The sequence below is a fragment of the Adiantum capillus-veneris genome, chromosome 12 (genome assembly GCF_014529385.1).
Source record: "Adiantum capillus-veneris isolate H3 chromosome 12, ASM1452938v2, whole genome shotgun sequence".
NCBI classification, from domain to species: Eukaryota; Viridiplantae; Streptophyta; class Polypodiopsida; order Polypodiales; family Pteridaceae; genus Adiantum; species Adiantum capillus-veneris.
Window position 1 is genome coordinate 89848909 of NC_140942.1, and position 72089 is coordinate 89920997.

At 41.1% G+C, this 72089-nt stretch overlaps 1 protein-coding gene across 1 annotated transcript; it reads left to right on the forward strand.

Moving 5' to 3' along the window:
* The first annotated feature begins 25388 nt into the window (after positions 1–25388).
* LOC147446104 (ABC transporter G family member 35-like) lies at positions 25389–37323 on the forward strand. The gene is made up of 23 exons (XM_086525417.1): positions 25389–26169; positions 26851–26971; positions 27049–27137; positions 27215–27459; positions 27542–27618; positions 27712–27765; positions 27864–27954; positions 28040–28341; positions 28435–28716; positions 31162–31475; positions 31592–31752; positions 31874–31971; positions 32055–32214; positions 32289–32444; positions 32527–32690; positions 32778–33110; positions 33247–33537; positions 33622–33705; positions 34415–34548; positions 34645–34872; positions 35468–35639; positions 35738–35992; positions 36394–37323. Exons 1-23 carry the CDS (start codon positions 25769–25771, stop codon positions 36673–36675), a joined length of 4494 nt encoding a protein of 1497 aa, XP_086381543.1. The 5' UTR covers positions 25389–25768; the 3' UTR covers positions 36676–37323.
* Positions 37324–72089: the final 34766 nt, after the last annotated feature.

Below are 72089 nucleotides of genomic sequence, written 5' to 3' on the forward strand. Positions count from 1 at the left end.
TGTGTTATATACTCCTGGTTTGTGGGTTATATAAATGCCTACACTTGGGCCATCGTCAAGCTTTCCAGTCGAGGTTTGACTTGCAAATAGGCATCAAGCACTTTTCTAGCCCTTCGATAGTCCTAATCACCAACAGACTTTCAAAGCCATTTAGGTGAAACTGGGTAGCCAGTTGGTCTACTTCTTTCTAGTTCTTATTGTTGTCGTCCCAAGAATGGGCCAACCGTCAGTGACCTTTGTTATTCGCCTTTCTGGCTATTTCTCTCCAAGATGAGTTCAAGAGTATGTCTTCTAATGCTTTGGAGAGCCAAGGGGACCAGTGTGTTATGGAGTTTTGGAAATATCTAGTTAACTCTCCCCACTCGAGAGCCTTTGTTGCTTTGGTACACTTGCGCACCAGCTTACCTGTTGTACCACCTAGTCTCAAGCTAGACCATCTAAGGGCCAATAATAAAAATTTAATCTCTTGTACTCGAAACAAGAGCCAACAAACCCTCATATGAGATCTCAAGTAACTTCAGCTCAAAGGGAATGTTAGTGAAGAAGAGCATGTCGGGAATTTCCATGGGAAACACCTCTTGCAAGCAAGGCGACATCCTTGTTGACCATCGTGAAGACCTACACAATTCGTATTGAAAGGGGCACTACAGCTGGGGTCACTTTTCCCTCCTGCCTCGCGGCTTGAGAAAGCCTGCAGAGCTCGTCATTTCCATTCTCTCTTGTACGCGCTGACTCTGTCCAGAGCTGCTCACTGCTTTCCCCATGCATTCACAAGCAATATTAGTTAAAAAGGTGCTTACTAAAGCACTGACCGGCCCCCATTCTCCACCCCGTTCATGATTTGCATGGCTAAGGGGCAATTCACCCCTCCTTGGATCCCTCGGTTGGCCATATTGCCTTAACCCCTTTGCCGACAGCCCACACTTAATCCAACACCTTTGGCTGCCTATCATCATTAACCTTGGCCACCTAATTCCAAGGGTCCACAAATCATTGGCCGCCCGTTCTCAAGCTTTATTTTTAGCTTAAAAACTCAAAAGGCAAGTTCGGTTGTTCATTTCGCATGCCTTGAATTAGATCTTCCGACGACTTCAAAAGAAATAATTCACACATTAGAAAAACACACATTTCATTATTCTAGAGCTCGTGATCGTTGTGGTTTTCAAAACCCCATTAGCAATCAAATATTATCCAGATTCTGTTAACCATCACCAACTTACCCTATTCGACAACAAGGTAAATCAATTTAAAAACTTATTACATTTCCTTAAATCTCCTAAATATTTTGTTAAAATCTATCCCAACATAAAGAACAAAGAGTGCATCAAATACTACCACAAGCTCGTACATTGCAAATCAATTCAAACTCGACTCTCTTGCTGATGGGATGATGCTCCTATCCATGATGTTGTACACAATTTTTCACCATGGATATAAGTTGACTTTGTAATATTAACCCTCCAAAAATCAATGGATTTTATCTCTACTTGTAAGTTGCAAAGATGGTACAGAGAAGATAGTGCAAGAATCCTCTTACTCATGTCTATATTTGAAGCCATTTGGACAAGCTGACAGCCTCCAACAGTCTTGATCATGAAAAGAATTCATAAATCTTAAAACGTATATTTAAAAGCATAATTGGTGACATTACCTCTCTCTTTAAATTATAGTCATCCTCAACCTCAAGTATGAGTTACTTACCCCTTGGAGGTCTTTGAGTCCCTTCTTGAATGTTCCAAAGTTTCATGATCCTTAGACTTTACCATTCTCAATATTGATTCCGTACTCTGAATAAAAACTCTCATGAATATTGTCTCTCTAAATTAAAGAGAGAGAATAAACTCACATTACCTTTAAATCACATAGATATATATGCAATGGCTTTTGAATGTTCCAAAACCATGAAGCTCATTTAGAGTTTGGCATGACCATTCCCATTACATTTTAACCTCCAATTTAGGCCTTACGAAGTATTTTCTCTCTCTATCCTCGAAAGAGAAAATCACGTTTTAAGCCTCAAACTTTGTTCTAACTTCCTAAAAACATTGTAGAAGGTTTGAAAATGAATTTTAATAATTAAAGTTTGATGTGACTCTTATCAAAATACAATTTTGATGGCATTATCCTATCCTCACTTCATAGTCGTCCTCTGGTATATGTCATCTTAAGGAACAAGGACGCGATGCTTGGCAATCCTCATTTGAGCAACAACATTATTTTGCAGTAGGTAGCTACTCTACTCAATGCTTGAGAGACATTGTCTACCACAAGCATGTTTCCATAAATTTAGCCAACACATCTTTCTGTAGTAGATGGCTAGTCTACACGGTGCTTGAGAGACATAATCCGCCACAAGCATGTCTCCATACATTGAGCTTACACACATTTCCATAGTGGATAGCTAGTCTACGCGGTGCTTGAGGGACATTGCCTATAGTTGAGCATGCACGGTCACACACATAACGAGCTAAGGGGTCATTGCTTGATTGGGAGCCCTCTCTTAATATCCATATTGGGTCAATATTATTGGTGAATTAGCCAAGTGTCAGAAACTTGCTCTTTTTTTCCACGCACACCACATGTGCGTGTGTGTAGCTGTTAAATCTTAATTAATCAGATATAATTGAATTTTTGCATTCAAAAGACAGGTGGCAATGGAATCAAGGAATAGATATGTACAAGAACAACTCAGTATTAGAATTATTTAAGTACAATGTTTGTAAGAAAGAGATCCCCTTTGAGTATGCAGAAAGTAAAAGAACTTCCCAAGTCACCAGTGAGTGTTCCATCCAAAGTAGGGTAGCTTGCCAAAGTAAAAAAACCTTCCAAGATAAGATAGAGTCCTTACCTGCATCCATCCAAACAAGACAACAATTCAATTAGCCTTGGATGTATTTTATAGGTATCAATGGACCATACCAGTTGTTATCCATGTCCATCTTACAAAACTTTTTTACTTTAAACAAGCTTGGTCCACAGTAAAACTCTTGTGTTTATAAGTTTAATTACTTCCAATCTAAGTGACAGATTTCCTCTTCTAATCTGCGTGGTATAATCCCCCAAGAAAACAAAACTTCATGAGTTTATTTATATGTCATATTATTGAGGTTCTATTGGTAATTAAGTAAAGAAATTTTCTTCTAAGTATAGAACTGGTGTTGTAATATTTTTACAAATGGAGTCCAATGCAATCTAATCTTATCAATCATAAACTAATAGCTAGCCAAGTGGTAGAGGCCTAGCACGTCTAAAAAAATCAGGACAAACTGTAAATACAAGTGTTGTAAAGCATTGTTGCAATCAATCATAATGATCAGGTCGTTCAAAGAATGTAACGGATCCTATTCCTACCCATGAAAGCAACATAACCTAGTACATGGGTCCGAAAATATTGGTACAACAGTTAAGCATTTCCTCCATATGGCAGGTTTTTCCAAGTGACAAAAGCGGTAGACAACATGCCATATAGTAATACCAGCGGCGGCTGAATCAGTAGTAGGAATCTAACCTTAAACAGGTACAACCTTTTCAGAGCCCTTGCTTGATTTCTTTCCATACACATGCTAAGCCAAAAATTGCCATATACTTACCTTCAGAAAGATTAGAACAGAGAACCATTTCATCAACCATTAGCAGGCCCCAAAAACGGTGGGTTATACCCAGCCATATTGGCAAGTGTAAATGATGTCCACTTTTCTCAAACTGTGAGTACGCACAGTATTACAAGGTACCCAGCGCCTCAGATGCTACAAAGGCCAAGATTAACCCCTTTTTATTGAAAAAAAACCAGTTATTGCCGAAAATAGGTAATTGACTGTAGTCGGTAAAACCCTGCGGCGGCTTTGAAAAAATCCAAAGTTACATGGTCACATAATAGTATAAAGCCATGTTGCGCACAGTTCCTTCCAGAAAAACAGTAGGAAATGTAATTCCCCCCAAATGTAATCATACATTAGATGCCAACCATTTTTAGCAACCATATCCCATGCTAAGTACCATAATATCCTAATTTTCAAGAGTAGTATGCATAGTGTACAAGAACCACAGTTTTAACGACTGTTGTAAAAAACCAGTCCCGACTGCAAGCAAAAAAAACCACCACAATGCTTATTGAAAACCTCATTCCCTACTGTGTTAAAAAAATGGCAGGGTACTGCTTACTGCTCAGAATTTCAATCATAACCGGGAGCAAGGCAAGTTAAGGCCAGGAAAAAACCTGAGATGTTTGAGTGGTGAGCTCCATAGCTCTATCCGTGAAGCACGCAGTAAATCCTTTTAGACAAAAACACAACAAAATAATCATTGGCTAAGTGAGGGGCAAGGTGCACCCTCACCTTGTTCAAATAGGGTGGACTGCCAGTCCTCTGAGCTTGAGTAATGAGTGAGCCCAGCCGCCCTCCATTGTGAATGTGTGGTATCATCAAACGACACGCAGATACCCTTGAGAGGGGAGATCCATAGCCAGGGAGAAGAGGCCGCCTTCTCGGCGTAACGAGAACAGAGACTTTAATCACGCTCGACTAAGCTTTATTATTCAAGGGCCGGGTCCCATAGTCTTTATATGGCATGTTATTGACCAGTAAAAAGTATCCCATCAATTTCCGGGCAAGATCAATGTGGGGGGGGGGGGGGGGGGGGGGGGGAGAGAAAAAATAGTTACCAGAATACCTATAGTACCATAATGTGTGTGTGTGTGTGTGTGTGTGTGTGTGTGTGTGCATGCACACACGTGCATATGTGTATGTGTGTAGCATAAAAGCCAAGCTCGCCATGACAATTGAAATCATCCTTTTTCTGACTGCTCACCACCCTTAAGCCTAGGAATGTATAACTGGTATGGAAAGATTCTTCTATAGAAAGTTCTAGGTGGGAGCGAGTAAGCACTCTTCAAAAAAGGTTCCCCAACTTAAGGATTACTCGTTCTAGTGAAATTTTTGAGGACGAAAATTCTTCTTAAGGGGGAAGGAATGTGATATATCCTATAGTTGGGCACGCAAGACTACACACATGATGATTCCTCTCTCTTAAGATTCATATTGGGCCAAGATTATAGGTGAATTAGCTAGGTGGGGAGAGGTGGTGCTTGTGTGTGTGTGTGTGTGTGTGTGTAGAAAGAAAGCCAAGCTCGCCATAGCAATTGAATCTCTATCAAAGTCTCCTTTAAATTCTCATCACCTTTATGATCCTAGGAACATTAGACATAGTTTGCCACAAGCGTGTCTCCTTGCATGCGAATCTTAAATAATTTAAAATATTAATGAGAATATACGAGAAATAAAGATATATTATTGCTTTATTAAAATCATTTTACATCCTTATCTTGTTTCGTGCTCAACTCGCATGAATATTTCAGTTCATTCACCTTGGTCATTGGATCATCTAGCTGCAATTCATTACTAATAGCGAAACTCATCAAAACTTTTTTCTTTTGAATTGACATATATACATATAGAGTTCCTTACCTTTTAGTGACAGCTTATCTGTACACTTGAGGAACCTTGGTAGTTGAAAATGTCCTCAAATTCATGGTATGAGTAATACTTATCTCCATAAGAGGAAGTCACAAGCCTATTTGAAAGGCATAACTTTCACGCAAGTAGGTGGCATCTTGCTTATAAGCCAATCATTTACCCTTTTCATAAATTGAAAAACTTTCTTTGTGACCATTTGAGTAACTTTCCATGAGGTTGTTGATATATGCATTTCTCCACACCCTTGGAGTCCTTGCTCATGTTTACTCATTTACAAGATTTATTGGACGTGGCATAACCATTTTTTGAATGCATCTTAAAAAAGCTTTAATAGATTTTAAGCTTGGTATCATATAGTATGATATGCTTTTACCTTTAGAATAATATCTAAAAGATCACACACATACTTTTTTGTAGCAAAGGTTGTATACTTTTTGACACTTCAAATATTAAGAAACATATTCAAGAATATGTTTTGTTCTCAAGTATTGCAAGTGAAAACATTGTCATCATAACATTAGATGTAGCTCAAATACCGCAATGCCTTCTAGCAAGAAAGACATGGGCTTTATGCACAATCTTCTCTCTCATCATTCATGCAACCCAAAACCTTGCACGTCCATTATAGTAGGACCATGTGCAATATCTACCGTGCTAGGTAGCCATGGAGATATGCTATTGAAGTAATTTGAATCCTTGTACATTATAAGAAAGCATAATGTACATAGTTTTGCTTGTAAAATGTAAGCAACATGAAAGATCATATAAATAATAAAAAGTTAGCATACCTTATTTGATGGAAGCATACATCTCCCCAACAATTCTTCCTTCCATTGAGAACATCCAAGGAGACTCCTTGTGAGCAATGCATTGATGAATTGCTCAAGTTGATGGTTCCATTTTCTCTTTCCTTGCTCTATAGCAACTCTTGGAAACTTTGTCATGACTTTTGTTTTCCTCTCCTTGAGAGAAACCCATATGTGTTCAAGATTTGAGCGAATCATGTTATCCAAAGTACTTGATAACCCTAAACATGAAAGATTTTCTTCTCTTTAACATTTTTGATGCAATAGTGGAGTCTCTTAGATCGAGCAACTCTATAGAAGAAGAAGCCGGCCTAGTCTCTAATACAATGTAGCAAAATTTGGGAAAAATAAACTTTCAACATTACTTGAACATAAATCAAAACAAGAGATTCATATATCATGTTTTAAACACAATCGGATCTAAACATATGTTACCATATACATGTGGTAGTGAGTGTGTGAACACACTTAGGACTGCTGGGGCATTTTTTCCCTCACTAGGAGGTTTTTTCCCCCGTGCATTGTATACACGCCCTTCACTCTAGGTCTAACTCATCTTTCTGTTGCACACTAAGTAATACACTCTCTGTTGTGTGCCTTGAGCTTCCTTCGTCTTCCCCAAGTTGTGTGTGTTTTCTTGCAACCCTAATTCCAACAATTGGTATTAGAGCAAGTTCTCTCGAGCTTAATCGCCAGCTACTTCAGCGCACACGCCTGCTCACTTTCTTCGATTTTTGTGACCTTTGGCGAGCATTCACAGGTCGACAAAAATTTTGGGATAGCTCGAAGAGCTAAGTTTGCTCAGATTTTTTATTCGGGTTTTGGTCTTCGTTTCCATTACAGATAAGCAGTACTGCACATGCTATTTCGTCATTTTGTGCAAAATTTCTGTCAGTACCGTTTTTTGCAAAGTAAGTCCCTTACAATCTTCTACGGTTTGTGCTATATAGCACGTGTTGTTCCCACTTTGTTTCTCCTCTTTTCGGGCAGTTTTCACATCAGGTGCATGCATTCTTCATGGTCGACAACAACACAGATGTGTTTAAGATGTTTGTTGCAATTATTGTAAAGCTAATGATTACTTGATCAAGCAGTGTCCTAAGTTGAAGACCAAAGAGGCTAAGAAGAAAGAGGGTAGTTCCACTGCAAGTGCTGGTTCCACTACAAATGCAGTTATTGTTGAGTCTTCTGTGAAAAGAGACTGTGATGCTTGTTGATGTAGAATGGGCTTTTAGTACAAAGTGTACCTATAATCCTGTTGTCCATGATGCATGCATGTCAGTTGTTGCAAATTCACATGTGTGGTATTTTCAAAGTGGTGCTACAAAGCACATTACCTCACATCGTGATTTATTCACCTCTCTTGAGTCTGTCCCTCATGGAAATTCAGTCACTTGTGCCAACAATGCCTCTTATCCAGTTCAAGGAGTTGGAAAGATTGTGCTTACTGCTGCTAATGGCAATTCTTTCACACTTGTTGATGCACTTTATGTACCTGGTATCAAGAAGAATCTCTTGTCTGTATCCGCACTTGCTAGACTTGGACTTGTAGTCAAATTTGTGGATGACAGATGTACAGTTCATGATCTTAGTTTTGGTGATGAAATTGTTGCATCTGGGCTTTTGTGCCGTGGGCTGTACAAGCTCACTTTGCATGACAAGTGTGGACAAAATTTTGCAAATGCAATAGTGGATTCTAAGGCTATTTCAGATGCAAAACTTTGGTATGCACGTTTTGGACATCTGAATTTTTCCAGTTTGTTGCATTTGGAAAAATCGGAGACGGTTGCTTCTTTACCGCCTCTTGAAGCACCTGTCAAACATGTTTGAGGAATGTATTTTGGGTAAGATGCAGCGTTTGAAGTTTTGAAAGGATGGTTCAGTTAGGGCCACATGCAGGTTGCAGCTTGTGCATAGTGATGTTTGTGGGCCCATGCAAACTCCGTCCTTGGGCAATTACCTTTACTTCATGACTTTCATTGATAATTACTCTAGGTATGCATGTGTGTATCCGCTTAAAGCAAAGTCTGAAGTTTTTATGTGCTTCAAACAATTTTGTATAGGCTGAAAATGTCTTGAAATGTACTACAGGCACCCTTCGTTCAATCGAGGGGGGGAGTATATGTCTCATGAATTTAATGCATTTTTGGCTAGTCGTGGGATAAAACACCAATGTACAGTGCCTTATACACCTCAGCAAAATGGTGTTGCTGAGAGGAAAAACAGGTCAATTACGAAAATGGCACGATGTATAGTCAAAAGTCAAGCTTTGCCGCATTTGTTTTGGCTTGAGGCCATCATGTGTGCCACTTACGTACTAAACATGTGTCCTACAAAAGATTTGCAATCTATTACTCCATATGAAGCATGGCATGATAGAAAGCCTTCTATTGAGCACATGCATGTTTTTGGATGTTTGGCATATGCTTTGGTGCCACTACACAGTGCAGAAAATTGGATGATAAGGCTGTCAAATGTATTTTTGTTGGCTATAGTGCTAAAATCAAAGGTTATAGGTTCTATCATCCACAAACAAAGCGTATTTTCGTTTCACGAAATGTTGTGTTTGTGGAAGATTCTGTTCAACCCTTGCTGTGATTCATGTACTAGAGACAATAATGTAAGCTCAAAGGACATTTATGACACTTTGTTGCCTCTTTTCAGTGGTGGAAGTTGGAATGTAAATTCCAATGAGGCAAATGTACAACTTATGGGGGGTTTTAAAAATGTTACAAATCAGCCTATTACTGATGCAAATGTACATGTACTTGATGAGGAAAGGGCTGAAAATGAGCAGGCTAGAGGTATGCCAAAATGGATGGTGCATACATTGCGTGATAGTAAATTAGAAGTTCAAACCTATGGGGGTTTCTAAAAATGTTACAAATCAGTCTATTACTGATGCAGATGTACATGATGTACTTGATGAGGAAAGGGCTGAAAATGAGCAGGCTAGAGGTATGCCAAAATGGATGGTGCATACATTGCGTGACATTAAATTGGATGCACCTTTGTCTAGTCACACTCGTTCAGGCTCTTGCATGCATCTTATGCAGCAGATTGTTATGCTTTGGCTGTGTCTAGCTTACATGATGTTGAGGAACCTTTGTCTTTTGATGAAGCACATAATTCAAAAAATTGGATGGTTGTCATGCAATTAGAATATGATGCACTTTTAGAAAATGACACATGGACTTTATGTGATTTGCCTCCTGGCAAAAGGCCATTGGTATGAAGTGGGTTTACAAGTTGAGACGCAAGCCGGATGGTGAGATTGATCGCTATAAGGCTCGACATGTTGCAAAGGGTTATGCACATAAAAAAGGCATAGATTATGAAGATACTTTTTCTCCCAAGTGTCGTATGACTACTGTGCGTTTTCTATGTACATTGGCAACTCATTTTCGTTGGGATGTACATCAATAAGACATTTTTTTGCTTTATTGAACGATGACATATTTTGAGGAAGTTTATGTAACGTAGCCTCGCGGTTTTGTCAAGAAAGGACAAGAAGATAAGGTGTGCAAATGTAACAAAGCTTTGTATGGGTTGAAGCAATCTCCTTGTGCTTGGTATGAGAAGGCTGACACTCATTTGGTCAAACGAGGCTTTCGTAACAGTCCAATAGAAAGCACATTGTATGTAAAGCGTGAGGGTGATATACTTCACATTGTGATTCTCTACGTCGATGATTTTCTGATCATTGGACCAAGTGAGAGACATGTTGCTGAATTTAAGGTTGATTTGAATGCTACTTTCAAGATGAAAGATTTAGGGTTGCTGCATCGTTACGTGGGTATAAAGTTTAAGCAGTGTGATGGTGGTAATTCTTTGTGTCAGAAAAGTTACATAGAGCCATTGTTATGTAAGTTTGGACTTGAGGATTGCAAACCTATTACCACTCCCATGAAAATAGGTTTGAAATTGAGTCTTCATGATTCTGGTGATCCTGCAAATGTCACTCTTTACCAAATTGCTATTGGATGCTTCATTTATGTATGCAACACGAGGCTAGATATTTAGTTTACAGTCTCACAGGTCAGCAGATTTATGCATAGCCCAAGGTCTAAGCATATGCAGGTTGTCAAGAGGGTTTTTGCTACTTGAGTGGAACTTTACATCTTGGCTTGTTTTATCCCAAGGGGGGATCATTGCCACCAGATTTGCATGCTTTTTTGGACTCAGATTGGGCTGGTCGTTTTGACACACAAGTGTCCACAAGTGGTTTTTGTTTCATGCTTGGCAGCTCATGCATATCATGGTTGAGCAAGAAGCAACCTACTGTGGCCACTTCGAGTTGTGAGGCTGAGTACAGGACAGTCTTCACAGCTACGGTTGAGTGTGTATGGCTCAGATGCCTTGGCTGATTTGGGTGTTGGATAGAACACTACCAACACTATCTACACTGATAGTCAGAGTGCATTGGCAGTTGCAAGGAACCCAGTTTTGCATGCTTGTACAAAGCACATTGAGGTGCATTACCACTATGTCAGAGAGAGGCTCTCAACAGGAGAGATAAGCTTGGCTTATGTGCCAACACACGACAACCTTGCAGATCTTTTCACAAAGGCATTGTCTCGTGAGAAGTTTGAATCTTTTTGCAAAGCTTTGGGCTTACTCCCCTTTGTGGACTGATCATGTCCTCAAGGCATGGCACTTCCCTTTTTACTCTATATGCTAGCTCTCGTTCACCACATCACTCCAGGGGGGATTTGTTACCATTATTCATGTGGTAGTGATGTGTGTGAACACACTTAGGACCACCGGGGCATTTTTTCCCGCACTGGGAGGTTTTTTCCCACGTGCATTGTTTACACCCATCACTCTAGGGCTAACTCATCTTTCCATTGCACACTAAGTGATACACTCTCTGTTGTGTGGCTTGAGCTTCCTTCATCTTCTCCAAGCTGTGCGTGTTTTCTTGCAACCCTAATTCCAATATTATAGAGATAATCACATAACCATGTGTGTGTGTGTGTGTATGTGTGCGCGCACGCGTGTGTGTGTGTGTGTGTGTGAGAGAGAGAGAGAGAGAGAGAGAGAGAGAGAGAGAGAGAGAGAGGAAAAGAGACAACACATTACTGAGGGTTGAAATGCCCCCCCCCCCCCCCCCCCCCCCCCCCCCCCCCCCCCCCCCCCCCCCCCCCTAACAAGAGGGGATCTATATACAAAGACAATCACATAACAATGAAAAGAAACTCTGTGTGTGTGTGTGTGTGTGTGTGTGAGAGAGAGAGAGAGAGAGAGAGAGAGAGAGAGAGAGACAACACATTATGAGGGTTGGAATAGGGCTTTTTGTATTATGAAAGCTTACAACAAAGCTAAATACAATTATGATAGATCATCCTACCAATAGGTGGCCTTTTCATCATGTGCCCACACAATAGCCTTCTCTAATTAAGCCAACAATTTTGGCCCTCTCCTCTTTACTGAACCAAACTTACCCTACATGCTATAGTTTACTAAAAAGCATGTAAAGTAATTTAACCTTAAAAAGCAAGCACTTGACCTTCGTAATTTTCACATTCAAAGATAGATTCTCGATTGTGAAATCGTCCTCTTCAAGAAAACGTCAAAAAGCACTTTTGCTTTTATGAGAAAATAAACTTTTAAAGTATATTTTAAATATAATTCTCATGAAAACCGTTCATAAATCAAAAAAATTATCGTAAAAAGAATAATTGGTGACAGGAGCTACTATCAATTTTCCTTATGAAATAATTTTTGTAAGCCTTGGTACTCCTCCAAGAAGTCTCTAAATATAGAGAGACCACTATGATGAGCATTATGACGAAGCAAAAAGACAGAAGATATTTGCAAATATGGAATTGGCTTGACTACAAATGGACAAAAAATCCAATATCTCTTGACCTTAATGTAACATTTAATGGCCTAGTAACTTGTGTGTAGCGGAAAGTAGCATAGACAAAGTGAGCATTTCATTAGAATTGATTCCTAATGATCATAGCAAGAGTGCTTGGATGGAGAGAGAAACAAAAAGCATAACACCTAGTTAGACAGGCATGAACAATACTTCAAAAGAGAGAGAAATTAAGCTATTGACAATAGTTGAGGACCAGATTTACATGGAGCCGGTTCCCCCTCCAAAAGGCTTTGTATTATAGGTTTCCCCCATCTTACAATACAATCCTTTGTGTTCCTTCAATAACTAGCTAGTGCAATGAAGACAGAAGCTTCAAGCACTAAGCAAACACTTATAAAACACAACATCAATTCCCTCACGGTCTCAGACCCAAGACCTCACACACCTTCGAAGATGGTGAGAGCTAGCGGGATATGAGAGTAGATTGAGAGGAAGAAGGAGTAGTCTTATTAGAAAGAAGTATATCTCCTCAATTAATCACTCATAATAGCTTAGTAATTAGCATGGTAGAGAAGATGAGCATGTATTGAAGCTTGGCTCTTGGTTGGATTTGCATCACAAAGCCAAGAGTTGTTGGTGTAGGCCTCCCTTCTCACAAGCTTGGAGTAGATGATGAGCTTTCCATTAAAGGTTGAGAAGGAGAGAGAGATAGAGAGAGAGAGACTTCTTGCTTCACACATGAGATTGTGTGAGTGTGTGTGTGTGTGTGATAAGGCCTTGCCAAAATCAGCCCCCTCTCTCTCTTGGTCGACCCCTCTTGCAAATTACTCATGCTGGCACCCCATTGGACCCTGCAAAGCTTAGCCAATGAAAATTGAGAAGCATAAGTGATAGCCTTGTGACATGTGTCCCCCTTTCCCCTTTTGTGAGAGCTTTAGGTAATTAAATAAATCAATTAAACTCTCATTGGACCCCTTTGTCTTCTGGCCAATAGGAAGCAGGCAAGCCATTGGGCTGTTGAATGCTCATTGAACCCCTTGAAAAACGGTCCAATAGTCCCCTTTTAGAGAGCTTAATTCTTATTAGTTCTTTTATCAAGTGTTTTTAAATGAATTAAACTAGATTTACTCTAGCCTGATTCTCGTTGGTCCACCTTTATGGCCATCTAATAGGATTTGAGTGCACCCTATGGGCAATTGGGCTAGGGAGCTGACATGTGTCCACTATTCCCTTTGTGTAAAGGGAAGCCTTTGAGTGTGTGTGTGTGTTTTCTCTCACAAGCTTCTCTCTCTTCCCCTACCTTTAGGGCTTGCCCCCTGGTCTTTAGGAGCCATGAAAGACTTTTTGGTCATCACTAAACCATCCAATTTTCCCTAGGGTTGGACCATTGGACATAACCTTTGAATTTTGGAACCTTAGCATTTTGGAAGACTTAATGGGATGAACCTTAGGGTCTTTGAAGCCCATTGTTGCACATTGCTCTTTTGCAGATGGCCCCCCTTTTGGATCCCTATTTTACCTCCTTTGGATCTCTATTGTGACCGATCTGCCAACTTAACCAATATTCTAGCTTTTTCTCCCCTTGTACTTCTCCATATTAAATGATCAGTTTAACATGAGCTAATCATTTAGGAGAATTAGACATTAGTTATTATGACACTTAATTACCTAGAAAATGTAAAAGTAATTCATGGCACTCATTAAAGACTAGAAAGAAAACATCGCATGTCGCACAAATGAGATGTTTCACAGATGATTTTTGTAACCCTTATCAAAACATTTTGTGGCAAGACATTTGGCTCATAGAGTCATGTAACAAGTGTAATGTTACGTATATTGCTGTAGACAATACTTTATTTGACTTGAGGGCTGTGATACATGAAGCCTAGAGCAAAAATATGAGAAAAGACACTGTGGGTTCATCCTCAAGGTCCAAAAGTTGCCCAAGAGACTATGGATGTGAAGAGATTCATGGGAAGGGGTATCTATTCAAATCTCACCTTCTATGTCATTAATTATTGGCCTCTTTTCCACTCAATGTTGATTAGCATAGAATGCAGCCTAGCCTTGTGCATGTGGTTTTCTTGCCTCTTCTAATCTTTGTAATTTGGTCTATGGATCATGGATGGTACTCCAGCAATTTCTCCATAATCATATAAGTTAGGCTACCATGTGATTTTCTACACACACAAATCAACATTCAACAACATTGAATGCATGCATTAAGCAAGAGAGGCCTCTCACAAGAAGATTTATGATTTTTCTCATGTAGGAAAACGGAGTCTTTATCAGTGTTTTTCATACAACGCATAACATCATGAGCTTCTGTTCGAGAGGCACCGCATATCTAGCTAGGTACGATTGGAGGCAGGGGACCCCCGACCCCCCAATCGAGCCGACGGTCCCCTGTCCCCAATCATACCTAGCTAGGTATGCACTGCCTCCCTCATAGAAGCTCATGATGTTGAGGTAAGTCACAATGTGGGAATTATTGTGAGAATTTGTCCAAAACTTCTTGTGGATCTAAGACACCATAATTTTCTACCTAAGAAATCTAAACGCACATGTCGTAGTGAAAGGCGGTTGATACAGGAGGCCAAAATAAATTGGGCTCTAGTGACCAAAAAAAAAAAGGACAATGACAATCTCCAAATGTGTACATAAATAACAACCGATTGCGCAAGGAGTGTTTGGACACTTGTACAACATGCACACGTTTCTCTTCCTAGTCGCAAGCATTTTAGGTGCTCTACAAGCAACTCATATATGCACTAGTTCATGGATTAGGTGGTTTATACCACATCAAACATTTGCTCCAAGTTACTCTCAATGATTAGGGAAGGTTTCTAACTAGCAACACTTGAGGGCCTACATTCGAGCTGTTTTAACAAAGAGATGTTGAACACTAGTAATAAGCAAATAGAAGAGAGCTGATCCCATTTTTGCCATTGAAACATGCCCAACACAATGCCACAATGGGGAAACATATGGCCTTAGATGCTGTAGCATGTTGGTTAAGATGTACCCAAAGATGCATGTGTGTGATATATTGTAGTAGTCCTCCCTCCCCCCCTCCCCCCAAAAAAAAAAAAAAAACACCCCCCACACCCCACCGAACTCATAATAATGAGTGATAATGTATAAATCAAACCAAAAAATAACATGATATAACCCTGCTCACATCCTGAACCAGGGCATCCAGACATCCACAGATAAGCCGACAGCAAACTACAAGAAGAAACCGTAACACATAACAACCATACGGCCCACAAGCGTGCCACCAAAGACTTGACAGCTGCCACTCATAAAATCTTTGCCCTCGCAAAAGCCCCGCCTGAACACGGGAGGCCAGCAAACCAACACCATCACAAAGCATGGGAGCCACCACCCAACATCCCACTCTTCTGATATTGTAGTAGTTCTATATTGAGAGGTAGTAATTGGGAAGAGTACCAATAAATCTATCCAATAAGACCCACTTAAATTTTCTATTAGTCGCTTGCTAATATATACATGCTCTAAACTAGTATTTGCAAAAAATAAGCCTTTAGTGTATTTTTAACTCGCTAAAATTGCAAAATCCCAATTCCAAGCTTGTCTTTAAGATAGGCGGAAAAATTTCTTGCACCTTCCCCACTGATGGGGAAGGTGTAGGATAAGCCTATGCAGATGGACAATGCCTTAGCTTAAAGGCTTTCAACCATGAAGGGAATAGAAATGAGGCGGTCTGCCCTCGTCAGATGAGGTGCCAACGGGAAAGGTGCAGGATAAGCCTATGCAAATGAACAACCCCTTAGCTTAGAGGCTTTCAACCTTGAAGGGAATAGAAATGAGGCAGTCAGCCCTCATGAGATGAGGTGCATGACAAGACATAGATGGTAAGTAATGATGTGCGATTGTAGTATGTCCTCATGAGATGAGGTGCATGACAAGACATAGACGGTAAGTAAGGATGTGCGATTGTAGTACCAACAACTAGACCTAATTAGTCACTTGGTGAAGGTTTCAACTCCTTCGACCACCATTGTGAGTCTGCTAAAAAGAATGTCTAGAAAAAAGTGAAATCTGTAGCAATAGGTTTTGGATAGGCGGTAGGGGTGCAATGTCAGGGGATATGGGCTCGAAACGTGAGCCAGGTAGGCACGGGGCCTCTGGCTGTGAGAGGTCTGAAGGAGAGAGAACGAGAGCAACATATGCAAATGGCTCTGGTAATCACCGTAAACTTCAATTAATCAAGTCAAGCTTTGAGTACAATGTAATCGGTAGCCAAGGCGGGTTGTTAGCATCACCAACACTTGGATTAACTGGTAATTAGAAGTTTAAGCTCCCTTTACAGATTAACCGGGCCATTAACAACACTGGGGTTTAATAAGATGATTAATTTATCTTCGGAATGATGACAATGATGGAAATTTTTGCCTATTGCTTTATGTGCTTCAACTACCCTTAGGAGCTCTCTGCACCTTCTACTGCTTCCTTCAATTTCCCTAAATAATCTTCGTACTTCCCTTCTTTAATGTTCCCACATCAAGGTTGAGAGAGACCATGTTTCTTCTTCCTTGCTCCGACCGAGAGAGAGAGAGAGAGAGAGAGAGAGAGAGAGAGAGAGAGAGAGAGAGAGAGAGAGAGAGAGAGAGAGAGAGAGAGAGAGAGAGTCCGTCCTTGCCGAGCTTCGATCGAGAGAGAAGAGGTTTCTCGCTTGCAATTCCCTCCTTATTGCATGTTACACAATACTCATGCCATCCTGTTTCCTCTTCTTCCTGCTCGTCTTACTCCCGTTGTGTTTTCCTCATGCCAAAAAATTCCCTTTTAATAGCATTTTATTATTTTTAGCACCGATGGTGCCGTTGTTGTGGGAATGATCATCGGTGATGTGGCAAGTCGGATTCGATCAGTGCCAAACCGTCAGGACTAGGGCCAAAAAGATGCACTTCTTCTACAATATCTGGAAGGTCGGGAATTGCCGTGTCTTCAATAATGAAGTTTTTGTGGCAGTTTCTCAGTAATTATTCAAGAAAGCAAAGAATTGATATATACGATAAGTAAAAGTCATGACTCGGATGATTGGATTTGGGGAGCACAAGCCATTCGATCAAAGCCTTTATGGTTGTAAAGTCTGATGTAATATCCGTCTCTCAAGGCTCAGCCTGGGCTTGAGATTGATCTGTAATTTTCTGTTCTCTTTCTAATACAATCACTCACAATTGTGAGTTTTGCCAAAAAAAAAAAGAAAAAGATGCATGTATAAGTGATCGCATTTTCCAAAAGGCATTCCCTTTGCACTTGGTTGTTTATTGCTTGTATCAGCTTCTTGGATGATGCCAAAAATTATCCAACTCAAGAGTGCCGACAATTGACACCGACCTCAAGCCATATTATCTCATCAACCCTCAAGCCATATTATCTCATCAACCTGGACTTTGTCTGACGAGCAGTAAATTCATATAGACTTCTCAAGCTGCATAGAACGCATACAAACCCAGTTGAGGCTGTGAAATTCCCAGATAGCACGCTAACCGAGGTGACCGAACTGCTACGAAACTGGCCCCCGTGAAATTTAATCTTGCGATATCATGGTAATCGTAACTCCGATTGCTGATCTAAAAAGATCGATTGCTCCACAAAGTGAGCACTTCATGCCCATGCATTCACTTCATTTATGTCCCCTCAACTGTAGTTTCTCAATCCGGTATGGATTTGCATCAACTTAAACTTCAAATTGCCATAACTTCTTCACCGTAGCTCCAATTGACGAGTCGTAAATACAGGCCGATAGAGCACTTTAGGCACTACAGTTCTAGATCATAAACTCCCATATGTGCTCACTTCAGGCATACTTTTTTTTAGCATCATTAAGGCATCTATTGGCCCTTTAAAGCCGCATCTGACATACATTGATCGTATAAATAGCTTGTTATCAAACCCTGAATACTAATTACTTGTTCAAGGATCAAGTAAGCTTCAAGTAAGCTCGATGCACACCTTCCTGCTATCTTCCTTAGCATGGGAGCGGAGCTGCATGACATCCACCCCCTCTGAACCTGCACAGCCTCCGGTATGTGCCAAATGCACTTCAATCTGCATCTGCTATAGGTACCTTAAGCTCTTTGCCATCATCAAACTCATGTAACTAGTAAACATATGGAAAATAATATAAGGCTTATACCTTATCATCAATGTTCTAGCCTAATCATTAGGTAGATGCCCATCAAAAATCTTTGAACTGTATATGTCGTACCTCCATAGCATTCAATTATGGAAAACGTGTTTAGTGAACCCCACTAGACTCAAGTTCTCTAGTTAATGATGCACACGCCTTGACCATCAAGCTCACTTTAGGGAACCCTGTCAAGCTCAAGTATGCCTTACTCTGTCTACACACAGAATGGTCGTCAATTCCTTTACTTCAAGTTCTCGTAGTAGAACCAATCAAAAGATGTGAAGATACTTCATCAATTGTCCATAGAAGTCAACTAGAAGCTAGCCATGTAAGCTTATTGCTCGTGTCATTATAATCAATATCTAATTCTCCTAAATGATTTTCTCATATTAAACTGATCATTTAATGTGGGGAAGGCCAGGGGAGAAAAAGCTAGAATATTGGTTAAGCTAGCAAACCGGCCACAGTAGGGATCCAAAGGAGGGAAAATAGGGATCCAAAGGGGGGGGCATCTGCAAAAGATCCATGTGCAACAATGGGCTAAAAATACCCTAAGGTTCAGCCCATTAAGACTTCCAAAATGCTAAGGTTCCAAAATTCAAAGGTTGTGTCCAAAGGTCAACCCTAGGGAAAATTGGATGCTTTGTGTGTGCCCTAAAAGTCTTTGCACATCCCTACATGGGAGGGGGCGAGCCCTAAAGGTAGGGGATGAGAGAGAAAGCCACACACACACACACACAGGTTCCCTTTACACAAAGGGAATGAGGGACACATGTCAGCTCCCTAGGCCAGATGCCCACAAGGTGTGCCCAATTTCTATTGGATGACCCTTGAAGTGGACCAATGAAAATTAAGCTAGAGTAAATCTAGTTTCATTAATTTAAAAACATTTAATAAAAGAAACCAATGAGAATTAAGTCTCCTAGAAGACTATTGGGTAGTCTCCCAAGGGGTCCAACGAGCATTCAGGAGCCCCATGGCTTGCCTGATTCCTATTGGCCAGGAGGCAAAGGGGTCCAATGAGAGTTTAGTTTAATTATTTAATTACCTAAAGCTCTCACAAAAGGGGAAAGGGGGACACATGTCAGAAGGCTATCACTTATGCTGCTTAATTGTAATTGGCTTGACTTGGGGAGGGCCAATGAGGCTTCAGGAAGAGCATTTAGCAAGAGGGCTCGCCCAAGAGAGAGAGGGGGCTGATTTTTGCAAGGCATTATCACACACACACTCACACAGGCTCATGTGTGAAGAAAGAGAAGACTATCTCTTCCCAAGCTTTAATGGAGAACTCATCACCTACTCCAAGCTTGTGAGATAGAAGCCTACATCAACACTCTCTTGGCATGTGGATGCAAATCCAACCAAGAGCCAAGCTTCAATGCATGCTCATCTCCTCTACCAAGCTAATTACTAAGCTAAGCTATGCTACATATGAGTGATTATGTGAGGAGATGTACATCTTTCTCGTAAGATACTCCTTCTTCCTCTCAATCTACTCTCATACCCTGCTAGCTCTCACCATCTTCGAAGGTGTGTGAGGTCTTGGGTCTGAGAACGGGGATAATTCAAGTTGTGTTTGTTAAGTGTTTTGCTTAGTGCATGAAGTTTCCATCTTCATTGCACTAGCTAGTCTTGAAGGAACACAAAGAATTGTATTGTACAATGTCTCTCTTGATGGGAGAAACCATAATACAAAGCCTTTTGGAGGGGGGACCGGCTCCATGAAAATCCGGTCCTCAACTGTTGTCAATAGCTTGATTGCTCTCTCTTTTGAAAGTATTGTCGATGCTATCTAACTAGGTGTTATGCTTTTTGTTGCTCTCTCCACCCAAGCACTCTTGTAATTCTCATTAGGAATCTATTCTAATGAAATGCCCACTATGTTCATGCTAATTTCCGCTACACATAAGTTATTAGGCCATTAAATGTTACAGATCGCATAACCAAAAACTCTTTTGACTTAGCATAAATTGAAAAAACAAAACCTTGTACCATGCAACCTGCTACAAGAGACATCTGGTATCCTTTGAATCTGCAACTTTGCACTTTAGTAGCCCCCATGATCAAATGGAATAATAAGGAATTGCCCAATTACTAGAGAAACATAATATCCACGAGCATAAATTTCTTGTATCAATCAACATCAAGCATTTCTGGTGCAAATATGCTACCCCTCGTTCAAATAGCACGCAATTACTATGCATACTTAACAATATCCATCCATATTGAATCTGCCTATGAATATCCTTAGAATCTCCTGGATAAAACACCCTTGAGATCACATAGCATTGATGGCAATATCCTAGATCTTCTCTTGAAGCATAATGCAGCACCCACATCCCATAAACTTTTGGCAACTTAAGCTCGTTACCAGAAAGCATTAAAGAATTCAGACTCCCTTTTACTGGCAGCCATGACATCACTGACATAAGCATCAATAGGAACAACATCCAAATCCAACCACATTTGGCACATTGTCCAAGGAAATGAAAAACCCTGTGCACTTTTTGCAGTATCAATGATGACTTAGCATCATCACCCCCTCTAGCTTCATAGCCAAAAATCTTGGGAGTCTCTGGACTTGTATTATGAGAAGAATTTTTACCTGTTGGGGTTTCAGCTTGATCATGAAAAACAACTTTATCCTGTAGATCTTCATCCATAGCATCCTCGGGAAAATCACCCTTGGAAGTCTCAACATTCATCAAAATTGTAGGTGTTATCTCCTCATGCAGCCCATGTACAATCATAGATGTAAAATCCATGTCGATAACGTGTTCACAATCAGCATGATCTAGGCAATCTTCATGCTCATCCATGTCATCCTCTGCTTCCTCATCTGCATCCATGTTACTTAGGAATCCATCATAGCACTGCAAAGATTCATCTGGCACCCCCTCTGAAGAGGTACATGCATCAGAAAGCTCTTCTATACTGTCATGATCATCTCCTTCAAATCTAGCCAAGAAACCATCGATTATGGCATCTTCTTCCATGATAACAGCATTTACAAACATATTGTTAGTAGCAATCATAGGTTCATTGACATTTTTAGGCTCATCCTGTGCTGGGTCCGCAATCTCCGTCACTTCATCTACTGCTATGTATATAATAGCTTTATTGATGCAATCATTTGCAGCAAACATGTTGTCCTACTCGGTTATAGTGATGATAGTTTCAGTAATATCCTGTAGAGGTTCATCTGCTTGATGAACTCCTTCAGAATAACCCATGTCAAGGTCAGCAGCTTGTGAACCACTTGTTGTACAGTTTACGTCTTCATTGGGACCATTATTCGAGGTAGCGTCCATGCGAGCAATCTTTGAAAAAGATTCATATAATTCTATTTCACCATTAAATTCATCGTTAACCTTTTCTACGTTGCTCAAAATATGCTCCTTTGAAACTGAATCTGCTACTTCCAATTCTGCATAATTTGCTTTGGCTTTGCTTCTTGCAAAAAATACTCTCCTAAAATTGATCGTAATTAAGGAACTCCATCTGATCCCCTTCACCTTTAGTGAAAATAGTTTGGCTTCATTCAATAATCTCCTTTATTTCCAGATCTAGAATCCTTGAGCTTTCGCAAATAAATTCCTTTGCAAAATAGTCCCACCGTGTGGGATATGCTTCTGCCACCAGTCCTTGAACCTGCTTTTTAAAATATGAGTTTACAACCTCTTCGAAAGCTGCAATTATCTGATTTTTTGGAACATTTTGTCTCTTCATCTCGGCTTTATAACATGCAATAAAACCTTCTAGATCATATCCCTGAAAATTACGATACTGCTACCATACAACATCAAGTGCTAGCTCTACAACATCATCAAATTGCTTTTTTATCTGCATGGCTTTCGCTTCCTGCAGACATCCCTGAACTCCTTCTAGCATTTTTGGTAATTCTACAACTGCTACATTTTTATCAAATCTATTGGAATTGAAATCGTCAATAAATCGCTTCAATTGTTATGGCATCTCTATCTTAACCTCCCACCCCGGCTCGTTTCGCATCAAGTTCACCAAATATGTCAGGGGAATGGGTTCAAAATGTGAGCTGGGTAAGGGTGGGGCCTCTGGCTGTGAGAGGTGTGAAAGAGAGAGAACAAGAACAACAGATGCAAATGGCTCTGGCAATCATCGTAAACTTCAATTAATTGAGTCAAGCTTTGAGTACAATGTAATCAGTAGCCAAGACGGCGGGTTGTTAGCAGCACCAACATTTCGATTAAAGGAGTTTAAGCTCCTTTACAGATTAACCGGGCCGTTAACGACATCAAGGTTTAATAAAATGATTAATTAATCTTCGAACTGATGACAGTGATGGAAATTTTTGCCTTTCACTTTACCTGCTTCAACTACCCTCGAGAGCTCTCTGCACCTTCTGATGCTTCCTTCAATTGCCCTAAATAATATTCGTACTTCCCTCCTTTAATATTCCCAAATCAAGGTCGAGAGAGACCATGTTTTCTTCCTTGCTGAGAGAGAGAGAGAGAGAGAGAGAGAGAGAGAGAGAGAGAGAGAGAGAGAGAGAGAGAGAGAGAGAGTCCTTGCTTTCAAGAGAGAGAGATCTCCATACTTTACTTTTGAGAGAGAGAGAGAGAGAGAGAGAGAGAGAGAGAGAGAGAGAGAGAGAGAGAGAGAGAGCGAGTCCGTCCTTGCTGAGATTTGGTCGAGAGAGAAGAGGTTTCTCGCTTGCAATTCCCTCCTTATCGCCTGTTACACAATACTCGTGCCATCCCGTTTTCCTCTTCTTCTTGCTCATCTTACTCCTGTTGTGTCCTTCTCATGCAAAAAAATCCCCCTTTTTATAGCATTTTATTATTTTTAGCACCAATGACGCCTCCATGGTCTTCCCTTTTTCCCCCTTCACACTTAATGCCCTCATTTCCCTTATTGGGCGGTTATTACTATTGAGCCCTTGGGCACCATAGTGTCCTTGGGCAGGTGGCCCTCAAAGGGCACCACCTTGGGGCATACTCTTCAACCAAAGCATCGCTCCACTGCCTTCCCACTTCCATGTTTGGCATTCTCTGAACCTTTTAAGCGAAAGCTCATCGAGAACTTTTTGTGCCTCCGAAAGCACACCACATTCGGTATATATATCAGCCAAATTAGTGCTAAGCACGACGTTTACTTTCAGCAGCTCCTTAATTGGCATTATCATTGTGAATTTTATTGCAAAAAAATTTCCAGATGGCATACTAACCGAGCGGACCAGACTGCTACGGAACTAGCCCCCGATGAAATTTAATCTAGCGATATCTTGGTAATCGTAACTACGATTTCTGATCTAAAAAGACCGACGTGCTCCACAAAGTGAGCACTTTAGACCATACATTCATTTCATTTCTGTCCCTTCAACTGCAGTTGCCCAATCCAGTACATATCTGCAATCGACTCAAACTTAAAACTGCCATAATTTCTTCACCAAAGCTCCAATCGTCGATGAGCCATAAAGATAGGCCCTTAAAGCACCTTGAGCACTACAACTCTAGCCCATAAACTTCCATTGTTTATCACTTCAGATGTACCCACTTTTAACGTAAAAAACATAGGTTTTTGCCCCTTAAAGCCGCATCTGGCATACATTTAGCATTAAACTTTGCCTATTATCAAGCCGTGGTCACTGCTCAATAAATGTATAGGATTTAAAGAAGATTAACTTGCATTCCTCTTCTCTTTTTTCCATTATGGAAGCGGAGCTGCACAACAATGCTATGACATGGCTCTCTCCTTGGTGGCAACCCCAAGCCAACCTTAGGCCCATTGGTGTCGTTTGATTTCAAGGTGACACCCTTCATCAGCCGGTGTGATAGCTTCCTTGTGTTTTAGGTGGTGCCATGGCTGGTAGGAGCATGGCTTACAATGTAACTTTTTTGGTTTCGTAATATATACACACTCACTATTGTGAGTTTTGAAAAAAAAAAGATAGGTGGAAAAATTTGACTAGTGCTAGAGTAAAAGTCAACAAATCTTCAAATTTTGACTTAAAAACTGGGAGAGTTTCAAGTGTGTCCTTTAGGCTTGAGCCCTATGAGTCTACATATTGTCTCATGTCTCATAACTTCTCTCACTCTCAATTTTCAACCCATTTTGACCAAAGTTGGTAAATCGTTGATTGTTCTTACAAAAAATGCTTTGTAAAGTCAAAGCAAGACACCAACAACTTCTATGGCAGGAAAATTTTTGAAGTCGAAGCATGTACCTTTTACACTCTTCTCTTTTAGAGAAGACCCAAGTGAGTCTTCACCGTTTGTGCTTAACATAAAAGGGGGGGGGGGGGGGGAGGGGCTCACAAAAAACCCAAATACTTGCTTCTTTGGTAGATGGATTTTTTATTATTTTCAAGGAAGAAAATACTTTTTATACTTTTTTTTAAAATAATGAAAAATCAAGCCAACAACTCGTATGTAGGATTTATTTGGATGGAGAAAGACCCATATTCAATAGTTAGAGACATGAGTGTAAAGAAAAACATGTTCAATGTGTTTTAGAGAAACATAAAAGTGTAGAGTAGTGACACTGTCTCCATAATATATCATTGATGTAAGACAAGTAATTAGTGCATGTGTGACCATGCATAGTAACATGTAAGACAAGCAATTGGTGCATGTGTGACCATGCATGAGACACAATTATATAAAAAGTAACTGATAATATCGCATGACCTTTGCCTGAGACAGATGGCCTCTTCAAAAAAACAACATCTTTCTTATCAAAGTCTGTTTTTTAAGGGTTTCTGTAATTTTTTGGTATCTTTCAAATCTTAGCTGTACAAATACTAACATAATATGGCGAAGGACGTGACTCTTTGAACGTGTCACGTTCTGCGAAATGAAGGTTATAATAACATAATATGGCGGAGGACGTGACCTTTTACGCGTGTCACGTTCTGTGAGGTGAAGGCTATAAGCCAAAAGTTAGGGAGTGAAAAAGAGAGAGAGAGCTCAGAGGGGGAGTGAAGGAGAGAGAGAGGCCATCGAAAACGACCGGCCGTACTCGTACACTATATGGCTAGTAGCTGTGCACGTTTCAAGAAAATTCGAAAAATGAAGAATTTGAGACAGATACTTCTTTTTGAGAGCTGAATGACTTATGTGAGCAATTTGCCAATGGAGCACATGTTTAGGAATTTAAAAAGTTCCGCACACACTCATCAACAGTACGAGGCTGCGCGAGTGCGGGCAGCAGTGAGCACACTTTCGTCTCTCGACTCATCTCGGATTCTTGGGGGTCTTTGAGCAGGATAGCCACGAGAGAGAGAGAGAGAGAGAGAGAGAGAGAGAGAGAAAGAGAGAGAGACCCGACCAAGGAGTCACCCTTGCAGAGAGTCTGCTAAGCCGCTCTTTAGGAGCTCCGAGCTGCCCCTTAAGCTCCATTTCTTGTCAGGAAAGCTGAAATTTTGGCATGGAGTGAGTAATGGATTTAGCTTGATATCTGCTTCTTCTTAAACCTTGTCTCAAACACTGCAACCCTGGTCCGAGCCAGTGCATGGTTGCCTTGCAATATGGCACAAACAGTAGAGCTTGAGAATATCGACATATGGGGGACTCAACTCAGAAACACACTAAGCAGAAGCATGAGCAGGAATGTAAGAAACCCAAGCATCCGAAGCTGGTCGTTGAGAGAGCCAGACAATGAGTTCATGCGCTCCCTCCACGCACGAAGGGACATTCAGGATGATGATGAGGAGGCTTTGAAATGGGCAGCTCTTGAGAAATTGCCCACTTATGACAGGCTTCGTACTTCGATTTTGAAGAGCCTTGAAGATGGCAGGATCATTACACAGGCCATTGATGTGCGGCAGCTTGGTCTTGTTGAGAAGAAGATGCTCATTGACAGGCTGCTCAAGGTCACAGAAGAAGACAATGAGAGGTTCCTTATTAAGTTCAGAGATCGTATAGACAAGTATGTGATCTTGATATAATTAAGTTCAGAGATAATAAAACTTTACCGAGTGTAGTAAATTTCTCCTTGTGGCTCTTTAATGGGATGTACTTCTGTTTTGGTGCTAGAGTCTATGACAATGCCAAATTTTTCCATAACTATTTTCTTTCTGTTTCTTGAAAAAAGGAAGAGATTAAAACCCCTTTCTTGAGAGAGCATATCCTGTGCCTTTGTGAGCCCTAATTGTGGATGGTGAAGGTGTCGATGCAGAGGAGTCATAATTTAAATTTTAGTATGCACACAGATCTGTCCACTTTTCATTAGTGGAGCACTCTATCACAATGCATATTTGATAAGTGACTAAGAAAAGAATGATTGATTGTATTCTTATTCTTTCAATGCGGCAAAATATAGCACATATCTTGCAATGCTACACAAAAATGCTCAGGCGTTTGAATGGTACGATATGCATAGATTTCTTGTTTCCATTCAAGCAGACATTGTACAAGAACTTGAAATTTGGCAACTAATTTCAGATACTTAAAAGAATCATGTTTTTCTTGCTTGTATCTTAACTCTAGCATTGAATTGAAGAATTTGCTAGGGTGGAGTCATAAACCTTGCCAATTACAACCTTTGAAATGCGTATGAACAAGCAAAAAGAAAACCTGTGTGTTTAGTTTGTGAATACCTTTTGAACAGAGTGGGAATTGAGCTGCCAACCGTGGAAGTACGATTTGAGAATTACTCCATAGATGCCAAATGTCATGTTGGAGGGCGGGCCCTGCCTACACTTTGGAACGTTGTCAGAAACTTTTTTGAGGTGCAACCTTGTGAACACCCCCCTTTCAATGCCATCGTTTATCAAGCCAACAAAACATGCTGTGGTTCTTGTATCAGGGACTACTTGACATGCTGCAGTTGGCAGCTGCAAAGAAGGCCAACATCACCATTCTAAAGGACATCAACGGGATGCTCAAGTCTAGCAGGTATGTGTCTGTTAAGCACAACCTTCTATATAGGAAGTGGACATCCTCATTACATGAAACACATTTTTCCTCTACAGGATGACACTTCTTCTTGGTCCTCCAGGCTCTGGAAAAACAAGCCTTCTTTTGGCATTAGCCGGAAAACTGAACCCCTCTCTTCAAACAAAAGGAAGCATTACGTATAATGGGCATAGTCTACGCGAGTTTGTTCCACAGAAGACATCTGCATACATCAGCCAACATGACTTACACATTGGAGAATTAACAGTGAGGGAAACTCTAGATTTTTCTGCTCGATGTCAAGGAGTGGGGACAAGATATGGTTTGTTTAGCATTTTGGACCTAAGAAGTTTTCTTTTACTTCTACTAAAGGATCGTTTCTCAAAGAACGTATTTTAATGCAGAGATGCTGATAGAGCTTGCAAGGAGGGAGAAGCAAGCAGGCATATTTCCGGATGCTGAAATTGATGCATTTATGAAAGTATATCCCATGCAAATAATCTGTGGCGTCTGTGTAATATATGTGCCTCGGAAATTTCTCGATCTGTAACAGTTACATTCAATTGTGTAACAGGCAACTTCTTTAGAGGGGGTAAAGGGCAGCCTTCAAACTGATTATACTCTAAAGGTTGGCACCTTTGCTGCAGTATTACTTGTCGGCACTGTACTCGTGGAATTTGATTGCCTTACAAGGCTTTTCTTCCTTCTTAATTATGTTATATACAGATTCTTGGTCTGGATGTATGTGCTGATACAATGGTTGGGGATCCCATGCGAAGAGGAATTTCAGGCGGTCAAAAGAAAAGGGTCACCACAGGTGCTTTTCACCAAAAGAAAAGAGGAACAGTTTGAAATCATTGTATCCATGCACTTGATTTTTTTCCCTTGTACATTGTTTTCAGGAGATTTGATAGTAGGGCCAACCAAGACTCTTTTCATGGATGAAATCTCTACTGGTCTGGATAGCTCCACGACTTTCCAGGTGGTCAAGTGTCTTCGACAATTCGTGCATGTCATGGAAGGAACAATCTTGATGTCTCTCTTACAGCCTCCCCCAGAGACATTCGAGTTGTTCGACGATATCCTTTTGCTTGCAGAAGGGCAGATAGTATATCTTGGGCCACGGGAGCATGTATTAGAGTTTTTTGAGACATGTGGATTTAGATGTCCTGAGAGAAAGGGGGCTGCAGATTTTCTTCAAGAAGTAAGCATCATGTCACTCTGTTTATCACCTTGTTTATGCTTCAGATATTGTAAATGACATCATCCCAAGGTTACATTCTGTGTTTTTCCACAGGTGATTTCTCGTAAAGATCAAGAGCAGTATTGGTTTGAGAAAACGAAGCCTTATCATTATGTTCCTGTGAAAGAGTTTGTGAACAGATTCAAGCGCTTCCATGTTGGTCTTCGTCTCGCTGATGAGCTTTCATTACCTTACCCCAAGGAGAAGAGCCATAGGGCAGCATTAAGCTTCAGTACTTATTCAGTTAGCAAGAAAGAGCTTTTCAATGCATGTTTCGCTCGTGAATGGCTGCTGATGAAACGCAATTCCTTTGTGTATATTTTCAAGGGTGTGCAGGTAAATTAAGGCCAACAGCTGTTCACCAATACAAAGCATGTGTGCGAGAGAGAGAGAGAGAGAGAGAGAGAGAGTATTAAAGGCTAGGAAAGAAAGAATTGTTTACGGCACACAGGACCAAATCAGAGAGAGAGAGAGAGAGAGAGAGAGAGAGAGAGAGAGTATTAAAGGCTAGGAAAGAAAGAATTGTTTCCGGCACACAGGAGCAAATCAGACACATTCGACTTCATTAGATTTTGTGTGTGGGTGCCAAAAACATCGTGAATATAAACAGTTACCATTGTTCTCTGTTGTCCTGTATATCAGTGAAAGCCATTTTAAGTTGCTGATGGCTCATTGTTGAAGAAATTATTCCAAGAAGCCAAAATTTATTGTGACTGAGGAGGTTACGTTGAATAGTTTAAAATAACTTAAGAAGCTCACCAGTTTGTACTGCATAGTCCTTGAGAGATAAAGTCTGACTTGCTTGGTCATTGGACAAGTGTGTGCTATTCAGCTTGACATATGGGGCAGGGAAAGCAAAAGCTAAAAAGCAACACATTTATGAACCAACCAGTATAGATTGAGTTAGTGAAGTTAGAAAGTTGAAATCTTCAGCTTTAAGGAGTCCTCTTTAGCCTTAAAATCGTGTGTTACAAAATGGAAGAGAATGAAAGGCTTTGTAATTTTTGGCAAAAGATTTCGTAATCTCATTTACAAAGCCATCAATTCATCTAAAAAACAAAGCACTATGCGATTTAACTTCTAATAGTTTGGTCATTATTTGTGACAATGTTGCGGATGTAACTAAGTCAGACTTTGTAAATAATTAATTTATTTACGAGAAAAGAATTATCTAATTAGTTGTGTGCACACCAGAATAGACCTAACAGTTCTAAGGCCTCAGGTGAGCCTAAATGCTGGCTAGAACACCTCAGAGGGACCTTAGCAGAAATTACCTTGAAGCCCTAGTGATTGGGAAATCGGGTCTTCAGAAAGGGGTAAGCAGTAGCCTCAGATTTTAAGCTCAGAAAAATACGCGCGTCAGTACAAGCACATGAATGAGATGGGGTCCTTAGAACAGTGACCCTAAGGCTAATAAAGCTACTCAAGCCTTAGGGTAAGTTTCGTGAAATTAAATTTAACGGTCCGTGTCCGGGCGGGCGGCCGGACAAGTGTGAACAGGTAAAGGCGGTGCAGTGCCCGTGTGGCATTGCGCCGGCAGACCTTTGGTGTTCTCATAAAAGAATCATTGGTAGCAGTTGTTAGTTAGTTGCACATTTTTAATTAATGAGCTGGAAGTTTTTAAAAGTCAAAAGTTGAATGGTTTTTTAGTTTTTAAAATAAGTGTACCAAGTGGCACACTTACCAATGCAAACTAACTCTCTCTCACTCTCACTCTCACCCTCTCTCTCTTCCTAGCGCCCCCTCTCCCTGATGGCTATTTAGGAGCCCCCCTCCCCCATTTTCAGGGCTTGCAGTGCACCTACCCCCCCTAATGTGAGCGTGCTCTACGCGGTGGAGCCCTCCATTGAAGCTTGAGAGCAGCCCCTTGCGACATATGTGGTAGCCTTGTGCTCCCATTGTCAAGAACAAGGGATCTCACAGTCATAGACACCTTCTGGTGAAGTTTCATCGCGATAAGTTGCCGTAGACGCTCTCTTAGCAGAGTGCGGCTGCTGAAATTCTCTGTTTTCAGCCCCTAATCACCTCGATTAGGGCTGTTTTCAGCAGACCAGCCATAGAAATTCTCTTCTCTCTCCTTATCCTAAGTCTACATCAAGTTTGGCGCGATTCCATCGCGAAGAAGACCTCTGTTTCGGCGTAGGGGTGTGCACAGGTAAGAATTTCAGGTTATGTGCAGAAAATTACAGCAAGCATGTGCGTGTGCATTTTGCTTGTTTCTCTTTTGTGTTCGATGCATGAATGAATGAGCATGAAGGCAACACATAACGGAAGATGGACTCTCCTCTGTGAGAGCTTCCGATGAGCTGTTTTGGAAGATAGACTCTCTTTTTGAGAGCTTCCAACCAGTCTCGCAGAAGATGGGAAATCCCCTAAGCAGAAAGAAAGTGGAAACACTTTCTCAGTCAGTAGTCAGAACAGAACAGAAGAAAGAATAGAGGACGGGCGTATGCCCCGTTCCTGTGCTTGTAAAGATTCTCCCTTAGTAATAAAGATATTCTCTTTATGGGGGGGGACCAACCCATCTTCTGGTCCCCAATGAAGTGTCAAGTTTTCTCGCTCCCTCTAATTCTCTTGAGTATTTGAAGTGCAATTAAACGTCAGTTTACGCTTCCGTATTTTTGTGACAGCGGAGGATTCACCTTCCTCTTAGACCATGGTACAATGCATGAAGTGACAAACAACTTACTAGTGGTGCTGTGTTTGTCTGTTCGCACCTGAGGATTATTTTATGAGAACCTACATACACAAGGCCTGAATGTTTACCTAGTTTTTTCACAGCTAGTCATTGTGGCTTTCATTGCGATGACGGTTTTTTTGCGGACAAGACTTCAAGCGGGGCTATCAGATGGGGCTTACTATCTTGGGGCATTGTTTTTTTCTCTCAACATCATCATGTTCAACGGATTTGCTGAGATGTCAATGACAATATTCAGGCTACCAGTGTTCTTCAAGCAACGGGATCTCTTGTTTTATCCTGCCTGGGCATATACACTTCCAACCTATTTACTGCGAATACCTCAGTCCATTGTAGAATCAGGACTTTGGGTTTCGCTTACATACTATGTTATTGGATTTGCTCCTGAGCCAAGCAGGTACAGACCAGTGTCGCTCTATGATTTGTCCTAACGTTCTGAATTTGTTCTACTATCCATCCACTTTGTAAATTTGCTCTTAGTTGCTGAGACTGTATCGACATTCGGGGTTTCAGGTTCTTCAAGCAGTACCTTCTACTCTTTTTAATGCACCAGATGTCCTCGTCCCTCTTTCGCTTTATTGGAGGTTTGTGCCGTTCAATGATCATGGCAAACACTGGGGGATCCTTTATGCTGCTGGTAATATTTATGCTGGGAGGATTTATCATTCCAAGAGGTATGTGCACTTACTTCTGTCTGATTGCTTACGACAAAATGAAGGACCCAAAACAATTGCAGGATGATAACACTGTGTTGTAAGGGGAACTTAAGTTCATGAGCTTTTCTGTACCTCTCAGCAAAAATTCCTGCATGGTGGATATGGGGTTACTGGTCCTCACCTCTTCAGTATGGGCTCACAGCTAGCGGAGTGAATGAATTTCTTGCTTCTAGATGGGTAATAATCATCTTCATTTGTGACATGTATTTGGTTACTGTAGGATTAGTAACATGATGCCTTTTGCTATCTATTTGATACAGAACACCATAGTCAATGGAACCACCACGGCTGGTGTTTTTGTGCTCGAGAGGCGGGGGCTTTTTTCTGAATCATACAGATATTGGATTGGCATTGGTGCCTTGATTGGATTTATTGCCTTATTTAACCTCCTATTCACAGTGGTTTTGTCCTACTTGGGCCGTGAGTTTATCAATTTTTAGGTGCCACAATTTTAAAAGTTTCTGCAAATCTGAGTTCGTTCAACGTTAATACAGCAATTGGAAAGCCTCAAGCAACAATTTCAGAGGAAGCACTTGCTGAGATGGACACAGCTGATGATGGAGGTGAAGTGCTACCAGTGGAGTCCTCAAAAAGGCGTTCAAGGAGAAACCCTTTGCCATTGTCTCTATCCACTTCCAGAAACAGTGTTTGTACGGAGCAACCTTTAGCATAATTTCCTGACATGGAAATCTGATGGTTTGTAGAGTGTCTGAAACACGAGATCTTATGCAGATGATCAACTGCAAATGGAGCATGTGACAAGCAGACCTGTTCACAATGAAAGCTTCAGAGATGATCAAGTTGGTAATATTGCAGTTCGGCAGGGGATGTCACTTCCTTTTCAACCCCTCGCTATCTCTTTTGAGGATGTGAAATACTTTGTGGACATGCCTGTGGTATAAGGCACATATTTTGCTTCTTTTCTTTCACTGGTCCGCGCTTTAGTGTTCTTGGCAGCTAACTGAAAATTTCATGGCTTCAAGGAAATGATGGCTCAAGGAGTTACAGACAATAGATTGCAGCTCTTACGAGGGGTAACTGGCTCGTTTAGGCCTGGGGTACTCACAGCATTGATGGGAGTCAGTGGAGCAGGCAAGACCACTCTTATGGATGTCCTTGCAGGAAGGAAAACTGGTGGCTATATTGAGGGAGATGTGCGCATATCCGGTTATCCCAAAAAACAAGAAACTTTTGCCAGGATATCAGGCTACTGTGAGCAAACAGACATTCACTCTCCCCAAGTTACGGTGCATGAATCTCTCATATACTCAGCGAAGCTCCGCCTGTCTTCTGAAATTGATCGTAGCATAAGAATGGTATGCTTCACTACATCCTTTGCTACTCACGAAACTTGTTTTTCTTTGTCAATGCTGAGGAGCAAATGAACTGTGTGCTGTAATGAACTTCCACACTGCTTTCTAACTTAGTGAGGTGCATGTTGTGCAATTATAGCAATTTGTAGATGAGGTTATGGACCTTGTTGAGTTGAGAAACTTGAGCAGTGCTTTAGTGGGGCTTCCTGGAGTAAGTGGACTCTCAACAGAGCAACGAAAACGTCTAACCATTGCTGTGGAGCTTGTGGCCAACCCTTCAATAATTTTCATGGATGAGCCAACATCTGGTTTAGATGCCAGAGCAGCTGCAATTGTCATGCGTGCAGTTAGGAATACTGTTGACACAGGACGCACTGTTGTTTGTACGATACATCAACCAAGCATTGATATATTTGAAGCATTTGATGAGGTATATGACAACTCTCATCTTCTTTACCCAGCTTTGTAGATTGGCAATTGCTTCTGTGCTTTTGACATTCTTCACTTTTTACAGCTATTATTGATGAAGCGCGGTGGTCAAGTGATCTATTCTGGGCCATTAGGCATACACTCTCAGAAAATAATAGATTATTTTGAGGTAAGACGGAAGTGATGTGATTGCACAATAATGTCTCACTAAGTTTTATAAGCATATGTAGTTCATAGTTATCCGAAAACTCCATGTTTTTCTCATTTCCCATTTCCATTTCTGATTCCACTCTCCTCATTCTTCCCTATAGTTACTGGAAACTCCCCAAAGCTCCGAATTTTTGGTGTTTCTGTTTCCGTTCTTATTGCTGTTCCCTGTTTCCCATAACTATGATGGCACATATTTGACATTGGTAAATGCTGGCCATCATTTATCAATGAAGGATCTTAGAGTTTATTCTTGAAGGTGCCTATGCCCAATGTTTTGTATTACAGGCTTACATTCCTTGTGCATTAGCAGCGCAATGCCAATTTCTCTGTCAAATTGTATGCTTTGTTGTGCAATTATGATTGTTTATTTGTCTGACACATCTCATTGCATCACACCAAACTCTCATACCATAGCATGCATTGCTTCTGATTATGCATTCTTCATCTCATTGCATCACACCAAACTCTCATACCATAGCATGCATTGCTTCTGATTATGCATTCTTCATGATCAAGGGATGAGGAACGTGCTGTTTGTCTTGATATGGAGGATCCTCATCATGTTTGCGGCATTTTCTGAGGGATGCATTGTACTTGGTCACACATTGAGCAATATAGTTAAGCTGGTAGATATTTGCAGGTCCCTTAGTCTCATGTTTTGTATGCAGGCTGTTCCAGGGGTACCTAAAATCAAAGATAAATACAACCCTGCTACATGGATGCTTGAAGCCAGTTCGATTGCAGTCGAGCAGCGCCTCGGCATAGAATTTGCTGATGTGTACAGAAAGTCCTCCCTTGCCCAGTAAGTATGTCGATATTTTCTCACATATTTTGAATGTCAATGATCAGGTCCCGGTTATCTTTGAGTTCTGCTCAACACAGACATTGTCGAGTGCAGACGGAACAAGGAACTTGTAAAGGAGCTCAGCATACCAGCTGCAGCAACCAGGGATTTGTTTTTTCCCATGCAGTATTGTCAGCCCTTGTGGGGACAATTCAGATCTATATTGTGGAAGCAGCATTTGACTTACTGGAGAAGCCCTGACTACAACTTAGTTCGGTTTACATTCACTTTCATATCGGCTCTTATGTTTGGCACCATCTTTTGGCAGCTTGGCACCAAAATGTGAGCATCCTACACTAAGCATTCAAAAGATTTATGTTTTTCCAATGTTGTGAAAATCTGAACTCTAAACACATGCTAAAAGGTATGGAAGAGCTTTTAGAAACATGCATGGCCACTAATCGTCATGCTTTAGTACCTTGAGTGCAATGTGACATTGCTTGCATATTTGTCTAGTGGTCAAGTCTTGGACATCTCAATCACAATCCCCTCAAACCCTGTATCATGCTTCGTCAAGGGGTCTTGCTCTTTCTGCAAGAGTAGTGCCATGCATCAATTTTGCCTTCAACCATCTTGCTCTTGCTTTAGTCAACATGGTGTATCACTAAACCAAGTAGGTTTATTATGAAGTTTTTTTGAACATGGTGTTGGGCGTGTCTGTGGTGTCTGTGGGGAAACTTAAGCTCAGAACATTGGACTCTACCCGATGATAGGGTAGAGTGGTTGAAGTTGCCAGCACATGTTTTACCCAAATGTCCTCACCTATATATATATGAGTAGAGTCTATTATCATGCCAGCACAAAGCTATTGCCTGCATATATGCACGTTGCAAGTACCTCTAGTCTTTGACTAAAGCTTTTTTCATCATATCAACAGAGAGGAAGAAGCTGATCTATTAACTGTCATGGGAGCCATGTATGGAGCTACTCTGTTTCTTGGCATAAATAACTGCTCCACGGTGCAGCCAGTAGTCTCAGTTGAGCGCACTGTCTTCTATCGAGAAAGGGCTGCTGGAATGTATTCTGCACTGCCATATGCTGTTGCTCAGGTTAGAAATATTTCGGCTTCTTTGATGACATTTCACAAACATGCTGTATTTTTTAGGTAATTAATGCTTATTAATAGGTTGGTTTTGAACATTTACAGGTTGTAATTGAGCTGCCCTACGTTTTTGCACAGACAGTTATGTATGGCTTTATTGTGTATTCAATGATTGGGTTTGAATGGGTGCTGCGCAAATGCCTCTGGTTTCTCTTCACTATGTTTTGCACATTCTTATACTTCACATATTACGGCATGATGGCGGTTTCCATCACACCAAACCATCAAGTAGCAGCAATTGTTGCATCAGCTTTCTATTCAGTCTTCAACCTATTCTCAGGGTTCTTAATGCCCAGACCTGTAAGTCATAAAGTGTCTGGGGATAGTAGTGAGCATAATGAAACTATCTGGCATGCACAAACTTAGCAATAAATTTATCCATGGAGGAATTTGTAATCCATTATGAATGTATATGTGGGGTACATAGCAGTAGAATATGCATATGTGGCTAAAAAAGGATATTGCACGTATGCGTATATATGTGGATTTATATGTATGTATGTGTGCGTGCGCGCGCGCGCACACACACACACACACACACACACACACACACACACACACACACACACAGATATCTATATGTGCGCGCGCGCGTGCAATGTAGAGAGAGAGAGAGAGAGAGAGAGAGAGAGAGAGAGAGAGAGAGAGAGAGAGAGAGAGAGAGAGAGAGAGAGAGAGATTGATTTGATGTTGAACTACAGAAATTACCAAAATGGTGGTCATGGTACTATTGGTTGTGCCCCACAGCCTGGACGGTCAATGGTCTTATCACCTCCCAGTACAGTGACATGAGAAAGACCATTCAAGTGAATTTGCCGACTGGAGGTGTAGCTTCGCAAGACATTACGGATTATCTGAACATAACATTTGGCTTCCATAGAGATTTTCTGGGGGAGGTAGCAACAGTTTTGATAGTGTTCCCTATTTTCTTTGCCCTGGTTTTTACATTCTGTGTGAGGGCATTGAACTTCCAACGGCGATGAAGCATCAGCGAGGAATGGGAATGGCTCTGCAAGAGAAGCTTTTGTAACATGGGAGACAATGTGATTCAGAGAGTTCTTCAGGCAATTTCTAGAGCCCCTCACTCATGGAATTAACTACAAGTTTCTGTGATGTAGGGAGTTGAAAGGTATTGCCGTGTCTCCCAATGGTCAGTTTGGCACTCAATTTCAATAATAAATCAATCGAAGCCCACGTTACTGATAGAACCAAAAACCCTCTTCTGACTGTCCACATCCTTGCTTTGTGATTGGTATCAAAGTTATACCATCTCCTGTGAACCTACTCAAAGGACAATTGTACCATAATGGATTCCTAGGAGTAAAATTGCAACAGCTGCCGTGCCATTTGGGGACAACCACTCATAAATTCCAATTCCTGATCAAACCATAGACAACAAAAACATTTGCTTTTGCCAACACTCCACACATACATCCATTTGGTTGCTTCTTGTTCAAAAAACCATACCAATACCCAATACAATCGACACGGGATTACCCCCATTTCGTTGCTGCTTGTTCAGAAAACCTTCATCAACAATCTCACTTCCCACCATAGAGCGGGAACTATGTTCATATCATGAATTGTCAAAAATATCAAGCCAATGCTACATAAATGTCACATTCTGAATTTTTTTGGGTGTAAGTACCCACAGTGTACTACTATATTCAGCTTTAGCAAAAGAGTAGATAAAACTTACAAATGTTTGAATTGCAGATATTGAACTAGTATAGGTAGTCTCATGGAAAAGACTAACACTACTATAATTCGAGAAGCATCCCTCGGTTCTCCAGGTAAAGGTCATCCTTTACAACTTACAAACACTACTACAATGCTGCCGCCTTCGGCAGGGATGTTGCCTTCAACGACGGCATGTAAAGGGAAAGGCTTGAAACGCTTTGTAAAAGCAAAATATTGCTTTACACATCAGATGTGAACCTTGAACCATCCTCTAAGGAGATAACACATCTACTTGCTCATATTTTATTGATGCTCTCTCTCTCTCTCTCTCTCTCTCTCTCTCTCTCTCTCTCACTAGGCTTAAATTCAAGGCTCGTTTAACAGGGGTCTTTGGATAGTTTCTTGTGATGCTAAAAATCTCTCTCTCTCTCTCTCTCTCTCTCTCATCCATACTCAGCAAATGACTTCTCTCATTTGCTGATTGCTCTACGCCAGTTTAAGGTTACAAGTTCAACTTACAACCCTCGCCGCGTACGTGTGAATAGTGCTACTACAAAGGAGGCGCGGGGTAGTGATCTCTGCGCATACGTGAATAGTGCTACTATAAGGAAGACGTGAGTGTGGTCCCGAGAACCCTCAAGACTAAGTAACACGGAGTATAGAATGATGTGGGAGCTATGGGATCGACGTGCGAAAAGTGAGACACGAATATCAAAAAAGCGCTCAGCCTTTTGATGCGTTCGAGTTTACTTCTTATGTCCTAGTTTACTTAACATCAATTTTGTTTACTTTATATATTTTTGTTTTCCCTACTTGTAAAACCAAATGCAGTGCGCTCGTGGTTAGGGCACCAGCTTCTCATCGTGGCCGCTTGAATTCCAAACCCATTCCGTGCACCCGACGTTGACCTTTTGCTAGTCGTCCGTCACCCTCGAGATTCCCCCCTTTCAACGCCGTCCGTTTATCTCACTGTTTGGGGATCATTAAAGACCCCATGCAACTTAGTCATGTGGGTCCCGAACCCTTAGCTCAGGCTATTAGAGTAGCCTTTTTTTCCTTTTTACTACCTCTTAGGCCTTTTTGGTAAGACAATCAGATTCACCACTTTGTAACCTTTTTGGTCTCATAGGTCACTTGACCTTGCTGAAGATGTTAATATTTATATCTATATCTAAACTAACATAATATGGTGGAAGAGAGAGGCCTTTATACATGTTTAAATCTGCGACATGAAGACTAAACTCCATAACTAAGATAAGCACCTCTATAGGTGATAAAGAGGGAGAGAGAGTCCGCCGAAGGCGACTGACCGTACTAGTACTACATTAAAATAGAAGGAATGACGTTCCACGTGGCTGCAAATGCTTCCAACTATTGCAGAGAGCCTTGCCAAGCCATGGTGGAGAGCAAGGGGTCTCGGCCATGTTGGTTTCTTGCGCTCTCTCACCTTGAGATGTGGGCGAGCACCTTAAGTTGTGGGCTATGCCACCTGCTTTTTCGCTTTCAGTAGCAGGCACACTACTCTACCACGACCTTGATCTGCGGGTGAATTGAGAGCAAGAGCAAAGCATCTATACTATATATGAAAGAGACAAGATTTCAGATGGCCACGTGGCCATTTCTCCTTGCTCCGGCAAGTGTTCTCTAGGGTAAAGGGGCCAACTTAAGGCCACCTAAGAGGAAACACACACTCCGGAAAGCACGCTGAACAGAATCGAGTGCTTAGACGCTCAAAATGAAGATCGAGATCGTCTCTACCAGCAACAAAAATCTGGAATCAAGTTGCATTTATACAAGCGAAGAACGCCCGCACAACATTTTTTATGTGTATAAAAAATGGATGTAAATAAGAAACCAGAATGGGGGGGCATTTAGAGCCATTGGGCCAACAAGGCTTGAACCCGAGATCTGATGGCCACGATTGCAAGTTGGCTACATTGTCCACCCCAACTCTCACCCATTTGTGTCTCACAATGGGTCCGAAAGTGCACAAAAAAACTGACCCCGGTAGTCCTCCTAAAGGGGGGTGGTTTTTTATTGGCCCCTTTACCCTATAGCCTAGACAGTGAGGACAGTGCGCACTGCGCGTGCAACTATAGAGAGAGAGAGAGAGAGAGAGAGAGAGAGAGAGAGAGAGGCCCACGTGTGCAGTCGGACGATCGCACGTTGCAATAGGTGAAGCACATCGTTGTTTGTGTGTGAGTGTGTCTGCATCCTCGGCGACACAGGCCTCTACTGATTGTGTGTGTGTGTGTGCGCGCGTGTGTGTGTGTGTGTGTGAGAGAGAGAGAGAGAGAGAGAGAGAGAGAGAGAGAGAGAGAGAACGTCGTGTTTCTGTGTCATTTGTGTTGACGCGTGCATGTGTGTGTGTGTGTGTGTGTGTGTGTGTGTGTGAGAGAGAGAGAGAGAGAGAGAGAGAGAGAGAGAGAGAGAGAGAGAGAGAGAGAGAGAGAGAGAGATCGTTCCGCTGCTTTGACGGGGAGAGAGAGCGCAAAGCCTGAGGCCCAAAAGAATCATGAACTTTCAACCAAAAATTCCCAAAATACAATTCCCTTCAAAATTTTCGAAACTCTGTCGCAAGATTAACTCCAAAGATCAAGATATTTGTAGCTTTTCATAAGAAGACTGATTGTTTATCAATACAAGATGCTAAAACTAGAATTTGAGTTGCTTATGTAGGCCATGGATGAATTGCTTCATTACTTTTAGACATAAGCGACTTTTTTGCGAGGTAATTTGTGACAAATTACATGCTAAGCACTCAAAAACGGATCACACATGTCAAAAAAGAATAAAGATAAAAAAATCTTGAACAATCCGACCAAAATAGATACAAGAGTATTTTGGGATGTGCCCAACTTGGGTAGGGCCAAGGAGTGCTAGTCGTTTTTCGGTGGACTAAGCGATGGTGTCTCTCTAGCCACAATCACATACGCTCTAGCCTGTTTTCAGCTAATGCGCAGTGAGGGTGTCTCTATAGATGCAATGTTGCTTCATGCAGTGCATTGATTGTAGGATATGTCCTATAGGGTCAGGTCAGAGAGAGAGAGAGAGAGAGAGAGAGAGAGAGAGAGAGAGAGAGAGAGAGAGAGAGAGAGAGAGAGAGAGAGAGAGAGAGTTGTTTTCAGCAGACGCACAGAGACGACCTCTCTGCAAATGAAATTGTATCTTCAACTTTCAAAAATTCTCAAAATATTTTGTCATAAATTCCCTTCAAATTTTCCAAAATTCCTCCAAAGATAAAAAAGTTTGTAGCTTTTCATAAATAGACTGAATGTCTATCAATATAAGATGATAAAACTAGATTTTGAGTTGGCTATGTATAACGTGGAGATGAATCGCTTCATTATTTTAGACATAATCAAAATTTTTTTTGCGAGGTAATTTGTGACAAATTACATGCTAAGCACTCAAAAACGGATCACAATTGTCAAAAAAGAATAAAGATCACAAAATCTTGAACAATCCGACCAAAATAGATTCAAGATTATTTTGGGATGTGCCCAACTTGGGTAGGGCCAAGGAGCTCTAGTCGTTTTTCAGTGGACGAAGCGATGGTGTCTCTCTATACCAGAGCTCCTTGGGTAGGGCCAAGGAACTCTGGTCGTTTTTCAGTGGACGAAGCGATGGTGTCTCTCTATACACAATCACATACGCTCTAGCCTGTTTTCAGCTAATGCGAAGTGAGGTGTCTCTCTAGATGCAATGTTGTTTCAAGTAGTGCATTGATTGTAGGATATGTCCTACACGAATAGGTCATGGAGAGAGAGAGTTGTTTCCAGCAGGCGCAGAGAGACGACATCTTTGCAAATGAAATCATGTACACTAGCACCTTGAGGGCATGTGGCAGTACACAAGATGTTGATATGGGAAAAACAATTTATCTATCAATACTATACATGAAGCGGAAAGGGATTCCGGTTGCCACATGGCAACAAATGCTCCTCCGGTCTTCATCCATTCCCTCTCCCGAGTCTTGATAACGACTTGAAAACTTCTCTTCTATTTAAGTCCAGAACAGACGTTACTCTCTCTCTCTCTCTCTCTCTCTCTCTCTCTCTCTCTCTCTCTCTCTCTCTCTCTCTCTCTCTCTCTCTCTCTCTCTCTCTCTCTCTCTGGTGGAGGCGAGACGTGATCGGACAGGAGGCCGGGGAGGCGAAGGGACAGGCAGACCTCTCTCTCTCTCTCTCTCTCTCTCTCTCGGGTTGTCCATGTCTCACAAGTCACCAAGCTGCTGCCATACTCTCTCTCTCGCTCTCTAGCTGAAGCAAGAGCCTTCACGAAGAGAATCAATCTCTCTCTCTCTCTCTCTCTCTCTCTCTCTCTCTCTCTCTCTCTCTCTCTCTCTCTCTCTCTCTCTCTCTCTCTCTCTCTCTCTCTCTCTCTCTCTCTGTGGTGGAGGCGGGACGTGATCAGACAGGAGGTTGTCTCACGAGTCACCAAGCTGCTGCCATACTTCCTCTCTCGCCCTCTAGCTGAAGCAGGAGCGAGAGAGAGAGAGGACCACCCACGAGAACTGGATACAAGACTCTATGTGTGTGTGTATGTGTGAAAAAACCCATCCAAAGAGAGAGCCACTCAGAGGTCTGGCATGTGTGTCATTTATTTAAGTTGTGTCATAGTAAGAGCGAGCGAGATCCGCCGGTAGTTAGGCGGGTTGCGCAAGCTAGTCTCTATAAAAATTGCATGCGTAGCTTCCTTCTTTTCCTTCATCGAACAAAAAAAATTATTTGAAATGAAATGTTATATTAAACGTCTTCAAAAGGCCAAACTGACCTATGAGACCAAACCTTATGGATCTAATCCAGTGTCTGGGTACAAAAGTAAATGAAGTAAAGTGAAAGACTAAAACTAAAAGACTCAAATCGTCAGCGTGAAAATCATCATCCATGCTCGAGGATGTCTGACATCAGGCGTTGTCTACGAAAGTATTGCATCGGGAATTGAAGAGATTCGTCAATGTCCGCCTCTGTAAATAATCGTATTGGGCGTCTCCCATGTCATGCTAGAATAGTCCTAATTCTTTGGTGGAGCCTCCGTCGATGTCGTGGTCGCCCTCGTAGACGTGGGCGTCTAGCTCTGCCGAGCTGAGTGGCTCTGTCCACTAATATACCTCTGGTAGAAGTGGGCTTTGAGGTCTGCTGCAAAGCATGCTCGTGCGACTGCTGAGTCCCTGATCTAAAGAAGTCAGTGACCTCTCTCTATGAATGTCTCCCACTACCTGGTCTCCTCAAGAGACTTTCCCTGTGTCTGCGTAGCTCTAACAAAAACAACCCGAGGAATCTCTGATCCTGATATCTCATACTCTAGCCAATGGTTCAAAGCTCTCTCTGAATAGACAGTGAAAGTGGCCTCGTATCTCGTAGTATACCGAACAATGACAAATGTGATGTAACTCTATCTCTGGCTCTATATGACATAACTAGCATATCCTGGCTTTTGTTGGTACTCTCCTAAATATGCCACTCTCAATCTCTAGCTGATGCGATGATCTGCGCATCTCACCAATAGCACATCGTATCCCATAGGATAAATGAATGTCCATATAGGCCGGTCTGATCACATCTCCATCCTCTGTTAGTTGGAGGAGATTCTATCTATAGAAAGGCCATCTTCATGCCCAACCCTTGTACTAGTTGTATCCATGTGCTTTTGGCATCTAGTTGAATCAAGTCCTGATGTATAAATCTAGTGGTCTCCATCCGTGTGAGAGAAAGGGAGGGTGCTCCAAGGAGTACTTGAATGGAGGTAGTCTATCCATGCTGAGGCCGTGTGATTGAAACCATGATATCATCTGCCCATACCAACATGCTGTGTCCCCTTGAAGCACTAGCTATCGGGATGACTCAAATGCTAGCCAAGCATATCTGTCTCTGGGAAGGTCCCATAATTTATGCATGAAGGAGACTGATTTAGTAATGGACTCAACTACGAGAGGAGGGGCTGTTAGCTCAGCCCGAATAATCTCATGTGGCACTGAGACCTTAGCCCGAATTATCCGAGAGATCATAGAGACTAGAGGCCTCTCCATACATCTCCATCCATTTGTGCTACCAGATCTGCCCTAGTGGTCCACTGAGGGCCCCCAAATCTGAACCCCATATAGCATAACTGAAGCCACTAGAGTGTCAAAAAGCCACAGCTTTGTTCGAGGTTCCTGAAATTTAACCTGCGAACACATGTTTTCCAAACCTCCCAAGGCTGCATAAGCTCTCGTTAATCTAGTCTCTGCTGCTCTCCTCAATGAAAATGCCGGTCCACTGAAGACTACCCCAAGATAGGTGTATGCATCTGTATACTCCATCGTCTCTTGGCCATATGTAAAAGTAGGTGCTGACCTCCTGACCCACTGTGGTGTGGTGCTAAACACCATAGCCTTGGTTTTCCCCAGGTTAACAGACAATCCACTATCGTGGGCAAATGTGTACAAAGCATCTAAATGACACTGCATCCCCTCCGGGGAGAGTCAAAAATCAGCACAATATGGTCAGCATATAACAGTAGTGGGATCCATGTCCCTGCCAACTGTGCTCCTCTATCACCATCACTCTCAATGTAGTCAGCAACCTCATCCACATACATGCCAAATAGTACAGGAGATAGAGGGCAACCCTGTTTCACCCCAATAGTGGAGTGAACCAAATAAAAAATCCCCTCTAGAGTGCGTACATGCCCCACACCTGACTTGCATAGAGCCATGATCCACCAAATCAAGTCTTTTGGAACCCACATCTCTTGCAGTCTGTGCATCAATCTAGCTCTCGTCACTGCATCGAAGGATTTGCGAAAGTGCACAAAGCAACAATAGAGCCGTCTCCCACGTGATCTCCCCTCCTCAATAATGGCTTTGAGTGTCAAGACATAATCAAGAGTAGAGAAACCTCTCCTGAAACCCGCCTAGCCTGCCGCCCATACACCCTCTCTCTCTGCCCATCTACTTAACTACTCCTCAAGGATGGATGTGTATAGCCGTTTCAATGTGTGTCCAATCATGATAGTGTGCTAGTTCCCATGCTCCATAGGGTCCCTTGACTTGGAGATAGGTACAACTTTGGACAAACTCCAAGTATCAAGTAGGCCCTCGCACATGGCATGGTTGAACATCACTGCGAGAAGCTCTGCAAGAAAATCTTTGGCATGTATAAAATGCTTTGCTACCAGGCCATTGTGATCATATGCTCTCCTAGTCTTCATCCTATCAATGTCTTTCTTTACTATCTCGGCGGTAAAGAAAGCATGTCATAAAATCTAATATCTAACTAACCCAAATGATTTTCTCATATCGAATTGATCATTTAATGTAGGAGAATAAACGAGAACAAGAGTTAGAATATAGACATGTGCTTTTAGATTTGTCTTAGCACAGGAATAAAGGCAATGGGTCCAAACGGGAGATGGTCTTGGAGCTTAAAAGACCTTAGGGTTAGCTTCATTAAAGACCTCCAAAGGTTACTATTAAAAGCCCTTAGACCTAGGACCTTAGGCAAGCTAGGGCTGAGCTTGAGGTGGGAACCCGGCCCAAGCTTGAGGTGCTTGTCATCCTTGCTGACTAAGGTGCTTGATGTGTTTGTCGTGCTTGCTGACTAAGGTGCTTGAGGTACTTGCCATGCTTATGGGACTAGGGGCTTGAGGAGTTTGAAGTCAACAAGGTCCTACAAAGAGGGGGGCGAGCTTGCAAGCTAGGGGCATGAGAGAGCACACACACACACACACATGCGTGCATGCGTGCGTGCGTGCGTGCGTGCACACACACACACACACACACACACACACACACACACACACACACACACACACACACACACACACACACACACACACACACACACACACACACACTCAAGGCAAGCCCAAGCCACAAGAGGAAACAAGGACACATGTCAAGTTCCTCCCCATGTTGCCCTCATGGAGTGTTTGAATCCTATTGGCCAGGGTTAAAAGGGGTCCAATGACCTTTTAGTTTAATTAATAGGTATTATCAAGCCCTCTCTCTCAAAGGGGTAAGGAGGACACTTGTCCCAAAGACTACCCATGTTGCTTGAAATGCATTGCACATGTGATTGGCTAGCTTAGAGGGATCCAATAAGATTCAAGCTTGAGCTACAAGGAGGGGTCGACCAAAGCAAGCAAGGGGGGTGCTTGGGGGGTATACTCCCTCTCACACATATTCACTTTCTCTCATTCTCACTTTGTGAAAGTGCAAGAGTTCATCTCCTTCTCCAAGCTTGAGAAGTTGAGAGCCTACACCAACCCTCTTGGCTATGGAATGCAAATCCAATCAAGAGCCATGCTTCAATGCTATGCTGGCCATTTTCTTCATCTCCATTACTATGCTAAGCTCTATGAGTAATGGTATGAGAGGACACTACTTCTTTCTCGTATGTTACTTCTTCTTCATCTTCCCTTCCCTCACTCCTTGCTAGCTCTCTCCACCTTTAAAGGTGTTTGAGGTCTTGGGATTGAGGCTAGGGACAAGTTCATGCTTTGATAAGATAGTTAAGGGCATAATCTTGGTGCATGAAGCTTTCCATATTCATTGCACCAATGAGGTGTCAAGGAGCACAAATATTGTATTGTATCAAGTCTCTCTACATGGGAGAATCTATAATACAAAAGCCTTTTGGAGGGGGACCGGCTCCAAGTAAATCCGGTCCTCAACTGTTGTCAAATCTCTCTCTCTCTCTCTCTCTCTCTCTCTCTCTCTCTCTTTTACAAGTATTGTTCATGCCAAGCTAATTAGGTGTAATGTTCATTTTTCTACTTTCAATTAAGTACTCTTCTTATGTTCCTTAAAAAAACCCTCTTAAACGAAATGTTCACTATGGTTATTTAAATTCCACTACTATCCATGTCATAGTCATATTCCATTACATTGGTATCAGAGCTATTGGTTTCTCTTTTCTTACTTAAGCAGAGAGGTCCTTAAGTTGTCCATGAAAGGTTGGACATGTTCATTGCAAGAGGATAAGTGGGACATGGATCTATTATCTTGGTTGAAAAGGCCAGTTCGAGGTACACAATTGGAAACTATAGACTTAATAATGGAGTCTCTCAGGGCTTGCCTTTGGCTTAACCATTATTAAGCTACTAGCAAGCTCAACAGGAACCATAATCAACAGAGAAATGTTAGACCCTCTCCACTACTCTTTGCAATCAACAGTCTCTAAACCATGGGTGTGGCTGCTTCGGAGCTAATTTTCAAAGGTAAAGAAGAGTAGAAATTAAGGTTTTTGAGGGTACCAAAGCACAAGGTAGCATATAAATAAGTTTAGTTAGCATGGTTGACAATAATAAAGAGAGTAGAACGAATATTGACAAAATTGATTTTGCACATAAAGGTGCTACTGATGATGCCCCAATGTTTGTGAACTATCTTGTTACTAGGTTGCAACAAGCTATGGGCAACCCTGCCTTGCAAGCAGAAGTTACTCAACAACTTCGTGCTTATGGGATTTCCCTACCTCTCCAAGAAGGGAGAGAGAGAGCTTAGGAAACCTCTTGTTGAGGCTTTCAAAAGAAGACTCTCTTCGATAAGAGAAGAGGAGGAATCCAATGAAAGAGAAATAAGTGAATCTCCAAATTCCTCTGAAGATGTGATTCCCGTCGGAAGTGGCGGTCTCGACAACTCACAACCCCTCCCAAGAGATAGTCCTTCTCCTCATCACTCTGAAAGGGAAGAGAGGAAAAAAAAGAAGAAAAATGCGAGAAAGAGGTCACCCTCTTCTCCTTCTTCATCACCTTCCTCCTCTCCCGATGAAAGTAGCGGCTATTCTCCTAGAGAATACAAGACGAGAGGACATCACAAATCCTATCCTGCTTGGCAAAGGTCCCACAAGCTTAAGACGTTCAAAGAGGGAGGAAAAAGTATCTCTTTTCTCACCGATGATGGCACCTTTGGTGCTACTGACAAAGTATTGGCCTTCGTCTACCAATTTGATGCGGCCTTTGGAGACGAGGGATTCACAGCGTCCTCCAAGCTACATCATGTAGCTATGCACTTTCAAAAAACTACTTGACAATGGTGGGTTAGCTTTTGTGGAAATGGCGAAGCTCTAAAGACTTGGAAAACTCTACGAGTTTCCATCATGAAACAATTTCTTGCCAAAGATAAAGTGCTCACCGAATGGCGGAGTTTGAAGCTACTCTCCAACGAGTCTATCCACAAATATGTAGACAAGTTTTGGGATTTACATCTCAAACCTACAGTCTTTCAAAAGATAGACTTCACCGAGAAAAAGCAACAATTTTATGCGGGATTATCTGATGAAATGGCTGAGTATGTCAACTCACAACGACCAAGCACTATCACCGAAGTCATCCACCACACTATGGTTACTTCTTGCATTAATTTCCAACAAGGGGCTAAAAGGAATGCCAAAAAGCCCATGGAAAACAAAGACCAAAATGATTCAAGGGGGAAGAACAAGCTCAAAACTCTTCCCAAGGTACAACAACAACAACAACAACAACAACAACAACAACAACAACAACAACAACAACAACAACAAGGAGAAGGGAGTATGCAAAGGTAAAAATAAACTCTCTCTTGAAGAGCTAGAGGCTTTTCGAAAGGATCATAAATATTTCAAGTGTGGGGAGAAAGGGCATGGTTACCGCTCTTGACCTAAAAGAAATGCACGCAATGAGACTCCTAGAGCTTCCACGATCAAATCTGAAAAAGAAGATGCTCATTGCAAAGGGTCATCCCTTTCCTATGCTTGGGGAAAGGTGAGGGAGCATGATGCCTTCATCCTTTTTGACCTTGGCTCTACTCACAACTTCATATCAAAACGGAGTTGGCCACTAAGTTGGGCATTCAAGCTTTTGAGATGGGAGATACTGTAACTAATAATGGAGATTTCAAGGGACAACAAGCCTCCATTACTCCTTTGATTGGGAAGTTGATGCTTCATGTCCAAAGCTACGTCGACAAAGAAGACATTTTCATCTCCCCTCTCCAACATGAGGATGCTATCCTAGGGACCGCACCATGGTTCAACTGCGTGTCTGTCCACATGAAGTTCGCTAAAAGGAGAATATATGTCACTTACAGGGAAAAGAACATGTATATAGACGCCAATGAGCCGGATCGTACTATACCTCTTGTAAATTCACCTGCTTTTGATAAGTCAATGAAAAAATCGGTTTCCTCGTACATGATTTTTGTCAAAGAGCCTTTAAATGATGCTAATGTTTTAACAAAACAAAATGGTAGGAATCAAGAAGAATTAGACGTCTAATTTTCTAAATAGATTCCAAGATGTATTTATTGATGACATCCTATGGAGTTACCTTCAAAATGAGGGACTAATGACCATAAGATAAAGCTTCTACCTGGGAGCTCACCGCCTAATAAACCTCCTTATAGAGTTTCTCAAGCTCAACAAGAGGAGATTATGAGGCAAGTGCATCAGATGATAGACGAGGATGGTGAGGCCTAACTCCTCTCCATTTTGTTCACCAGTCCTACTAGTGCAAAAGAAAGACGGCACATATCATACGTTTGTTGACTATAGAGCAATAAACCGGATCACTATCAAAACAACTTTCTCGTACCGCAAGTAGAAGATCTGTTGATAAGCTACAAGGCTCTACCTACTTCAATAGTATTGACCTACAAAGTGGCTATCATCAAGTAAGGATAGTGAATGAAGATATTGTAAAGACTGCTTTTCGCACACGTTTGGTCTTTATGAAATATCTTGTCATGCCTTTTGGCTTGATAAACGCTCCGACCACATTCAACCACCTAATGGAGAAAATTTTTAGGCCCTATCACAAGTTTACTGGAGTGTTCTTTGATGATATCATCATCTAATCCAATTCTCTTGAGGAGCATAAGCAAAATCTCTAGGTAATTTCAAGCTTTGAGGGAGAATAAACTTTTCATTAATCAAAAGAAGAATGATTTTTTCCTTCAAGAGATTCAGTACTTAGGTCTCATTATCTCTCAAGATGGTATCCGTATGGATCCATCAAAAAGTTAGAGGTAATAAAAGGATGGCCTAACCCAAGGAATCTACATGAGTTACGAAGATTTATTTGTATGTGCACATACTATAGATGCTTCATAGAAAAATTTTCTCAACTAGCAAGACCACTACATGACTTAACAAAGAAGAACGTTAAGTATTCATGGAGTGCTAAAGAGAAAAATACTTTTGACAAGCTTAAAGAAAAGCATACCTCCCAACCAGTGCTTACACTACTGGATCTGTCAAAGCCATTTGATGTCCAATGTGATGCTTGTGGAGATTTCCTTGGAGCAGTTTTGCTTCAAGAAGGGCATTCCGTAGCATATAAGAGTTGAAGACTCAATTTGGATGAGCGAGTATTAAGAATCTACAAAAAGGAGCTACTAGATGCCCTACATGCCCTCGACACATGGAAGCACTATCTATTGAGGACTCCATTCATCCTACGAACAGATCACCAAAGTCTTAAGTACTTCATGACGCAAACCAAGCTCTCCGACAAACAAATGAGGTGGGTAAATTTTCTTTCGCAATTCAATTTTCATATTGCTCACACTGCTGGCAAGCACAATCAAGTAGCTGATGTACTATCATGATGACCAAGGACAAATGCGGTGTCCATAGTAACTCACAATGATCTAACCTCCATGATAGATGAGTATGATACTGACCCCGATTTTAAGAATGTAATTTCAGCCCTTGCCTTAGGGAAGAGAGAAGAACTATTCACCTTACATGATGGTTATCTTATCCATGGAAATTGGCTATGTGTTACTCACTCTCTTCGTGAGAAAGTGATGTATGAATCCCATGCTCCTCACTATGGAGGGAATAGAGGAATTCAACCTACTCTTTGAGGAGTAGAGACATATTTCTATTGGTCTACCATCAAAATGGACATACAAGACTATGTGTCGAAATGTGTGGTATGCTAAAAGACAAAGTATGATAGGGCAAAGCAACATAGATTGCTCCAGTCTTTGCCAATTCCTAATTCACCATGGGAGAGTATATCCATGGATTTTATCTTTGGATTGCCCAAGTCCATCCATGGAAACACGTGAATATGGACAATACTAAACAGGTTTAGTAAGCAAGCACACTTTATACCTGTCAAAAAAGACTATTATCCTAGAATTTTAAACACCATGGCTTGCCAACATCAATAGTGTCAGATAGAGATCCTCAAATGACCAATAATTTCTAGAAGGGTCTCTTTGAGAATCTAGGTACTAGGCTAAATTTCTCTTCAGGCTATCACCCACAAACAGATGGCCAAAGTGAAATAGCCAACCTTACGATTCTAGATCTACTTAAGATCTATGTTACCAAAGTAGATCAATGTTCACAATGTGAAAATTACCTACCTCTTGTAGAGTATGCGCACAATAACACTGTCCATACTACTACGGGGAAGGCACCTTTTTAAATCATTGAAGGAAGACCTAAAAGTCCCTTGCTACTTAAGGTACATGGGAAGATCTTCGCTACTGATTTCCCAAAGATTAAGGAGGTGATATCCATCTCACAACAAAAGCAAAAGGCTGCTGCTAACAAGCACAAAAGGGACTTAGCTTTCAAGGAAAATGATTGGGTCCTACTCAAATTTCCCAAGGCTCGATTGAGGCAAACTACGGGCAAAAATCCTATGGGTCACCAAAAGTATTATGCTAAACTAGCATAAAGGTACTATGGTCCTTTTCAAATCCTAAAACCAATCAATGAGATGACCTATCAACTCAAGTTGCCCAACCATCGGCTCATTCGTAATGGTTTTCGTGAGCCTACTTAAGCCTTACAAAGGAGAGCCACCACAAGAACCAATCATTGAGAACCCGCCCAAGATCGAAGATCAAGAAGAGGTGCTTCAACCCAAATCGATTCTTTGACATGAAGACAAGGTACTAAGACATGATAAGATTATCCGACGGCATCTTATTAAGTTAAAAAATTATCCTTTTGAAGATGCTAGATGGATGTAAGGAACACAACTTAAGGATAGTATGAACCTTGTCAATGCTTACAATGCTACATTAAAATAAACAAATGTAAATACTTTTTAAATGAAAAATGTTTTTTTCTTGTAAGATTAGTTCTCTTTTTGTTGTGCACAAATTTAAGTAGTATGCATGCTTAGAATCATATTGTGATGACAACGTCTCTCAAACACCAAGTAGAAATTGTCACTCTACTTTGGGAGTATAATATGGACTCAAGAGCAGACATGCTTGCAGCAGCTAAGTCTCCCAAGCCCCAAATGGATTAGTCATCCATTTTGGAATGATGTCGTAGGGTAAAAAGGGATCCTCTACCCACTAAGAAACATATACTAATGACTAAGGCTTTATCTTCTCTACCTCATAGTCGAGGATGACTATAATTTCAAAAGAGAGGTAATGTCATAAAATCTAATATCTAACTAACCCAGATGATTTTCTCATATTGAATTGATAATTTATTGTGGGAGAATAAACGGGAACAAAAGTTATAATATAGACATGTGCTTTTAGATTCATCTCAGCACGAGACTAAAGGCAATGGGTCCAAATGGGAGATGGTCTAGCAAAGAGAAATACGAGCTAATGGAGCTTAAAAGACCTTAGGGTTAGCTTCATTAAAGACCTCCAAAGGTTAGTGTTAAAATCCCTTAGACCTAGGACCTTAGGCAAGCTAGGGCTGAGCTTGAGGTGGGAACCCGACCCAAGCTTGAGGTGCTTGTCGTGCTTGCTGACTAAGGTGCTTGAGGTGCTTGATGTATTTGTCATGCTTGCTGACTAAGGTGCTTGAGGTACTTGCCATGCTTATGGGATTAGGGGCTTGAGGAGTTTAAAGTCAACAAGTTCCTACAAAGCGGGGGGCGAGCTTGCAAGCTAGGGGCATGAGAGAGCACGCACGCGCGCGTGCACACACACACACACACACACACACACTCAAGGAAAGCCCAAGCCACAAGAGGAAACAAGGACACGTGTCAAGTTCCTCCCCATGTTGCCCTCATGGAGTGTTTGAATCCTATTGGCCAAGCTTAAAAGGGGTCCAATGAGCTTTTATTTTAATTAATAGGTATTATCAAGCTCTCTCTCTCAAAGGGGTAAGGAGGACACTTGTCCTAGCTACCCATGTTGCTTGAAGTGCATTGTGCATGTGATTAGCTAGGCTTAGAGGAGTCCAATGAGCTTCAAGCTCGAGCTACAAGGAGGGGTCAAGCAAAGCAAGCGAGGGGGTGCTTGGGGGGTATACTCCCTCTCACACACATTCAATTTCTCTCATTCTCACTTTGTGAAAGTGCAGGAGTTCATCTTCTTCTCCAAGCTTGAGAAGTTGAGAGCCTACACCAACACTCTTGGCTATGGAATGCAAATCCAACCAAGATCCATGCTTCAATGCTATGCTAGCCATCTTCTTCATCTCCATTACTATGATAATATGCTATGCTAAGCTCTATGAGTAATGGTATGAGAGGACACTACTTCTTTCTCGTATGCTACTTCTTCTTCATCTTCCCTTCTCTCACTCCCTACTAGCTTTCTCCACCTTTGAAGGTGTTTGAGGTCTTGGGATTGAGGCCGGGGACAAGTATGATGCTTTGGTAAGATAGTTAAGAGCATAATCTCGGGGCATGAATCTTTCCATCTTCATTGCACCAACAAGGTCTTAAGGAACACAAATCTTGTATTGTATCAAGTCTCTCTACATGGGAGAATCTATAATACAAAAGCCTTTTGAGGGGGGACCGCCGGCTCCAAGTAAATCCGGTCCTCAGCTGTTGTCAAATTTGTCTCTCTCTCTCTCTCTCTCTCTCTCTGTCTCTCTATCTCTCTCTCTCTCTTACAAGTATTGTTCATGCCAAGCTAATTAGGTGTAATGTTCATTTTGCTACTTTCAATCAAGTACTCTTCTTATGTTCCTTAAAAAAACCCTCTTAAAAGAAAATGCTTACTATGGTTATTTAAATTCTGCTACTATCGATGTCATAGTCATATTTTACGACAAAGCACATGTGTGTGGGCATGATTCTGACGGATCTGGAAGAGGTGGCTGCCTTAAGACACTGTAGAGAGATGATGCATACTGACCCCATACCTCCGTAGATGTGATGACCGGTGGGGGGGAGTGCTCATGGAAGAGTCGGCGTGCCTCTCTTGAATCTTGGCCAAAAAACAACTGAAATAAATCCTTCTCTAGCCGAGCTAGAAATGCCCTCTTTTTTCATCGTGCCAAACGCCGAGATGAATCCGTGACTATTTATGAGTAATGACACCTAGAAGTACCTCCCTCTGAAGTCGGGCTCTCGCCTCTCAACCCTCCTCATCATACCAGCTATTTTGGGGTGTGCTCCTAGAACGTCGGCACTGCCCAGGATGAGTATGGGGGTATGCCTCTATTGTTACATCCTATAGTGTCTCTTTCAATATATAAATAAGCTCCCCTAAAGGTCTCCTAAGATGCTCTGTGCATAAGCATCTGTAGATACCATTTATGTAGATATAATTAGTCTCTAAAGTAAAAGTGTATCGGGTATGAGCTGTGCTAAACTGGAATGAGACGGTAAACGTGAGGAGAACATGATCTATTGCTACCCCAATAGGCCCAGGCCAGAATGTAAAGTCTTGAATAGAGGGTATGAAACGGGGCTGAGCCAAAACATAATCCACCGTGCTATCTATGAGGAAAGCAAATGAACCCACTCGACATTGGAAATCTATGGAGGCCATTCAAGATGGCCTGCCCATGTGCAGTCCCCAAATCTATCAGATATCCCCCATATCTAGTGTGCTCTTCATCCTGCAAACACCTGACCAGTCCCATATCACTGGCATCCAATTCTCTCAACATTTCCTCCGAGGTATCGTAGAAAGCTACCTAACTGGCCCATCCTGGCATTGAAGTCTCCCAAAAAAATGAAATCTCCATCCCTAGAGAAATCCCGTATGTCCTCATCCAATATCATGTAGGGTGACTACCCCTTTGGGTGATGCATAATGAGATGTGATGGGGGAAAAATAGCATATTGCAATGTAGAGTGGCCTCCCTAACTCTTCTCTCACTTTGACCCACATATATCAAGCCTTCTCATCCCATCGAACACTACAAATGAGGGGTTGCAGCTCCTTCCTGAGAATAGGATAGCCACACCTCCTGACCCCTGTTCTCCATGCGTTGATCTCACTTCTTGCCTACACGTAGTCTCCCAATGGTATCCCGTCACTCTAGGTAATGTGCCGCCAGGAGTCTGATTGTTTCCGAGTAAAAAATAATGTCTCTTTCCTTAAAGTTATCCTCAAATGCACCTACATCTAGCTTCATTGATCCGTTACAATTCCATGCTCCCATTTTAAGGTTGGTCCTATAGGTCTCACACCGTCATGCGGTGCGTTTTTCCAACACCACTACTCTCCCTCTCCTATAGAAAGCTACTTTTCCTTTCTCCCTCGCCACCTTGATCTCTAGCATTAGTTCTTGCATGTGTGCTACTTGTGTTAGAGTGAGGTCATCACCCAAAAATATCCCAGTTTGCTTGAGTGTTGGTCTCTTCTTCAAGAATTCCTTCCTAGCTTCCAGTGTACGGAAATGTATAACGAGTGATCTTTCCTTGGGCCTTCCTTTCTCATCACTTACCTTCTTCCCAACTCTCCAAGCACCTGTGTGTGTGGGTCTAGAAATACCCATGCACTTCAAGAGCTCTTGCACTTCTTCTTCTACTTTTCCGTGTCTTTGAGACTTGTAACACGCACATGAAGGGCTCTAGTCTTTCTTTTTTGCTCCTCCTCAATTGTCATATTGATGATAGTCGATGTGGGTGTGGCTTCATGCATCTTATCTTTTCCTTTCTTTGCATCTTGGATCCACTTTTAAGCTTTATCAACCTTCTCTTGTGTTTTGAATAGGTGCTCCGCCCACGAAGAGGTTGTTCGTGCCTTTTTCTCTTCCTATTCTTGTAGAGTTTTCACCTGCTCCTTAATGCTTTGGAGCTCCTTGATCATTGAGGGTTGATATTTTGCCTCCTTTTACATGGGTATTTTTGTAAGCTGCAAGGTCTTCGTTAAGTGCTTCGATCAATGCATCCTTTTCATTCATGCATTCTTCCATTTTTTATTTCCAGGATTCAAACATAGTGAGTGCATCCTATAATCTTTTGTGCCTCATACATTCCATTACATTCACTTTTGCCCTCACAATCGTCTGCATTTTGGCCTTCAACGTTGCGTACATCTCGTCATGCTTTTTAAGCATCTCTTTGTCCAATTCTTTCCTCATATTTGCATACATAGCTTTTTTATAAGTTTTCGCATTTTCATACATCTCTTTTTCAATGTCACCCCTCAAGTGGCTCAACTCCTCCTTAATCATCACCTTTACCTTCTCATATATTAAGTCATCTTTGCTTCTAGAGTGTTTATATGCTCTCACAAAACTTGGCAATAGTGTGATCTCTCAAAAGCTCCGGGCAAATGTTGCTTTCAATTTAAGCGGGGTTTCATAAATGCTGTCATCCCCGACATCGATTGGTTGGTCCATTCCCTAGCACCCGAACAATTCCTTGCGATGGGATTGCTTTGGCTTGTGAAGAGAGAGAGTGGCAAATTACTGTTGTGTGCCACCTTTGACAGCATGCAAAAATCTATTTTTGGGAGGAAAAGAGATTTGACAAGATGCAGGCTTCACTCGTGCCCACTCGCTTGCATATACGCACGATTGTGTGATCTATGTGTGTGAGTTCGTGTGAACCATCCCTTAGAGGGATATATTATTATGAAAGATGCCTTAGAAATTTACACGATATATGTCTTGAGCACTTTGCATGATAGATGTCTTGTGCAAAGTTAGATGTCTTGAGCACTTTGCATGATAGATGTCTTGAGCACTGGGCGATAGAAGACATGGATGGTGAGTTGCCCCATAGATGACCCGTTTGCGATAGAAGGCTGCCAACTCCCATGATAGAAGAAGGAGAGGGTGGGATGGCCGTGTGGGCCCATTTGTAGGGCTAGAGGATCCAAAAAGACCGCTGCATGTGCAGAGGAGGGAGGGGGGGAGGGGGCTCGGTGGTGTTGCAGGGGCGTGTCACGAGGGGGTGTGAAGGTGGGTCAATGCGGGGCTCAGCCGAAGGCATGTGGGCATGCGTTGGAGGGGCGGATGAGGTGATTCTACACCGTCAACGTTAGACAGTGATGTGCAAAGAAAACGAAAGAGAGCAAGAGGAGAGGGGCATCGCATCAGAAATAATTTTAGTGGCAAAAAATTATCGGATACCTACTAAGACTTGTTAAGGATACAAGTATTGTTAACAACTTTAAAAGATGGTTGTTTACACATGTAGCAAATTTATGTTCCGTTATGATGAACATGTTGTATTGTTGACACCTAGATGTGACTAATTTTCACATTTTATTATGTTCCAACTAAGTTAGCGCGAGAGTTAGCATGGCTTTTACGTAATTGCAGGGGACAATAATTAATTCTTTCCTAGTGCTCTATGGCCATAATGTTAGCCATGCGCATTGTCAAGTATGGTCATGGATATGTATGTTCGGATGTGTTTTTGTGCCCTAATATTTAGCAAAGGCTGATTTTGGAGCAGCATGTACATTCTGACATTAGTAGCTTCTAAAGAATTTTGCATTATATGCGCAATATCTCTATGAGATTAATTGTGGATCTATCGACCTAATAGAGGTCACGGCTCCATTTGGTGGGTACTTGTAGATCACTTGAATAAAGTTAGCCAATATGGTTTTTCCTAAAATTGTTATCCTTGTTTACCTGTAATTTTGGAGAAGTTGCTATAGCAGTGGGGAAACACATCTCAGTATTGCTAATCATCCAGAGAGGATAGACAGATTGCAAAAGTTAATCTTGTGCTAAAGGATATAGGAAAAGCACGTACGTTAGTACCAAGCAATCCAATTGGAAAGGTTCTCTCTAGTTGGAGTTTGCTTACCATAAGGCAAATCTTGTTGTGATACTAAGTTTAGTCCCTTTATGTTTAAATTAGGCTCTCAACTTCAAACAACAATTACGATGGGGTTGTTTATTGATGAAGAATGATATTAAGTCAAAGACTTGTACTTTGCTAATGAGTTACGCTAGTCAGTTACTTTCATGTACTCTTTTCACGGGACAACAATGTGGAAAGTCAAGATGCTCTTATTGATTTCATTGAACCTCCTACTGAACCGTATTCCGATCAAATGGATAGTTGGATCCATGAAGGATGCCACTACAAAAAACATTAGTGTTCTTATAAAGATATCACCACTTTTGTTTTTGAGGATGAAAATGCTTCTGCAAGGGGGGAGTAATGTCATGCCTAGGGTAAGACCGGGCATGCCAAGGGCAATGACGGACATGCGATCAAGGGGTGCTATATTTAGCAAGCTATGAGTCTATATATAGCAAGGTTGGGTGGAGAGTTGCATGGTCTAGTCCCCTCTGGTTGTAACCTAGCATTGCAGAGGCATCTTTCACCATTGTTGTAATCTACTATGCAGTAGATCTAGGTTTTGCTACATAGAATTTCTATAATCCCAAGCTCTACTGATATTCACTTGTCATCATGTGATCTATTTCGCAAGCTTCTGCAAACCAAAGAGCAACACGCGTAGGCAAATCATGAATATGATAGAGAGATTTAGAAACCATATATATATTACACAGGGGGTCATGTTTACTATACAAAGATTGTAGAAGGGGTAGATGATTGCTTTAGCAATTGTAGATAGGGGGCTGGGTTACTGTTATAAGATCCATAAATAGGGGGGTTTTCCTATATGATTACATGGAAGTGACATCCCCCAGTAAGTATAAGTGAATCCCTTGGTATATATAGAAACGTATTCTAGCTATGATTCCTATGGCAAACCATACACAAGACCTTTGGATAGAAGTTATTTTTAATGATAGTGCAATTAGTAATTAGTATCCTAGCATGCCATTGAATTACAAGATTCTAGAAGAGTTGTGGTCAGGTAAGAAGACACATTATGACCATCTACATGTCTCTAGTTGTGAGTAATATACTCATGTGCCAAAAGAGCTTAGATCAAATCTTGATCCAAAGTCACAAAAATGCATCTTCATTGGTTATAGTGCACATGGAGAGATGGGTTATTGTCTTTAGCATGAGGAATAATGTAAGATAATTGTTAGCACATTGCTAGCATAGGAGCCTATGTACACAACCTATGATGTAATCTCTTACTTTTTTATATCAATCTGGACATCTACAACCTTCAACCCTTGTAACTCTTTGATTTCCATACTTAATTTGTAAATAGTTATGTGACTATGAGCTAGACAGAGTGGGACTAAATGTTTCTAGATTGTATCAGTGGAATCCTAGGCTGCAACAAAGTTAGAGAATTTCTCATTTTTGAACCCAAAACTTTTGGCTAAGGTATAAAAGCCAATGTTTGTAAAAACCTAAAGGGTTCTTTTTGGATAATAAGCGTTACAATGGTTCTATAGATCACTGTGTACCCTCCTCCTTCTTTCTCAAGCTCATAACTCCCTGGTGAAGTGTCTATTTGAAGAGTATCTACTTCATCGTGTTCGCAGGTGAAAGCTCCTCACGACATTGTGCTAGTCTCGCAGTAAAACTATGTTTTTCTTGCACCTAATCTCGTTCTTAATCTACTCATAACTTAGGAGTTACATAACAAAACTGCATTTTATGCATTAAAGGGGTGTTCAAGCATCATTGCTAAGCTCTAGGGTGCATTCGAGGCTAAATATGGTTAGGTCAAATCTACCGTTTAGATAATAAGTGTGATTCTGGCATGGGCATGTGTCTTTAGATGTAGCCTATCCATCCTATAAGCTTCATCTTGATTGGACTTTGTTCGCTTGGTAAGCCAATGATGGTTGCTTGCAGTGTCGTAGTTAGTGTTTGTTGTCTGACATGTAGTTGAGTGTAGCTTCAAGTAGATAAGGATTGAATGTGTTTTCTGAGAGGTTGACAACCTCTCATAGCCTCATGCACTAGTTGAGTCGACTCTATCCCACAATATGATATTTTATGTTTGCGGTTCTCATTGTCCGACTACAATAAGATAGCGAGGCTTGGCATTCAAGGAGCCCTACATTTTGGCACCGTTGACGGGGATGAGGTGAGCTAAACTAGGAAGAAACCTCAGTGCTCAATATTTTTGTCCAAAAACTTCCTCTAGGTTTGCTTAGAGTACAAAAACAAACTTTCAAAAACCGCATGGTCGAGGTGTGTCTACTTTGGCTGTGTAGAGGTTTCTTGGGAGTAGTCGTAATTGCCGAGAACGTTTAGGCTTAGATTGGTTGTTTACGAGTGGTTGATAGCTTAGACTATGCCAGAGTTTAAGTGTTGATGCACTTTACAAAAAAAAAATAAAGATAATCGGTGCAAGTAGACACTTTCCACTTTTATATGGTGAGTTGATTAGGAGTAGGGTAAGTAGGCATCAAGGAAGGTTTCCAATCTATCTCACTCTCTAAATTGTCATCACTGAAGTTGTTTGCAATAATTTCAAAGTTTTTAGATACGAGACTCATAAGATGAGTTCAAAGATTCAAAAAAAACCTGCTGGTCATCATCGATTTTGGAAAGAATGTAGCAACCTACGGGTAAGTAAAAAATCAGCTTTTAAGAAAAATTTCAAAGCTCGGCGAAAAATGGGCTTATTATCTCTCTAGTGATAGATGCATGAAAAAGTGAATTGTTGGCCAAAAGTACTTGCATTAGCGTGTATAAGACCTGAATGTCGTCAAAATCTCAAAAAAAGTGTATTTTTTGGCATGTAGATAATAAGCGCTTTTTTAGAGGCTTGATATTGATGTTTTTTTTTCACATGGACATCTTGCTTGGGTGATATTTTAACACTTTTGTGAAGGCTCAAAAGATTCACGAAAAGATTGTAACTCCATTTGGTGACCAAATTGCACCAAAACACCCTTCACTCTAAACGAATAAACAACTGGGGCTAAGAACACTTGAAACTGATCAAAATTTGATAAAACTGCTTGACATATCTTAATACACCTTGATACAAATGTGGAAAGTGAAAAAGTGAAAAAAAGTTATAAAATTTAGCACGTACATAATAAGCGTGATTATTATCTTGAGGCTTAAAAAAGCTAGATTATAACCATTTTTCAAACCCATAGGCATTAACATAGTGTAAAGAGGCTCTAATTCAAGTTTGATAACATTTGGAATTGTAAGTTGTTAGATAGGCCCAAAAACCACTGAAACCAAACTGCAAACACAAAATTTGGCTTAAAAATTGAAAAAATAAACCAAATTTCATGAAACTTGATTGGTTACTTGTTTAAGGTGTGAATATCTAGTGCAAGCCAAATAAGTTGAAAAAACACTCATTCTAACCCCATAGATAATAGGTGCGCTTATTATCTCTCACTCCAATAATTCAACTTGTGTAATATTTTTCAAGGAGGAGTGGGTCTAGAGTAGTAATAGAGTGCTTGGAAGAAGTTTCAAGTAATTTGGACATCAATAGACTTGCATGACCACTTGAATTGCAATCAAAACTTCTAGATAGAGAAACTAGTGGGAAATTGGGCTAGATCAACCAAAAATTGAACTAACCTCATTCAGGCTTATTGAATACATGCTTGGCTAGTGTGGACCAACAAAAGTGGAAAATGATAATTATTTGACTCAATAGATAATAGAGTACTTATTATCTCTTACTAGCCAAAGAGTTTATTTTTGACATTTTTTGGTTCACAAGACTGATAGACACCTCATATAAATAGCCTAGCAAGTTTGAAGTCATTTGGATAGTATTTTCTACTTGAAATTGAGTTTTCTAGATTTGAAGGTACTAGATTGACCTTCTGGCTACTTTGGCAAGATTAAAGCTGAAAATTTTGACCGATAGTCCTTGTATATGCTTGCTGATCAGTAGACTAACTTTATTAAACCCCTTGATTGTACAGAAGTGATTGAGATCAAAACTTGAGAAATTGCCAAATTGGATTTATGACAATTGAAACATGTTGGTATTGGTATTGAAGGCCATGTATTCATTTCGATCAAGTAATTCAAGCCTTCATGTACTTGAGGTCAGGCTGTGTCAAAGAAAATCAGGGCTATAATAGAGAAACTAGGAGTAGAGTATCCACAGAGGAGAGTGTTAACCAAGGGGAGCTTTTAGAGACTATAGTTGAAGAAGTGCTTGACACTTACTCTGATTCAAGTTTTGAGATACTTCCTTTTCAACTCAATCAGGAACAAAAACCTCTCTCAGGTTTCATACACATTTTGACCTTCTACAAGACCAACAAAGTTGGGGCTCATATTTACTTGGATCCGAATGAGAGTATGTTGTAAAGGTAGACGATCATATAATTGAGTTTGAAGAGGAGGTTAGAGCTAACAAGAAAGGCATCTTCTACATGGACTAAAGCAAAGTGCAATATCTCAAAAACTAGAATCTTGACATTGTGGATCATATTCACATGCAACAACCTAAAAGGGTTTGAAGAGCAGAGAAGAATTGGTGTGTAAGCCCAAGAAAACTCTTTATGGCTTGAAGCGGGTGCTATCACTTAACGAGCAATGAAAAGCGAGCAAGGGACAAAAAGAGAGCAAAGAAAAGAGAAGGGTGGGGACATGGACCAAAGAAAAGAAAAGGGTGGGTATATGGATCAGACTTAAAGGTTTTTAGAAAAAAATTAACTCTAAAATTATGTGCATCATGTGGAGAACCTATAAGTTGCACATGTTCTATATGTAGAAATTATCTTTCTTTTACACTTAGGGTAAAGGGGCCAAGATAAGGCTAATATAAGGCTAGCTAAGCGGGAAGAGAGGTTGCAGAGCCCTCACTTCACAGATTTGAGCATTCACAGGGGCAAAATGATGATCAAGCTTTTCTCTACCAGCAACAAAATTCTTGGGGTGACCATCATTACACAAACGACGAACGACGGCGACACATTTTTTGTGTGTAACAAAAATGTGGTGCTTGTAAGAAACCACTCAGGGGGGTAATTAGAGCCATTGCGCCAACAGGGTCCGAACCTGGAATTTGACGATGAAGATTTTATTATGGCCGCACTAACCACTCCATGAACCCCCCAGTTGTGTCCTATGACTGGTGCAAAACTACACAAAAAGCTGATGCAAACCAGTCCTTCTGGGGGATGGCTTTTTAATGGCCCCTTTACCCTAGCACTTAATGTACTTATCATACTATTATTCATCATGGAATACAAAATATCATATTGGACTTTGTACTTTTGACTATGCTATTGCAAATATAGTCTACCGTTTTTTGTTACACTATCACAAATTTTTTTTCCCCAAAAGGGGGTAAGAACGCATGAGCTTATTCATTGAGGTCACTGAGGAGGAAAACCTATTTGACTCTAAACTTTTCTCCAGAAACACTTCAATGTAGTTGAAACAAAAGGGAGGAGACTCAAGATTGTTGAGACTTTTTTATTGGCACAAACAGGGCCAGCTATGTAGTTAGCAACACTCAAAGATAGTCTCTAGTCGCTAAGGGGGGTGGAGTGTGTAAACAACACTTTGTAGGTCTGGGCCTTAATAATGACAACCAAGTCTTGGTAGGCATGGGGCTTGATGACAACACATATTCATGAGTGGCTTGCATGCTTAATAGTAGGAGGTGCAAAAGACGTTTGAAAGTATTTGTCTTTTGTTTACATGATCTTAGAGACAATTTTTTGTTTACATTATCACAAAAAAAAAACTTCCTTGAACTATCATTGAGATACTATCTTTGAGCACCTCTGATTGCAAAGTTGGCGTTATTTGAGCCAATAAAAACTCAGCAGTCTTGAATCCTAAAAGTGTCCCTCCAACTTGAGTTCGTAAACACAAGTTTGATTGGCTAGGTTGGATTGTGTTGCTTAATGAGGGCTAAACTTTAAATGACCAAAAGTGTATTGACAATATCTAGCAGTGGGACACTGCTGCAAGACAAACACAAGGTTGTTGTAGGTAATAACATGTTAAATTGGCACACTAGATCGAAACACTTCTATTTCATATGGTTGCAAATGGTCTTTATTTTACAACTAGCTTTGGGGGCTCTTTTCTTTGAATAGGCATCCAACCATTGCCGTGTCACCTGTATTGGATGGTTTGGGCCTATTCTGCTTGATATATTTGCTACTGCAATAGTGGACCATTGAATGTGCATTTTGACTGCAAAAGTCATGATTTGCCCATTTATTTTCCTATTATACACAAGGATTTGGAGGATATCCTTGCCCATGGAGATGGCACAAAAAATGTACTGTAGACGGCTTGGAAACTACTCCAAAAGAGGCAAAGATGACCAAAATATGCATGCAAATTGAAGCAAGGGAAAGGAAATTATCAAGAGAGAGGGAGGGATATCCAACGGTAGAGGGTAGCTGAGAAGGAGAGCTAGAAGTTGGAACCACTCCCATGTGACCCGGCCTAACAAAAGCTTATTAAATTTTTATTTCAAAACAATAGTGGTGATCTGCATTTGAAGATGTTAGTCTTTTTACTCATGGGTCCATATCAAGTTGCATATTGGAACACCACAAGAGGAGGATATTTTTGGCTAGGTTATTCACATCGTCTCACGAGCCCTTGTTAAGTTGCATTTCCAAATGCTAGTGCAAAGCCCACGTGAGATGCCCCCATCCCCTCAACCCAAATAGAAAATTTGATTGTGAATAAGCTCCACACCAACCCTTAATAAGTTGCGTTTCCAAACGCAGCTCAAAACATCATGGTGAGCTCCCCCTTTTTTTTTGCTTTCTTTGGTTGTAAATTCCATGCCAACCCCCAATAAGTTGCAGGATCAAATGCCACTCAATACGTTTGGGTGAGCTCCCTGGTTGTGAATAAGCTGCAGACCAAGCCCCAATAAGTTGCGTTTCCAAATGCAACTCTAAGCATCATGGTGAGACCCCTTTTTTTTTTTGTTTTCTTTGGTTATGAATAATCGCCACACCAAGCCCCAAATTATAATTGGCGTTTCCAAACGCAACTCTAAACATCATGGTGAGACCGTTTTTATTTTTATTTTTTCTTTTTCTCTTGGGGCGTCTTTTCAAAGTTTGTTGTCACTATGAAAGTATATTCTTCCACTGGCCTATATACTTGACTTTCCTTTCACAATTTCACAATTGAAGTGCTTTTGTGAGCCTTTTCCTTGTCTAGAAACCCTTCTTTAGCTCAAGCATGTCACACACATTACAGTTAAATTGTACAAATCAATGTAAATTTGTTGATTGGAGGCATTCTCAGAGCAGATCTAACTTGCACAAGTCAATGTGACTCTTAAATTTTGCAAACTTATATCTACCACCGCCGCCATGTATAAGCATGCACGCAAATAACACTATAGCAATATTTGGTTGCAATATTTTATTAAAGGATCATATCATTCCAAGGTTTTGGGAGTGTCTACATTCAATATTAGCCTAGAATTTTTGATAAGGAATCAACACAAGAGCTCTACAAATATCTCATAGATTTTTTTTTTTTTTTGGTTCACAATTGGATTATAATGCCACAATTTGGAGCTTGATAAGGAATTATCACATGAAAAGAGATGTGCAAATGCTTAGGAGGCGTTCGTCACTAATAAAGATATCCCTCACTAATTCTTAGGAGGTGTCCCTCACTAATAAAGATACCTGTATAATAAAAAAGTACTCATTAACTCTACACATGTTCTCTTCACACAACTTGCAATAGCTAGTCTCTTCTCTTCACTAGCTAGTTACTTTTGCTTCTCTTTGACTAGATCTTCCTCCTCTCACTAGGCCAAATCAAGTAGAATCCAGGAAGGCTAGTTTGTAGCCTATTGTAAACTCAACCTCCAACTAGTCAATCTCTAAATACCACCTCTTGAGTAGCTACTCGTCATCTTAACTGAGCATTGGAAGGCCTATTTTGTAGGACACAATTAGCGTGGATATTAACACCTCATCTCAAACCTTTTCAAAGAGAAGTGCAACTTTGCAACTTAGAAAAACATCGGACAAAATGACCACTTGTGTGTGTGTGTGTGTGTGTGTGAGAGAGAGAGAGAGAGAGAGAGAGAGAGAGAGAGTCCAACCTACACATATAAATACAAATAGATGTGCACATGTTTTTGGTATTGGCATCTCATCTTTGCCTAAACACATATATACGTACATGCATATGTGTAGCTTGGACTTTGTGTCATACACAAAAAGAAAAATGATGAGGTTGTATAGGCTCTCGTCCATGACCCCTCCATGACATGCAAGAAAATTCAACACTCAATGGGAAGGGACTTCATTGTTGTTTAGCCATGTTGGTCTACAAATGACCTTCACAAAATTTCCTATGAGATTCTTAAGGAAATAACCTCTCTCTTGTACAAAACATGAGTGAGGAGATCCATGCAGGCTTCTTGTTTGTGATTGCTAGAGGGTACCCATAACCTTGAGTGTCATTCTGAGTGTCAAAATGTTATGCACCAAGGAATGCTCTTTTCGTGATTAGGTTGGCCATAGAAACTAGACACATGTATTGGAGATGTTCTTAAAATGCCCAGGTCAAAAATGGGCTTACTTAATGTAATACAGAAATGCATATACAAGGATGCATTACAATCATATTCATCAAGTGAGGCTTACTTAATGTAATACAGAAATGCATATACAAGGATGCATTACAATCATATTCATCAAGTGAGGCTTACTTAATGTGACGCATAAATGCATATACAAGGATGCATCACAATTATATTCATCAACAAGTGAGGCTATGGTGCACACTATGAGGCGAGCCTTATTACCTAACGAGCAAAGATCGAGCACCAAAACTCCATCGAGGAACAAATTCAAGCGAAATCACAATTTGGTTAGCTTTAACTATTATTCTTCGTGAGTTTTATTGCACATTTCCATTAGGGTGTCTCAAATTTAATGATGATTTGGGTTGAGGCTCATTAAGCAGGAACAATAAAGCCAAAATAACATATACCAAACTACAGGGACATATGTATCATAATAACAAATAAGTTTTTTCATTAGAAATGTCCTAAAGAGTATATTTATCAACTACCTACTTAGATCTCAAAACCCCCCCCCCCCCCCCCCCCCCCCGCCCCCGCCCCCCTTTTTTTTAACAAAAAAAAACGCAACTTTAGGTTATTTTTAAATAGTGAAATAGTGAAGATAAACACCTAATGTAATGTATGCAAAATTTTCCATGGCAATTTATGTGGATGCAGCAAACAGACTATGGCACATTTCCTTCTTCATTAACATTTAGACCTCCATATCATTTCTCATTCGCATTTCTTTGCTCGCTTTTTATCTCTCGCTCGCTTTTCATTGCTCATTAAATGATAGCACTCGCTTGAAGCCAAGGTTCAAACAATGGTATCAAAAGTTTAATAGATTCATGCATTCTCATGGTTATAGGAGGATTCAAAGAGGATCAATGCTTTTACATGAAGAAGCTTAGTGATGGATCATTGATACTTCTTGTTTTATATGCTGAATGACATGCTTATCGTCAAAAAGTCCACTAACAAGATTTCCAATTTGAAGAAAATGTTGAGTCAGAACTTTGCTATGAAGGATTTGGGAGAAGCTCGTCACTTTCTTGGTATGTGTATCAAGCATGAGAGGTATAAGAGGATCCTTGAGCTATCTCAAAAACCATACATTCAAAAGAGTTTCAATATGTAGGAAGGAAAGAAATTGAGTATCCAAATCTTGAGCATATGTAAAACTTAGCAGAGATGATTCTCCTAAGTAAGATGCTGAGAAATGTGAGATGGCAAAGATATCATATTTCTCGATTGTGGCAGCACCATGACAACCCAAAGAGGGAGCACTTATACTCAATAAAAGGATTGGACATTTTTGATGGGCGCATGGGCACCACCCCCACTAAAATGCCAAATCATCATCATCACCACACAGGCGGGGCCACCTAGAGGGTCGCCACCACCTTCAAAAACTGCCACTGATACTAGCTAATGCCACGCACAACGCCTGTGCACGACAGGGCTGCCAACGACCATAGCTGCTCACCAAGAGAGCTCCCCTCTCTCTCTCTCTACTTGTTGCTTATGAGAGGGGTATCCTTTCTTGCAGTATCAGGCCCCATGGGGGTCGCTTGTGCATATGGGGCAATATGTCCACCACATGGCAGCTCTGGATGAACTCCCTCCCAAGGGACTCCAAATTTCCCATGGAAACTTAAAAAAAACCCATTTTTTGGGCCAACTTTCTTGTACTGCCGTTTGGAGCTTGAAGATCTTGTTCCTAAATTGTATACCATTGCCAGTAGACCTAGTCCCTAGCTACAATTCATATCGACCCCACCACATTTGGATCATCCCAAGCCCATCTTTTGAGGTTGCAAAAAAACAAAAAAATTGTTTGGCATTGCATTGCCGCTTTTGGCCCCATTTTGCGATTGCGCAACTTGGCCTTTAGGAATTTGTTTGATGAGCAATCAATTTTGGTTAAGTCCCACATAGTACATATGAAATTCTAGAACCCCATTGTGATCCAAAAACTCCAAGCTGGCATGCTTTTTAGGACAAGCAAGTTTTGCCCATAACTGCCCCCCGAAAAATACTCAACTAACTATATATTTTCCTCTAGAGCTCTTATTGACAATCCGAGAAGAATGCTCCACAACTCGGGCTCTTCAATCTTATTTTTTTCTGACATCATCTTTGTTCATTTCTCCCCCTTTGCCCTGCTTGTCGAGAACCTGCAAAACCTTCTAACTTTGAACCTCAATATCTTTCACATCGTGGCTTCGTTATGGACAGGCCTCTAGAGCACTTTGAATACTACATTCTTGGGCAACCTGCATGAACCATTGTTTTCCATGTGTTGATTTTCCATTAGGGACGTTCTTGAAGGAATCTCAAGCAAATTTGATGGATGTCTCAAGATTGTTAGACGTTGTGGAGAGAGAGTAACACACAGTTTTTGAGTGGTGAACAAAAGAAGATGTGAACACAAAGTTATTTTATAGCATTTGAGAGGCTATTAAATAGATATTAAACTAAATAGATGACTAATTTGACACCTCAAAATTCTCATACCTTATGACACTATGGAAAAGAAAAACTTATAAACAATGCTCTGTAAAACTGAGCCAAACAAAAAACATATATTCAAAAAATCTTCGTCAATGAAATTCTAACATGGCAAAGACATTCAGAGGCCATTGTGGCGAAAAGAGGATTGAAAACTTGTTACATATCTATGGTAGGATAGGTGCACTCTTTGTTGAGTGCATTGAAGACTTGAACCTCACCAATAACTCGTTGGTGGATATAGAACGACACTTTAGACACTTGGACTTGCTTTCCCAAATGGAATTTCTTGGATCCTTTTTGGCCCCAAAAACCACATTATGCATACATTTCCACAAACCCTTGTCTACCTAGGCCTTCCATACTAGCTTTAATACTTGGGCCCACACTTGTATGCACCCTTTGTAGTGCTTGGAACCACTTTTAGATCATACCAACTTTACATGCACCATCATTTCCCACCCCATGTTGAACATTCATGTTCAACCGAAAGCAGCTTTATTAAACTTGAAACCTGTAACACTTTGCTAGCACTCAAGGACACTGGAAAAAGCACAACCATATGTACAAAACTATATGTCCACTGCCCCCTGAGCCTCTTCAGGTGGGTTGCCCAACTCCCCTGGCCATGATATGGCTCACATCAGGCACCAAAATCCAGTCAAAGTACAGCTTAAGCCGCACCATGTTCACCCTGTTTCTAAGCAGCTTGCCATTTTCTCTCATCAATTGATAGGTTCCATTTGCAAAAGCTTTCTGCACTTTGTATGGGCTCATCCACTTCTTCTTGAAATTATTTTGGAATGTAAAATCCAAGTAGCTCTTATAATTCATCTCCAAATCACCTTCTTCTATCTTCTTATCAAGCAAGCTCTTATTAAACTTAGTAATTTTCTTCTCCCGCTACTTTACATAATAACCCAATGTTGCCTCCCTATTCATTTGCAAAGCTTGGAGACTAACAATTCAATATTGTAGCATCCCTTGCTGTGTGGCATTGATTTTCCAAAAGCACCTACTTGTGTATGTAATGGTAGCACCCCCTCCTTACCATAGACCAATTTGAATGGAGTAAAATTGGCCGCCACTTTATATAACATCCTATACACCCACAAACGCTTTTTGAGATTCACTTCCCACCCCGTTTCCTGCTTTCAAACATACTTCATCATCATATTTATGATTTGACCATTTGCACTTTCCACAAAACCATTGCATTGAGAATGATAGGGTGAAGAAAAGCAGTGCTAAATGCCTAGTTTCTCCACCAAAGCCTTCATAAGTTTTCTTATAAACCCGTGTCCTCTATCTGACACTATCACCCATGGTACTCCAAAACAACGGCAAATGTTATCAAAAACAAATTGAGCCACAACATGAGCATTTAACTCCTTGATAGCTTTGGCTTCAACTCATCTAGTAAGGTATTCAATTTCCACAACAATGTATTACTTTCCACATGTCGACTTTGGGAGTGGACCAATGGAGTCCAAATCGCATTTCTCAAAAGCATGCTAGGAAATGATAGCCCTTTGTGATTCAGCTATCAGCCTCCTCTCACCCATAGTCTGGCATTCATGGCAGGTTTTGCACTAATAGTGTACACCACATACTAAATAAGGCCACCAAAATCTTGCTCTTAAAACTCAAAACCGAACCTGTTCTTTACCCTAATGTCCACTTTCCTCATGAAATTGATGTAGCACCATACCGATCTCTTCTTTGTAAAGCACCCTTCATAGCTAAGATCCTCTCCTATCAATGTAGATTCTCAAGAATTCTACACTATACTCTGTCTCTATGGCTTGGACAACCTTTCTGAACACTGGCCTGTGCTCAAAAAGTCCTCAATCTCCTTCAAAGTTTCATGACTAGCGTAGGTGGATTGGGCCATGTATGTGCGTGTAACTTGCACTTGCACATTAAGTTGTGCTTGACCTCTTTCTCTACCAAATAGCGGATAGATACCACCTCTTTCCCTCAGTGGATAAGGACAATCTAGCATGTAATTCCCTTATTCACCACAATTATAGAACCTGCTAGGCAGCGTCCTTGCCATGCCCCTTGCTCCCCTTGGCTGCCCTCTATCCATCACACTTAGTTGCAATTCCTACATTTGTCTGGACAAATCCCGCACAGTTTACACCAATTCTGTGGCACCACCACTACACCTCGCTTCCCATGGGTCTCCTTGTGAGCAACATCCCTCAGACCCTGTGGTTGAGTAGAAACCACCGTTTCATAACTCGACACTTCTTGCTTGATTTTCTTTTTGATTTTCTTGCTCTTCGCCTTTGCAATTGCCACTGCACCATTGCAGTTCTCTAGAATTTCAAAATACACCTTTTTTCTCACTTTAGGATGTAGGCATGCCATTAATTTTTCCAGCTTAAAGTTGTCGCCACTAGCCTTGCCACTAGCGAATTGAATGGCTACCACCAACTTTGCCCAACAAGCATCCAAACAATAAAAAAACAAGCCAAATTCCTCACCTACATCCTGCTTTAGCGCCTTTAGTTTGGCATGCATTTCAAGTGGGGATCACACTTTTGCTTTTCCATGCATCACCAACGGGAAAGTTTGCATCTTACTATCTTCATTCGGCATCCACAGTGACAACATATACAACTCAAAATCCGCAATCCATTTGTCAGGACACTCCTCACCTGTAAAAATTGGACCATAGCTTCGAGATGCCATCTTTACCAATGCAAAAACCTATTTTCTCTTCACCAATGGGAGCAATCAGTGTGCTCCTTTGTGGGGGTACTAGAAGATGGAAAGGGGAAAGGCAGTACACACCGCAACACAATGAAATGCCTCACTATAGCTCAGGGTAAACATAACACCCCAGTCCATTGGATTCACCTTCAAAATCCACAAAATTTCACCCGTATACACTGGTTTTTCTTCACCAACATGTACACACACGCTTTACGTGAAGCTCCAGCACCTGTCACACACCCATGCCTCTATTCCACACATTGATTACACGAAACCTCTCTCTCTCTCTCTCTCTCATAATAACTAATATCTAATTCTCCTAAATGATTTTCTCATGTTAAACTGATCATTTATTATGGGGAAGTACCAGGGGAGAAAAAGCTAGAATATTGGTTAAGCTGGCAGACCGGCCACAGTAGGGATCCAAAGGAGGGAAAATAGGGATCCAAAGGGGGGGCCATCTGCAAAAGAGCAATGTGCAACGATGGGCTTAAAAGACTCTAAGGTTTAGCCCATTAAGACTTCCAAAATGCTAAGGTTCCAAATTCAAAGGTTGTGTCCAAAGGTCAAACATTAGGGAAATTGGATGCTTTGTGTGTGTCCCCAAAAGTTTTCATGCATCCCTACCTAGGAGGGGGCGATCCCTAGTTGTAGGAGATGAGGGAGAAACCCACACACACACACACACACACACACACACACACACACACACACACACACACACACACACACACACACACACACACACACACACACAAAGGAAATGAGGGACACATGTTAGCTCCCTAGGCCAGATGCCCACAAGGTGTACTCAAATCATATTCGATGGTCTTGGAGGTGGACCAATGAGAATTAGGCTAGAGTAAAGCTAGTTTAGTTAATTTAAAAACACTTAATAAAAGAGCCAATAAGAATTAAGCTCTCTAGAAGACTATTGGACAGTCTCCCAAGGGGTTCAATGAGCATTCA

Bases quoted from the DNA above. Each gene is read 5' to 3' on its own strand.
- LOC147446104 (XM_086525417.1), top strand. From the start codon at position 25,769: ATGGCACAAACAGTAGAGCTTGAGAATATCGACATATGGGGGACTCAA. The intron at 26,972-27,048 runs GTGCAACCTTGT...TTCTTGTATCAG, and splicing joins TTGTCAGAAACTTTTTTGAG to GGACTACTTGACATGCTGCA. The intron at 34,549-34,644 runs GTAAGTATGTCG...TGTCGAGTGCAG, and splicing joins AGAAAGTCCTCCCTTGCCCA to ACGGAACAAGGAACTTGTAA.